The following is a 67,537-nucleotide window of genomic DNA, read 5'->3' as shown; positions in this document are numbered from 1 at the left end:
TATTCAGCTGGGGGATCCTAATGACCTATCATATGTTGCCTATAGAGCTGTGGTAATTTCTCCCATAATGGTGCCCACAGTCCAATAATGGCCAGTAATGGTGACTAGATGTACTTTGGGCCAGTGGCTTATGCTTGAGAGATGGTTGGAGGAGCAAAGACTTCACTATTCTGCCCTGTGATCTTATTAGCATCTTGCTTCACCAATAAACCATGCACCAGACAGAACACGCTTCAGCCTCCTATCCAGCTACCATCAAGATGCCTTTGGAGAGTTTATATCAACAGGTAAAATTTCATTGCTCTGTGAGTTTGGGTTCATGGGTGCCACTTATTTAAGAAGCCAGATAGGTTATCTAAGCAGTTTCCAAAATCAGTGATGTACAGCATTGGACAGATTTCAGTAAAACTAATAGTAGCTAACACACATTTAGGGCTTGCTACATTCCAGGCACTGTTCTAAGTGCTTTTTATATATTTTCTCATTTAATCTTCAAAACAACCCAATAAAGGTACTATTATTATCCTGACTGAACAGGTATAGAAACTAAGATAAAAAGTGGTTAAATCACTTGTCCAAAAGCAACAGTGACAAAGTTGGAGTTTGAGCTCAGAAAATCTGGGTCCAGAATCTGTGTTTTGAAATCTTTATGCTATTCTCCCCTGCTTCTCAATCCCGGGCTGTATGGTTTGATGTAATGGATAATTACACATCAGAACGGTGCTGTCTTCCAGTCTCCTGAAGGACATATTGGGCCTTTCCATGTTTGTTCGCTTTTCCCCATCAAGGTGTCATTGGATAATACCCTTTCTGGATCCCAATGTTCAGTGTCAGCTCTAAGATTTGTGTTGCTATGAAAAATTTATGACAATGCAGTTTTTCTTATACTGGTTGGTAAATAACTTGTAACTTTTCCAGGCAATGTGTTTCTGGAAAGGAATTTTTATCCCATCTCTCTGATCCCCTAGTTGGAGATGAAACCTGCTGGACTGGCCTGACTTGTCTGACCTTAAGTGGCCTGGGCAGGGAGCCTTGATGTTCTCACCCATAGCTGTGAAGGGGAAGCCAGGACTCCTGGGCCAGCAGGGGCAGCCAGTGAACACAGGAATTTTATTCTAACAGGTCATCTAAACAAGGTAGCATTGAGGTAGGTAAAGAGAGTTGAAGTAGGGAGGAATGGGCTCAGAAACCCAGTGAAGAGAGAAGCAGAAAGAAGCGAGCCAAAAGGAGTCCCTGGAAGGCATTCTGGGCAATTCTGAGCAACTCCGTGCAAGATCAGAGACAGGAAGCTGTTGCCAGCAGCCCAGACATGTTTGAGTAAACTGCACCAACTTCAGAGAAAAGTTAAAACTCTATGAAAATCTTTATTAATTTACATATCCCTTAAACACACATGTAGTCAGTATGAACAATTCTGTTCACCCTTTTTACTTAGTGGTGATAAAGCATTTCCAGGAATCAACATAATCCACATTCTTGGATTTCTCAAAGTTTTATGGCGTTCTTTCCTATTGCTGTTTGACCACTTCCTGATCTTTGAATTGGTTCCAGTATCTTTCTCTACTGGGCAATGTTTTGACAAGGAACTGTGCCTACTAAAACAACATTACCCCAGCCACACACACACACCTGGCTTACTCGTGGTGGGCATAGAATCTTGGCCCAAATAGTCATGCGGGTCCACCTTGTCCAGCTGTCCACCTATAATAAATAATAACCAAAGACCTCCTGGGACTCAGGGCTTCATAAAAACTTCAAAGGATTAATTAGGAAAGACCAAAACCAGTTATCCTACACATGACCAGATATTCCGTAGGTTTAAAAATATTGTATGGGGTGCTTCTAGCTTACTTTAAAATCCTCTGGCCATACCTAGTCTTTTTGTCTCTGCTATCCAGCATGATTCTTCTGCTTTTATCATCTGCTGATTCTGCTGGTTTCACTTCCCTGCTTGAAACCCATTGAGTTCTACTGCTTTTAGAATGAAACCTGAGTTCCCAGATATGGTCAGTAGAATAATAGCCCCCAAAGATATCCACATTCTAATCCCTGGAACCTGATTATGTTCTCTTACATGGCAAAACACTTTACAGATGTGATTAAATTAAGGATCTTGAGATGAGAAGCTTATACTGAATTATCTGGGTGGGCCCAATCTAATCATAAGGGTCCTTATGAGGTCCTTATAAAAGGGAGACAGGGGCTTCCTTGGTGGTGCAGTGGTTAAGAATCCGCCTGCCAATGCAGGGGACATGGGTTCGAGCTCTGGTCTGGGAAGATCCCACATACCGCAGAGCAACTAAGCCCAGGGGCCACAACTACTGAGCCTGTGCTCTGTAACTACTGAAGCCTGTATGCCGTAACTATTGAAGTCCACATGCTCTAGGGCCCACGTGCTGCAACTACTGAGCCTGTGAGCTGCAACTACTGAGCCTGCACGCCTAGAGCCCATGCTCCGCAACAAGAGAAGCCACCGGAATGAGAAGCCCATGTACTGCAATGAAGAGCAGCCCCCGTTCGCCGCAACTAGAGAAAGCCCACGTGCAGCGACAAAGACCCAATGCAGCCAAAAATAAATAAATAAATAATAAATTAATTAATTAATTTAAAAAAAAAGAGAGGCAGGAGGGCCAGAGTCAGAGAAGGAAGTGGCGGGAGTGACTTGGGAGCAAGGAATTGCAGATGGCCTCTAGAAGCTAGAAAAGATGATGCAACAGATTCTCTGCTAGAGCCAGAGCAGCAGAACACTGCTGAGGACCATTTCTGGGTAAGCACCAAGGCTCCCACATCACACTCTTCAATGTCACAGAATTACAGTCTTCTGAAAGTCATCAAGCGCAATAAAGATTTGTATCAGCCACAGTATTTATTAAGTGCCCTCTGTGCGCAAAGGCCTCTGCTTTTGTGTGTAATTGTAGTGGGGTGATAGTATAGAATAGTGGATCCCCAAAAGATATGTTCAAGTCTAAACCCCCAGAGCTTGTGAAAGTGACTTTATCTTGAAAAAAAGGATCTTTGCAGATGTAATGACATGAAGGCTCTCAAGATGAGATCATCCTGGACTTAACTCCAATGACAGATGTCCTTATAAGAGAAAGGCAGAGGGAGATCTGAGGCACAGAGACTCACAGGGTAAGGCCACGTGAAGAGGAAGGCAGAGACTGGAGGGACGCTGCCACAAGCCAGTGAACACCTGAGCCACCAGAAGTTGGAAAAGGCAAGGGAGGATTCTCTCCTAGAGTCTTCAGACGGAGCATGGCCCTGCCACACTTTCAGAGGCAGTTTGGACTTCTGACCTCCTAAATTGTAAGAGAATAAATTTGTTTTGTTTTTAAGCCCAGTTTGTGGTCTTTCATTATGGTAGCACAGGAAATAATACAGCCGTCTTCCCTGTGCTTCTCTACTAGGCTGTGAGCCATTAAGATCCTGTTTGCCTATCACAGGGCAGACAAAAGCCACCTCTGCTCCCTCCCATACACCCCGTGCTTCTGCTTGTGATTCCTTTTCTCACCTCTCCTACACTTTAAAGACCCATTAGCACACACTCCTCTGTGTGACTTTGCTTTCAGTACACATAGTACAACCAGCATTAAGACTTAAAATGTTTGGCAACCAGGACGGCACAGGGGCTGACCGATCGGAATGGTTGCCGGCTGCAGTGATGGAGCAAAGTCCAGGAGGCCCCTGCCATGCCAGGCGTTACCCCTTTAGGTGCGGGACTGTGGCTACCAGATGTTGCCAAGAGTCCTGGTGTTAATTTTTACTGTGTACCAGGAACCGCGCTACTATCTCTTTGAGACCTCACCACAATTCAATGGGTGAGGAAAACTGAGGCTTAAAGGGGTTCAGTGTCATGCCCGAGGTCATTTAGGTAGCAGGCAAGTGACAGAGTAAGGGCTGAAATGCAGGCAGTCTGACTCTGCTCTGTTGTGGGCTGTGTGAAGAAAGGCCTAGAGCAGGTCGTTTCTCTATGGAGTAGCGAATACACAGAAAGAAGTGTTCTTGGGTCTGGGGCCCTCGGAAATGTCAAATATTTATTTCAGAAAAATGGCGTCAGAGGCGATACTAGTTGATTCTGTCATTCGGTCCTGATTGGAACTGCAAGCCCAAGAGCCCATCAAGCCTGAGGGAGAGCGGGCAGGAGTGTGGGGTGCTCACCTATCCCCCCATCCCCACCCCATCCCAGGGAGAGGTGAGCTCTGTCCTTGTGAAACTATCCAGTGCAGAGAACTCAGAGCGTGCAGAGGCCAAGGGACGCCCAGGGGAGTCAGGACCCCAAAGGTGAGATGCTGCTAAGAGTTTCTGAGCCCTGAGGCATCCCCACACTTACTGTTCTTTCACCACCTGCTTCTTTGGTTTATCCTCCGTGAAGCCGTGGCATGGAGAGGACACGTGTGCTTCTGTGAGAGAGAAGCAGAGGCTGGGTGAAACAAGCAAACCTGGATCTCCAGCCTTGGAGGAGAAAATGAAGCCAGAGATGAAATGGGTGGTGTTGGCTTCAAAGAGGGAAGGGTCCTTGGCAGCCTGACGCCTGCAGAGGAGAAGAAAAGAGAGCCAGGGAGGTCTCCCTCGGCCTCAGTCAGATGCAGGGCCCCTGGGGCTTAACCTCTGAACACCCACTTCTCCCCAGACAGACAGGTGGAAGGGAAAGTGCGGGGGAGTTAATTAAAGCAAGGGCAGCTGGGGCAGTAGAATTTACCAGCAGGGGACCTCCTTGCCTCTCCCCACCCCTCCCGCCCCCTCATACTGATGTTTGCTGAAAGTCAGCGGCATTTCTGGTACTACATATGTAGGTGTACTTTACAGGAACTTTTAAATAAATCTAGTCCCGAGTGATTCATTATTCTATTACATTAGTTAGCTGTTGGAAGATCTCTCACACCATATACAAATGCCGAGCTATTTCATTGCTGGTACTTATGAGTCATCTTGCCGACTTTCTGTGTATATTTTCTACCACTGTTCTGTAATTGCGTTCTTTCGTTCAGTGTATACAGGTGAGGATTATGTTCTTACCTTCTCCTACATTCTTCTGTGAGATCAAACCAGCAACAACAAAAAAAGGCAGATATCGTTTTCTTTGATATTTTGTGGAGGTTTATAAAACTAACCTTGACCCTAGGGCTTCAACTTAGATCTGAAATTACAAGTAAGTTAATGCAAATGTTCTTCTGAGATTTGTAATAAGCAAAAGTGTATATCAAGACAGTCTTGGACTTCCCTGGTGGCGCAGTGGTTAAGAATCCGCCTGCCAATGCAGGGGACACAGGTTCGAGCCCTGATCTGGGAAGATCCCACATGGTGTGGAGCAACTAAGCCTGAGCGCCACAACTACTGAAGCCTGTGTGCCTAGAGCCCGTGCTCCACAAGAGAAGCCACCACAATGAGAAGCCCGCGCACCGCAACGAAGAGTAGCCCCTGCTCGCCTCAACTAGAGAAAGCCTGTGCTCAGCAACAGAGACCCAAAGCAGCCAAAAATAAATAATAAAAAAAAGACAGTCTTGCATTTGATGGACCTTATCAAGTTGTGTACCCATCTTGCCAAATTGCTGTCTTCAAAAATTCATGTTTACGTTTAATGGATCTGCTTCATCCATCATTACCACAGAAATCTAAAAAGTTCTCCTTGAACACCTTAATATTTGTCAACACCAAGAAGGAGAGAGGAAAAAAATATGACTCAAGAAAAGATGGATTTGTATGATGGAGAAGACCACAACCATGTGTTTCATTCACTCCATTATCTCTGGAAGGTCTCCCTTGGCAAATTTTATTTTGTTACTTCATTCTATCTTGGAGGCTTCTCTCTCTCTCTCTCTCTCTTAAAAAAAATATTTATTTATTTATTTGGCTGCACTGGATCTTAGCTGTGGCATGCCTGATCTTTAGTTGTGGCTCGCGGGATCTTTTAGTTGCTGCATGCAGGCTCTTAGTTGCTGCATGCGGGATCTGGTTCCCTGACTAGCGATCGAACCTGGGCCGCCTGCATTGGGAGCACGGAGTCTTAACTGCTGGACTACTAGGGAAGTCCCTTGGAGGCTCAAATGTAGTGAGAGAACAGAACTATAAATATGAAGGGAAGGGAGAATATGGCTCCCCGAATTAAAAAGTGTTCCTCCATTTCCCCTTTTTATGTTACCTTGAAGCCTCTCCAGTTGACTCAGCCACATTGGTTGGAGCTGCGTTGCATGTATTCAGACTTACCCATTCAAATGACCACGGCAGGAAGTTAGAAGCACACCTTTGACTCCAATGGAGTTTTTCTATTCGCATGCTCTCCATACGGAGGAGTCATCAGGCCTCAGATGAGGTCTTCACAAGACCCCAAGGTTTCTTCTCAGTGGCGCCCAACCTGATTGCTCAGCAGATATTTTTGAGAAAAGCTGGGAGCTCAGAGAGCTGCCCATGGTCATTTGTCGAGCCAAGTGCCCTAAAATTGCAGATGCCAGCCAGTCAACACTTAAGGAACGGCACTTCTCCACAGCTGGAAATCTGGAATGTTCTCAGTTTTATAAATGTTTTCTAGATGCTGCAGATGGTGATTTTGTTCGTCAGCTAACCAGATTGTGCTTTTTATGGTGATTATGCTTAATACATTTTGAGCTCAGTTTAACCATAATTTGAAGTAAAAATACATGTATTTTAGTGACTCAAGGTGGCTGGGTCATAGTGTTGGTACTATTAATTAGGAGTCTTTTGGTTGAAAGCAACAGAAAACCCAGCTTCCACTGACTTAAACAATGAAGGGAACTCAACCCACTTAAAAAGGCCAGAGGTTCAGGCTGTAGGTAAGGCTTGTTGGCGTCAAGATCTCATTTCTTTTCCTCTCTCTGTCTGGCTTCCACTATGTGAGCTGCATCCTATGGCAGACTTCCTTTATGGTCCCAAGATGGATACCAAAAGTCCTGAGGTTTTATGATTCCTTGTTCACGTCCACAGGAGAAAGAACATCTCTTATTTCAATTGTCAAATAAAATTCCTGGACTTCATTCTTTAAAAAAATTTTTTTTAATTTTAATTTTTTGAATTTTACTTATTTTTTTTATACAGCAGTTTCTTATTAGTTATCTATTTTATACATATCAGTGTATATATGTCAATCCCAATCTCCCAATTCATCCCACCATCACCACCCCCCGCCCTCACTCTCCCCTCTTGGTGTCCATATGTTTGTTCTCTACAACTGTGTCTCTATTTCTGCCTCGCAAGCTGGTTCATCTGTACCATTTTTCTAGATTCCACACATATGCATTAGTACATGATATCTGTTTTTCTCTTTCTGACTTACTTCACTCTGTATGGGTCTCTAGATCCATTTACAAATGACCCAATTTCGTTCCTTTTTATGGCTGAGTAATATTCCATTGTATATATGTACTGCATCTTCTTTATCCATTTGTCTGTCGATGGGCACTTAGGTTGCTTCCATAACCTGACTATTGTAAATAGTGCTGCATTGAACATTGGGATGCATGTGTCTTTTTGAATTACGGTTTTCTCTGGGTATATACATAGTAGTGGGATTGCTGGGTCATATGGTAGTTCTATTTGTAGTTTTTTAAGGAACCTCCATACTGTTCTCCATAGTGGCTGCATCAATTTACATTCCCACCAACAGTGCAAGAGGGTTCCCTTTTCTCCACACCCTCTCCAGCATTTGTTGTTTGTAGATTTTCTGATGATGCTGGGCTTTATTCTGATGGGACCAATTACTGTATTTAGGAGTATGGGATAGCCTGCTTGTTAAAAACCAGCTCCTCCTTGGAGCTGAGGGAAGGTTAATCCCATCCAAAACATTTTGTTAAGAGTGGGGTAGAAATGATTATGCAAAACAAAACTGGGATGTTGTTTTACCAAAAGAAGGGTACATGGATACAAGGAGGGAAAATAACCAGTATCCTCTACTGAATGTGTTGGGAGGAAAACTGTAAGCTCTCCAGAAAGGGAGGCTGAGGAGTGATAGCGAGGGGCTCTGTTAAGGAGTCTGAACTTGACATCTTTTAAAGGGCTGTAATCAGTAATTGTTATCCAACATCCACGGAAAGCTCTTCAGGGGCATTTAATGTCCAATTATCTTTTTAAAAATAAAGCTTTTCTGGGACTTCCCTGGTGGTCCAGTGGTTAAGAATCTGCCTTCCCACGCAGGGGATACGGGTTCCATCCCTGGTTGGGGAACTAAGATCCCACATGCCATGGGGCAGCTAAGCCCGTGTGCCGCAACTACTACTGAGCCTGAGCGCTCAACAGCCTGATCACCACAACTAGAGAGAAGCCTGCGCTGTGCAAGAAGAGCCTGCGCACTGTAACGAAAGATCCTGCACGCTGCAACAAAGATCCTGAGTGCCACAACTAAGACCCCAAGCAGCCGAAAAGAAAAGATATTCAGTATTTTCCAGATCAAAACATCCTTTCCAACCCTTAGGAGTTTTGACTCCAGCTTAGAAACAGTCCTCCGCGCCAAGTCCTATGGTCCCTGGCTGTGAGCCTATATCTCTTACCTCTGTTTCTTGGCTGCTTTGGCCACCCTGCCACTCTGTTTCACTTCCAAATTTGGACTTCCTTATGCATGAGTCATAACGCAGTAAGCAATGATTGTATGTGCTGAGGCCCAGTTGCAGCGGAGCAAGAAGTTTGGACCTTTTCTCTTGGTCCAGCCACCTTGCCTCTCTTCTAGAACCAGGTGCCCTGTTCCACCTGGCCTGCCTGTCCCAGTGCCCACTAGGCCTGGTGGCTGAGCTTGGCCTAAGAAGTAAAGAAACCTGTGGGTAGGTGTGAGCGGAAGTAGGGGCTGGAGATGAGCGTTGGGGGTGGTTCCATACAGAGTCAGAGGGAGACCAGGTGAGGAGTGCAGTTTGGTGGTTGCAGCTGAATGACGACTCATTACATAGGATTTGTGCTGCTTATGAACATTCCTTGTTTGTTCTCAATTTCAAGCGTACAGAGAGGCACAAATATGGAGGAAATCTCTTTGCAAGAACTGGCCAGGGATCTGTGAGTCAGGCATGTCAAAGTTTAATATACTATTTCCTGCCTTTTTACATAAGTGGTAAAATTTGTATTTTATTAAAAATTTCAATAGCAACAACATTTACCACTACAACTATTACCACCACATCCACTGTTTCCTGAGCACGTGCTATTTGCTATGTGCTTTACTTATGTTACCCCTAATCTTTATAATTCTAGGGAGCAGGGATTATTTTTCCCATTTTACAAATTTTACTAATAAGAAAATTGAGGTGCAGAACAGCTAAACTATTTACACAAGGTTATACAGCTAATAATTTGCAGAATCAGATTTTGAACTCAGGTCTATCTGGCTCCAAACTGTAAAAGTTTTTATTTTTATTTGAAAATGAATTTTTTTTTTTTTTTTTTTTTTGCGGTACGCGGGCCTCTCACTGTTGTGGCTTCTACCGTTGCAGAGCACAGGCTCCGGACGCACAGGCTCAGCGGCCATGGCTCACGGGCCCAGCCGCTCCGCGGCATGTGGGATCTTCCCGGACCGGCGCACGAACCCGTGTCCCCCGCATCGGTAGGCGGACTCTCAACCACTGCGCCACCAGGGAAGCCCTGAAAATGAATTTTAAATGAAATCATGCTTAAATTTCTTCTCTTTACATAAAAGTATGGACAACTTATTTATACCAGTATTCTAGAAAAATCTATTGCTTTAAAAAATAAATTCCTTTGGGACTTCCCTCGTGGTGCAGTGGTTAAGAATCTACCTGCCAATGCAGGGGTCACGAGTGCGATCCCTGTTCTGCGAAGATCCCACATGCCTCAGAGCAAGTAAGTCCGTGTGCCATAACTACCGAGCCTGCGCTCTAGAGCCCGCAAGCCACCACTACTGAGCAAGCCCGCAGGCCTAGAGCCCATGCTCCGCAACAAGAGAAGCTAGCTCAATGAGAAGCCCTCACACTGCAACGAAGAGTAGCCTTCGCTTGCTGCAGCTACAGAAAGCCTGTGCACAGCAACAAAGACCCAATGCAGGCAAAAAGAAATAAATTAATTTTAAAAAATTCCCTGGTAATATGTGGATTTAAAGTTTCTGTTCAATTTCATTTAATCTGGCACCAACTTTGAAAACCTTAATACAATGTTCTAACTTTGCAGGTTGTACACCTATTTTGAGTTAGTTTTATAGATGGTAAGCTTACTCAATAACTGCTTGTTGAGGTTAATGTTTTGTCATTTACAGCAGTTAATGTTGAGAAATAAGGCATTTGTTGTATAATTTCCTACCACTGGCAGAGAAGGTAATATGCAAATCATTTAGGAATTTTCTACCAAAGAAAGCAGCCATTGTGTCTTTTTGTGTATGAGTATTTGAATATGATTCACGCTTCATTGAAAAACTTACCCATGACTATGCCTTGAATGTTTTTTACAAAAATTAAAAAATATGTACTTATTATAGAAGATTGGTAAATTACAGCAACGAAAATAATCATGCATAACCTACCAAAGATAGATACGTATTTTACATGGTTTTTTAATACAAAAATTTAAAAATTTTACATTGTAATTCACTCATATACCTGGAATTTATTTTAGTACAGGGTGTTAAGCCTTATGTTTCTAATAAGATATAGATGAGCATAAAACTATTTCCTTAGTTTTCAATATGGTAAATAAATGATGTCCCTGTTAGAAATATGTAAACTTAGTTTGAATTGAGGCAAATCCCTGATCAATTTTTATCCATTGTTGGGAAAAGTCACAGGATTCTTGAAGTGTACTAGGTTTATATGATAAAGTTTCCAAGATCAAGATCAAATTTCTGCCAAGAAAACTTAATTTTTAAAAATATGGGTAAACTTCTCTGTTCAGATTTAAATGTCATTTTTGGATTGTAAGATAAGATAACTTGACAGATGGTTAAAAGAGCAGTAGTCTGAGAAATGCAATTTACAATAAATCTTTCAAGAAATACATTTAAATGCCTGCCAAAAAGCTTCTCAAATAAGTCCCCAAGCTTAAATTCCAATCTCTCCAAGGAATATATGCAGTAACTTTTTTTTTTCTATTTGGATAGATTTTATTTTTTAGAGCAGTTTTAGGTTCACAGCAAAACTGAGGGGAAAGTACAGAGTTCCCATATACCTCCTTCCCCCCAATATGCACAACATCACCTACTATCAACATCTTCCACAGATTGTTACAATTGATGGACCTACATTGGCATGTCAATATTACCGAAAGTCTATAGTTTACATCAGAGTTCATTCATGGTGTTGTACAGTATATATTTTGTCAAATGTATAATGACATGTATCCCACCATCATCCTATCACACAGAATAGTTTCACTGCGCTAAAAATCCTCTGTGTTCAGCCCTCCCTCCTGCCAACACCTGGCAACCACTGATCATTTTACTGTCTTGCACTGTTTTTAAGGGATACTTCTATGTCATTTAATTGGGAAACTTTTCTTTCTTTCTTTTAATTTTTAACTTTTTAAAAAACTTTTTATTGTGAAATAATTATAGACTCAGAAGAAGTTGCAAAAATAGTACATAGAGTTCCATGTATCCTTCACTCAGCTTCCTCCAATGGTGACATGTCATATAACTAACTGCAGTACAATAGCAAAACCAAGAAACTGACATTGTCTAACACCGTTAAGTAGCTTATAGGTTACAAGAGGTCTTACTCAATCTTCACCAATTTTTACATGCATTCGTGTGTGTGTGTGTGTGTGTGTGTGTAGTTCTATGCAATTTTATCCCTTCTATAGATTCATGTAACCACCACAACAATCAAGGCATAGAACTCTTTCAACACTACAAAGGAACTCCCTCCTACTACCCTTATATATATAAAACCCTTCCACCCTTTCCCTGTCCCCTGGCAATCACCAATCTCTTTCCAAATCTGTAGTTTTGTCACTTCAAGAATGTTATATAGAATCATCCAGTATGGAACCTTTTGTGGTTTACATTTTTCACTAAGCATAAAGCATTTGAGATCCAGTTTTTTGCCTCACCAATAGTTTACTCATTTTTACTGCTGAGTACTATTCCATTGTATGAATATTCCAGAGTGTCACCCCTTGACGGACATGTGGGTTGTCTCTTTTTTTTTTCTCTCTTGCTTTTACAACTAAGGCTACTATGGACATTTTTGAACAGATTTTTCTGTGAACATAAATTTTCAATTTTCTGGGATAAATGCCCTGGAGTATAGTTGCTGGGCTGTATGATAGGCGCATATTTTGTTTTGTAAGTAACTGACAAATACTTTTCCAGAGTGACTATACCATTTTACATTCACACCAGTAATGTATGAGAGATCCAGTTTCTCTCCATCCTCACCAGCTATTGGTATTATTGCTCTCTCTTTTTTTTTAACATCTTTATTGGAGCATAATTGCTTTACAGTGTTGTGTTAGTTTCTGCTGTATAACAAAGTGAATCTGGTATACATATACATATATGCCCATATCCCTTCCCTCTTGTGTCTCCCTCCCACCCTCCCAATCCCACCCCTCTAGGTGGTCGCAAAGCACTGAGCTGATCTCCCTGTGCCATGCAGCTGCTTCCCACTAGCTATCTACTTTACATTTGGTAGTGTATATATGTCAATGTTACTCTCTCACTTCGTCCCAGCTTACCCTTCCCCCTCCCTGTGTCCTCAAGTCCATTCTCTATGTCTGCATATTTATTCCTGGCCTGCCCCTAGGTTCTTCACAACCATTTTTTTTTTCGATTCCATATATATGTGTTAGCATACGGAATTTGTTTTTCTCTTTCTGACTTACTTTACTCTGTATGACAGACTCTAGGTCCATCCACCTCACTACAAATAACTCAATTTAATTTCCTTTTATGGCTGAGTAATATTTCATTGTATATATGGGCCACATCTTCTTTATCCATTCATCTGTCGATGGACACTTAGGTTGCTTCCATGTCCTGGCTATTGTAAACAGTGCTGCATTGAACATTGTGGTACATGACTCTTTTTTTTTTTGCGGTACACGGGCCTCTCACTGTTGTTGCCTCTCCCGTTGCGGAGCACAGGCTCCGGACACGCAGGCTCAGCGGCCATGGCTCACGGGCCCAGCCGCTCCGTGGCATGTGGGATCTTCCTGGACCGGGGCACGAACCCGTGTCCCCTGCATCGGCAGGTGGACTCTCAACCACTGCACCACCAGGGAAGCTCGGTACATGACTCTTTTTGAATTATGGTTTTCTCAGGGTATATCCCCAGTAGTGGGATTGCTGGGTCGTATGGTAGTTCTATTTTTAGTTCTTTAAGGAACCTCCATACTGTTCTCCATAGTGGCTGTATCAATTTACATTCCCACCAACAGTGCAAGAGAGTTCCCTATTCTCCACACCCTCTCCAGCATTTATTGTTTGTAGATTTTTTGATGATGACCATTCTGACTGGTGTGAGATGATATCTCATTGTAGTTTTGATTTGCATTTCTCTAATGATTAACGATGTTGAGCATTCTTTCATGTGTTTGTTGGCAGTCTGTATATCTTCTTTGGAGAAATGTCTATTTAGACCTTCTGCCTATTTTTGGACTGGGTAGTTTTTTTGATATTGAGCTGCATGAGCTGCTTGTATATTTTGGAGATTAATCCTTTGTCTGTTGCTTTGTTTGCAAATATTTTCTCCCATTCTGAGGTTTGTCTTGTTTATGGTTTCCTTTGCTGTGAAAAAGCTTTTCAGTTTCATTAGGTCCCATTTGTTTATTTTTGTTTTTATTTCCATTTCACTAGGAGGTGGATCAAAAAGGATCTTGCTGTGATTTATGTCATAGAGTGTTCTGCCTATGTTTTCCTCTAAGCGTTTGATAGTGTCTGGCCTTACCTTTAGGTCTTTAATCCATTTTGAGTTTATTTTTGTGTGTGGTGTTAAGGAGTGTTCTAATTTCACTCTTTTACATGTAGCTGTCCAGTTTTCCCAGCACCACTTATTGAAGAGGCTAGGCTGTCTTTTCTCCATTGTATATTCTTGCCTCCTTTATCAAAGATAAGGTGACCATAGGTGCTTGGGGTTTATCTCTGGGCTTTCTATCATTTTCCATTGATCTATATTTCTGTTTTTGTGCCAGTACTGTCCTATCTTGATTACTGTAGCTTTGTAGTATAGTCTGAAGTCCAGGAGCCTGATTCCTCCAGCTCCGTTTTTCTTTCTGAAGATTGTTTTGGCTATTCAGGGTCTTTTGTGTTTCCATACAAATTGTGCAATTTTTTGTTCTAGTTCTGTGAAAAATGCCAGTGGTAGTTTGTTAGGGATTACATTGAATCTGTAGATTGCTTTGGGTAGTAGAGTCATTTTCACAATGTTGATTCTTCCTATCCAAGAACATAGTATATCTCTCCATCTGTTTGTATCATCTTTAATTTCTTTCATCAATGTCTTACAGTTTTCTGCAAACAGGTCTTTTGTCTCCTTAGGTAGGTTTATTCCTAGGTATTTTATTCTTTTTGTTGCAATGGTACATGGGAGTGTTTCCTTAATTTCTCTTTCATATTTTTCATCATTAGTGTATAGGAATGCAAGAGAGTTCTGTGCATAAATTTTGTATCCTATTACTCTACCAAATTCATTGATTAGCTCTAGTAGTTTTCTGGTAGCATCTTTAGGGTTTTCTATGTATAGTATCATGTCATCTGCAAACAGTGACAGTTTTACTTCTTCTTTTCTGATTTGGATTTATTTATTATTTTTTTCTTTTATTTCTTTTTCTTCTCTGATTGATGTTGCTAAAACTTCCAAAATTATGTTGAATTATAGTGGTGAGAGTGGGCAACCTTGTCTTTTTCCTGATCTTAGAGGAAATGGTTTCTGTTTTTCACCATTGAGAATGATGTTGGCTGTGGGTTTGTATATATGGCCTTTACTATGTTAAGGTAGGTTCCCTCTATGCCTACTTCCTGGAGAGTTTTTTTTTTTTTATCATAAATGGGTGTTGAATTTTGTCAAAAGCTTTTTCTGCATCTATTGAGATTATCATATGGTTTTTATCCTTCACTTTGTTAATATGGTGTATCACATTGATTGATTTGCGTATATTGTAGAATTCTTGCATTCCTTGATCATGGTGTATCATCCTTTTAACGTTCTGTCAGATTCTGATGGCTAGTATTTTGTTGAGGATTTTTGCATCTATGTTCATCAGTAATATTGGCCTGTAGTTTTCTTTTTTTGTGACATCCTTTTCTGGTTTGGGTATCAGGGTGATGGTGGCCTCATAGAATGAGTTTGGGAGTGTTCCTCCCTCTGCTATATTTTGGAAGAGTTTGAGAAGGATAGGTGTTAGCTCTTCTCTAAATGTTTGATAGTATTTGCCTGTGAAGCCATCTGGTCCTTGGCTTTTGTTTGTTGGAAGATTTTAAATCACAGTTTCAATTTCAGTGCTTGTGATTGGTCTGTTTATATTTTCTATTTCTTCCTGGTTCAGTCTCGGAAGGTTGTGCTTTTTTAACAATTTGTCCATTTCTTCCAGGTTATCCATTTTATTGGCATATAGTTGCTTGCAGTAATCTCTTATGATCCTTTGTATTTCTGCAGTGTCAGTTGTTACTTCTTTTTTATTTCTAATTCTATTGATTTGAGTCTTCTCCCTTTTTTTCTTGATGAGTCTGACTAATGTTTTATCAATTTTGTTTACCTTCTCAAAGAACCAGCTTTTAGTTTTATTGATCTTTGCTATTGTTTCCTTAATTTCTTTTTCATTTATTTCTTATCTGATCTTTACGATTTCTTTCCTTCTGCTAACTTTGGGGTTTTTTTGTGCTTCTTTCTCTAGTTGCTTTAGGTGTAAGGTTAGGTTCTTTATTTGAGATGTTTCTTGTTTCTTGAGGTAGGATTGTATTGCTATAAACTTCCCTCTTAGAACTGCTTTTGCTGAATCCCATAGGTTTTGGGTCACTGTGTTTTCATTGTCATTTGTTTCTAGGTATTTTTTGATTTCTTCTTTGATTTCTCCAGTGATCTCTTGGTTATTTAGTAGTGTATTGTTTAGCCTCCTTGTGTTTGTATTTTTCACAGATTTTTTTCCTGTAATTGATATCTAGTCTCATAGCATTGTGGTCAGAAAAGATACTTGATATGATTTCAATTTTCTTAAATTTACCATGGCTTGATTTGTGACCCAGGATATGATCTATCCTGGAGAATGTTACATGAGCACTTGAGAAGAAAGTGTATTCTGCTGTTTTTGATGGAATGTCCTATAAATATCAATTAAGTCCATCTGTTTAATGTGTCATTTAAAGCTTGTGTTTCCTTATTTATTTTCATTTTGGATGGTCTGTCCGTTGGTGAAAGTGGGGTGTTAAAGTCCCCTACTATGATTGTGTTCCTGTCGATTTACCCTTTTGTGGCTGTTAGCATTTGCCTTATGTATTGAGGTGCTCCTATGTTGGGTGCATAAATATTTACAATTGTTATATCTTCTTCTTGGCTTGATCCCTTGATCATTATGTAGTGTCCTTCTTTGTCTCTTGTAATAGTCTTTATTTTAAAGTCTATTTTATCTGATATGAGAATTGCTACTCCAGCTTTCTTTTGATTTCCATTTGCATGGAATATCTTTTTCCATCCCTTCACTTTCAGTCTCTATATGTCCCTAGGTCTGAAGTGGGTCTCTTGTATACAGCATATGTACAGGTCTTGTTTTCATATCCATTCAGCCAGTCTATGTCTTTTGCTTGGAGCATTTAATCCATTTACATTTAAGGTAATTATTGATATGTATGTTCCTGTTACCATTTTCTTAATTGTTTGGGGTTTGTTATTGTAGGTCTTTTCCTCCTCTTGTGTTTCCTGCCTAGAGAAGTTCCTTTAGCATTTGTTGTAAAGCTGGTTTGGTGGTGCTGAATTCTCTTAACTTTCGCTTATCTGTAAAGGTTTTAATTTCTTCCATCGAATCTGAATGAGATCCTTGCTGGGTAGAGTAATCTTGGTTGTAGGTTTTTCCCTTTCATCACTTTAAATATGTCCTGCCACTCCCTTCTGGCTTGCAGAGTTTTGTTGAAAAATCAGCTGTTAACCTTATGGGGAGTCCCTTATATGTTATTTGTTGCTTTTCCCTTGCTGTTTTTAATAGTTTTTGTTTGTATTTAATTTTTGATAGTTTGATTAATATGTGTCTCGGTGTGTTTCTCTTTGGGTTTATCCTGTATTGTACTCTCTGTGCTTCCTGGACTTGATTATTTTCTTTCCCATGTTAGGGAAGTTTTATTATAATCTCTTCAAATATTTTCTCAGACCCTTTCTTTTTCTCTTCTTCTTCTGGGACCCCTATAATTCGAATGTTGGTGCATTTAATGTTGTCCCAGAGGTCTCTGAGACTGTCCTCAATTCTTTTCATTCTTTTCTCTTTATTCTGCTCCCTGACAGCTATTTCCACCATTTTATCTTCCAGCTCACTCACCCGTTCTTCTGCCTCAGTTATTCTGTTATTGATTCCTTGTAGAGTATTTTTAATTCCATTAATTGTGTTGTTCATCACCGTTTGTTTGCTCTTTAGTTCTTGTAGATCCTTGTTAAATGTTTCTTCTATTTTCTCCATTATGTTTCTGAGATTTTGGATCATCTTTACTATCATTACTCTGAATTCTTTTTCAGGTAGACTGCCTATTTTGTCTTCATTTATTTGGTCTTGTTGGTTTTTACCTTGCTCCTTCGTCTGTAAAATTTTTTTGGTCGTTTCCTTTTTTTTTTGATGTGTGGTGGTGTATTCTTATCTTACTGGTTGTTTGGCCTGAGACATCCAGCACTGGAGTTTGCAGGCAGTTGGATAGAGCTGGGTCTTGGTGCTGATATCAGGACCTCCAGGAGGCCTCACTCCGATTGATATTCCCTGGGGTCTGAGGTTCTCTGTTAGTCCAGAGGTTTGGACTCAGAGCTCCCACCACAGGAGCTTGGGCCCGACCTCTGGCTTGGGAACCAAGATACCACAAGCTTCATGGTGCAGTTAAAAAAAAAAAAAAAAAAAGGAAGAAAAAAGAGCAGTACAATATCAAAGAATAAAAAATAAAATAAAATTAGAAAGATTAAAAATATATTAGTAAAAATAAAACTATAATTGAAACAACTGCAACAAGGTAAAATAAAACCACAACAGAAAAGAGAAAAAAAAAAGGGGGGGGGGTAACAAGCCAAAAGGAGCGATCACTAACAAAGTATAAAATAAAGTTAGAAAAATAAAAGATTTATTAGGAAAAATAAAAATACAAAAGAATCAACAACAATGAATCAACAAGATAAAACAGAATCCCAATCTAAAAGAGGAAAAAAAGAAAAGGAAAAAAATAAAAGGCCTTGGGTATGGGGGCAGAGTTTAGACGGGGCGGGGAGTGGGGGACAAGGACGACCACGACTTAGGCAGGGGTGGGGTTTAGGGTGGGTAGGGACCTACTCGGGTGGGGGGGCCAACGTTCGAACGTGGGGCAGGGCCTCTGCTTAGGACCTGCATGGAAGGGGAGCGGCAGCACCTGGAAAGGAGGGCCTCTGGAGTGTGGAGCTCCCGAGTTAGGAGGTAGTGCCCTGAGTGAGGGTGTTTGGGTTCGGTTTAGGCTCAGCTCATTGGAGGGGATCTCAGAGTGTAGAGGTGGGGCCCTGGGTGGGGATGTAGGGGCGGGGCTTGGGCTCTGCAGGGCAGGAGGGAGGCTTTGAGGGCACAGGATTAGTCCTGGGAGCCCAACAGGCTCCCGGGTGTCTAAGTGGACAGGGAAGGCATCTGGCCTGTTCCCTTCGGTTCCTTCACGCCGCACCCCCCCCCGCCCCGACTCCCCTAGGGTCTCCCTGGTCGCTGCTGGACCCCTAACCATGGGTGGGTCCCTCTGGCTATAGGAACTCCTCCCCTCCCCCAGCCATCCCTCAGGGGTGCCAGTCCAGGAGGTCCGACCTTTACTTTTGCTCCCCCTTCCCTCCCTCCCACTCCCTCAGGACCCGCACAGCTGGACCTCCTCAGTGGGCAGAGGATCTCAGCAGGTTCCTGGTGGTCCAAGCGGGCGCGGGAAACCTGGCCACACTCCCTTTTGATCCTCTGCCCTCCCAATGGTTCCCCAATTTCCCCCTTCTGGCGTGGGATCCCTTCCCCTCCCCCAGCCGCGCCTCAGGGGCACCAGTCCAGTCCCGCCTCCACTTCTCCTCCCCCTTCACTCCCCCCCACGCCCCACGTCCCAGTTGCTGGGGTTTCCTCCCATCTCCTTAGGTGTCTGTGGTCCCCCACCGGTGCCTGGTAGGTGCCCTAGTTGTGAGGAGACATGAATTCTGCATCCTCCTAGTACACCATCTTCTCTTTCTTTTTTTTAAAATATGGAACACTTCATGAATTTGCATGTCATCCTTGTGCAGGGGCCATACTAATCCTCTCTGTATCTTTCTAATTTTAGTATATGTGCTGCCCAAGCAAGCACTGGAAACTTTTCTAAATGATCTAGAAACTGACTATAAGGCTCTCTGTTAAAACAACATAGAATTGTATTTCCATGGGTACTGGGGACTTCCTTCTTCAAAGTGAAAAGTGTGCAGTGCTGCAATTTGGGGATGTGGTTATAATTTGGATTATTCTCTTTACATGATGAATTTTTATAAGGAATATAATATCTGTTCCCATTTCATCCAGTATCTGCAGGAAATATATTGTCCCAATCTAATTCGTAGGACACAGTGGCCAGCAAAGCCACAAATGTCCCATATTTAAATGTTTAGAATGACACCCTGTGTATGATAGGTTATTTTCCCATAGCCAGGGAGCATTTGTCTTCTGCAAGAAGAGTAAATTCACTTTTTGTTCACAGAAGAATTAGAAAAAAACAGCAAATGTATTGTTTTTTAATTGTAGCTATCAGGCTGGGCCTATTTTGAGACTGGATATTTAAAACAACTATCCTAGTTTGTCTTGCATTATTCACTATAGTTTATTTAATGCTTCATTATATATATATATTTTTAAACTTTTTTTGAGGGGAGAAATAACTTCAAACTTACATTTTTGCAAGAATAGACATAGTACCTATATATTCATATACTCTTTATACAAATTTGCCTACTAACGTTTCACCCCGTTTGCTTTATCATTTATATAGGTGGTTTCTCTCTTTCATATTTAATATTTACATTATATGTTATATATTAAAAATGTTTCTGAATCATTTGAGGATAAATTATATACATCATGGTCCTTTACCCCTAAGTACTTCAGTGTGTATATTCTAGAAATGGGGATATTCTCTTATATAACCAGAAAAATAAATTTAACTTTGATACAACACTTTCATCTAATTTTCTGTTCACATTCCAGTTCTGTCAATTGACCCAGTAATATCCTTTGCAGCACTTTCCCCTTTTAGTACAGGACCCAGTATAGGGTCAGTTACAGTCATCCCTCTGTATCCGCAGGGGGGATTGGTTTCAGAAAGCCCTCCCTCCCCCACGTCCTTCTCCCCTACCTTTCTGCCCACGGATACCAAAATCCGCAGGTGCTCAAGTCCCTTGTATAAAATGGCATAGTACTGTCAGACCCCCTCTATCCTCAGATTCTGCATCTGCGGATCTAGAGGGCGGGCTGTATTGCATTTAGTTGTTATGTCTCGTTTGCCTCTTTTAATCTGGAACGTTTCCACTGCCCTTTTTCAGAATTCAGCCCCCTGCCCCACACCCTTTTAAAAATAGAATGTCCTTTTTTTCAGGTTTGTCTGATATTTTCTCAGAAGTCTAGGAAAACAGCTCCCTGTCGTCTGAGCTGCCTGAAGGTGTACTGGAGAGAAATGATTTCTCCTTTTCTCCCTTTCAGATCTCACATATGTGTTTCCATTGGCAGAATTTAACCTGGGACCATTCAGGGAAAAGTTCTCTGGAAAATAGAGTTCTAGGCTTCCTCCCCATCTGCAGAGGCGAATGTAGAAAGGGGTGGCAATAATGCTGAGCTGACTGACCACTGACAAGCTGGGACAACCTCCTGTCCTGTTAGGATCTGGGGATAGAAAGGAGAACAAGACAATGAGCTACCTGTCTTCATGGAGTTTACAGTGTCCAGACAGACCTCTGAGTCCTGAGAGGGAAACACACAGGGCTGTGACAGAGAATAACGGGCACTCTCTCAGGGCACAGAGGCCTGACAGATATCGAGGAGCCACAGCTATGCGAAGGGCAGGGCGGGCTGGGCTTGGGGCTGTCTAGATAGACAAGTAGCCTGGGCAGTGGGCCTCCAACAGTGGAAAAGAACATGATATATTTTCAAAATGACAGGTCAACATCACTGGAATTTGGTGGAGTGTGGCGTCATCTTAAGGTGGAGAGGATGACAGAAGCTGGGTTCTGCTAGGCCTTAAAGGACCTGGTGATGAGCTGCCATTTTGTTCTAAGTGAAGTAGAAATGTTACTACCCCATATGGCACCTTTGGGCAAATTAGAAAAAGGTATCCACTCCTCAAGGCATTTCCATCTTGTTGGAAAATTGTTGTAAAATACTTTTATTACAAGGCACTTCATTGACACCTGCCAAAGAATATCTGTGATAAATGTAAAGTTTACAGTGCTTCACTGTAAGAGGCACTCTTCCATAAGGTTGTTCTACTACAACCTGTACCACTGTATATGGCAGCCTCAGTGAGGAGTGACACAAGCCTTTATTGTCCCTGTGTGGAGCGGACACAAGAAGTGAAGAGATCAGATGAAGTGTTCTGGAGGTAGATCCTACAATATTTTGGAGGCAAAGGGATTGGATAAAGAAGATGGGAAAGAGGATGAGGTAGTGATGACTCATCGGGTTTGTGGATGGCAGGGCCATTTCGCTGAGATGGGCGCGACTGGGAGAAGACCAGGGTCTGTCCGTGGGTTGTGGGTGAGGAGGACAAAGAAATCAAGCAGTAACTGAAATCCAGGTATTTGCCATCTTTCTCTGAATGCTCTGTTTTCAACTAAAAGTTAACCAAACTCTTGTCTTTTCCAAAATACATATCCTTGAAAAACTTACTCACTAGAGTCAAGGACAATAACAAGACCTTTGCCTTTCAGGCTTATATGGATAGAATTGGGTTAAACTCAAATTTTACTAACATTTTCAAGTTCCTCTATGTTTTAGGCAGTCTGCCAAAGACTTTACACACCTTATCTCATTTCCTCTTCAGCAATCCATGAGGTAGTTCCTATTTTTATTTTCACTTTGTAGAGAGGTGAGGCTCAGAGAGAGATCTTATCACTTGATTTGAACACGGTACCACAGTTACAGGTTTGAGTCAGGAGTTGATCCTACTGCCTGAGTCCCTTGTTTTTTTCAGCTTTGTCAGTGTTACGCAGTAGAACTTTCTGCAGTGATGGAAATATTTTATATCTGAACTGTTCATTAGTCATGTGACCTTTAAGAACTTGAAATGTGGTTGGTATGACTGAGGAACTAAAATTTTAATTTATGTAGCTACATGTGGCTAATGGCTACTGTATTCGTCAATACTGTGTTTGCCAATGGGCTCTAAGTTGGGGTGCACACAGACCAAGGAGGGTACAGAATATGCAGAGTACAGAAAGAAAACATACAGACACACACATACACATGTATGTTTTAAATCATTATTTCTGATATTTTGTGAATATGTTTTTAATGTACCTAACATATTAGGCATATCATAAAAATTAATAAACAGAAACCTCAATTAATATAGAGTCAGGAGACCAGAAGAGGGAGCTCTTAAGCCCTATGACAGTAGCAGAGACCAAAAGGAAGAAAGATTTCCTCTTCTTGCCTGGCAAGAGCTCAGCCAATGAGAGGTTGTCACAACTCTACCAATGAAAAGCCCCTGTACTTGGAACTCTCAATTCCTCCAATGGACTCTTTGTTTACTCTAGCCCTCCGAAGTTCCTTTTCCCCTCATTAAAAGAGTTCTCTCCTTACTGGGGGTGTGTGTGTGGGGGGAGACTTGCAGGTGCCTTGCCATGGTAGCATACCCTGAACTGCAATTATTTTTACTGGAGAAATAACTGGCAATCTATTTGTTTTACATCAACATTATAATAGACATGTGTGTATATACATATATGCACACATATGTTACATATATTATTTTATACATAATTAATTATATATGTATTTATTTAACACTTAGATAGCCCTTACCATCTACCAGGCACTATGCTTTACATATATTAACTCATTTAATCTTCATAATGACACTGTGGGGTAGATACTTTAATTATCCTCATTTTACAAATGAAGAAACTAAGGGAAAATTTGGATGTGGCCAAGGACACAGGTAGCTGGCAGCAAAGCAAAAATTTGAGTAGTCATTTTGGCTTCTAAGTCCATGCCTTTTAGGATAAGCTAAATACGTATACTGGGAGCTGGGAGAGGCCAAACATTTTTACTGATAGGTGGGTGATGAAAAATGTTTGGTGACTATTGCTCCAGACTAGACCTTTGGCAACCAGTCAGGCATAGCAATTCCTAATCTCACACTTTAAAGGGATTTTGGAGATGATCAAGTCCATCCTTTCTTCCACTGACAGTTGCTGTTCTGTACGGAGAGGTGGATGAGGCTAAATGAAGTTGAGAGACGATTGAGATGAGAGTCCTGGGGACGTTTGTACTTGTCTACAGAGACAACTATAGCTAACACATGTAAAGATTTCTGTGACGGTGATTTTGTTTTCCTATTAAAAAAAAATCATCCTTGCCAGTTTTGTTCTAGTTACTAATTTTTAAAAAAACATTTGTTTGTTTCTGAGATATTGACCAGGGGAAGATGGGAGGCTGCAGACCTGGTGGGGGTAGAATCCCAGACCAAAAGAAGGTTGGTTGGAACCAAGACCTGCTTATGTTCCCTAGGTGGGTGCTGGCGGCTCTAATTCAGGTACAATCAAAGGTAAAAAAAAAAAAAAAAAAAAAGGTATTATTTCAAAATCTTGAAATAATAGATCAATAGGAAAGAAAATTTACCCAAATCTAATTTCCGCCTATACACTTTTTGCTTGAAGTGAATATGCTGTCCCCTCCCCCCACCATTCCTTGTCTACTTTAGGCATCTTTAATATGTCTCCACGTACCCACCAGCGCGCTTAGCTGTGGTATAAATGAAGAAGGGCAGGTTTAACCTTATATACTATCATTACTGTTTCCAGGTGTGTGAAGTAGGTAGATGAGGCTTGCGGCGTCAGAGAAAAGTTTTGGAAAGACCGGGGTTCTAGGTCCGGGAATAAAGGCATCACTTTAAAGGCTGTGCAGAGTACGTGGGGTATGTGTTGCAGCCGCAGCTCCCTGTTTCAAGTGGTAGGGGTTTTAGGGAAAGCAAGTGGAAGATGTGACGGGGAAGGAACGCCGTGCTAAGTGGGTGTAGCAAACAAATGTCTGCCCCGACACTTTAAATCCAAAGCTTTTATTTCCCGGCTGCGGGAAGTTCTTGAATTCCCCGCGGAGGCCCGTTCGGTGGTGGGGGGAGAGGGGGCCCAGCTTTCCTTCCATTCTTCCAGCTTCGCTAAGACCTTTTTGGTGAGATGAACAATCCTTTCTAAGGGATTGCCCGCGCGAGGCAACCCAGGTAAGACGTCCCACGTGCACTCAATCAGCTCCAGGACCCACTACCCCACTCGGCGCGGAGGAACCAACCCCACGCCCCGGCTGCCCAGGTGGGTGTGGCCTCCGCGGTGGCCCCGCCCCCTCGAGCACGTCGCGCGGGGCCGCCCGGGCGGGGCGAGGGAACAGGCAAGAAAGGGCGGAGAGCGAGCGGTGTGGGTGTGCTCGTGCGCGCGCTCGCGCCTGGCGTGTGGGTGGCGGCGCGCCCGTGCGCGCGCAGGGGAGAGGCCAGCTCCGGCGGCCGTTGTGGGTTTCGTCTGGAGGGGCGGGAGGGTCACCTGAGTCCGGATTGCGCCGGCTGCGCGGGGCCGCTGGCAGCACACCCTGGGAGGCTCGGGCGGGGGAGCAAGCAGAGTCTGCGCCCGGCGCCCGGGACGAGGAGGAGTCGGACCTTCTCTGCAGCCGCCCTTTGCGCCCGGCCGGGTAGGTGAAGCCGGGGTTGGTTGTCCGGCGGCTCCTGGCGGGCCGGGAGAGGAGAAGCGAAACTTTCTGGGCGCTTCCCACCGCGGTCCCCGGGCCGTCGGCGGCGCGGGGAGGTGTCGTCGTCTCGGGCGGCGGCGACCGACGCCATGTTGGGGTCTGTGAGAAACGGGGCGCTCCCGGGCCGCTCCCCTCGCGCTGGGGGAGCCGCGCCCGCCCGCCGGGCTTGAGGGCAGCCCGCAGGGCCGCGCCGGTGCTCGTCCAGTCCACGGGGCCGTGGGGAGGGGGCCGGGCAGACGCGCGAAGGGGGCCCCGAGGTCGGGCGAGAAGTGAGGCGTGAGGACTGGGGTCCAGTCGTGGCCACCGGCGTCTTAGGGTGCCAACATCTTGCTATCCAAAAAGTTTGCAGGGTCTGGGCATCAGGGATGTTGTAACTTGAACAACATTTTTATGTGATTTCGGGCAAAAAATGGCACCGCAGAATTTGCTCTGATAGAAGCGCTGGCTCTAACGCCTTACTTATTTGGAGTCTTTTAAAGTCGTATGGTCTTTTGACGAATTTAGTTTTCCTTTAAAATTTTTATTGAAGGCCGAGAGCTTGCTGTTCATGTGTCTTGAATACCCCTGCGCGCTCTTAGTACAGTAGCAGTAACTTGTGAGTGTGCGGTGGGAATAATGGGTGGTATTAAGGTTACAGATAACCAAGCCCTTCTGTGTAATTCATAGACTCACAAAGTATGTAAGCTGATAAATACCTTCTTTGTTGTGTTTTAGTACGTTACTGAAAAAAACTCAGTAAAGACAGACACGAACGTTCACTGAGAGACTTAAAGGCATGTGTTGTTCACTTAGGAATAAGGTGAAGTGATCTTGACATTGCGAAGTTTTTTCCTTTACTTTAGTTCCTTAAAGGTGCATGCCTACCTTGTTTAGAGCATTTACATTTTTCTGTACTCTGGTAGCTCATGGGGTCCTGAGGTTAATTCAGTATTAACGAAGGCTTCTATTTTAAATCGTTTCGGGTCCTCACAGCGTTGGAGGTGAATGGTATTAAGTTACTTATTTGGAAAGCACATGTAATCGCCTCAAAAAATAAAACCTGGTGTACTGACCAAGGAAGGCATCAAAAAGATTCAGCTTGAATCACCCTAGTAAATGAATGTAAATTACTAGTTTTAATAAAGGCATCTGAGCTTCCAAATTCTGTTAAGTGTACTGAAAGCACTCTTAACCACAAATAAGATAAACCCTTCAACATGTCTTGGAGAATTTCTCTTCTTGAACTGTAGGTAAAAATATAGCTTCTCAGATTTGATTGCTAATTTTCTTAGGGTTTTCTTTTTGTTTTGCTTCATTGTCAGGTAATTGCCATTATACATATTTATTTTTCTGGATGTAAGAGTTACCGAGACTGAGGTGATTTAACTAACTTCACAAATCTAGCAGCCAAGCTGGTATTTAACTGAGGTCTTATGACTGAAGCCTTCTCATTTTTTTTAATAGCATAACTTTGCAGGGTACATAACTCATTCCTGTGGTGCAGTCTGTGTCCACCTTGGTTCCTCTGTCTTAGCTGCTCTTTCTGATTTTAATTTAGTTCCTCAGCATATATATTTCCTAGAGTATTTCCTAGGAAATTTCCTGATTTACAAGGAAATTTTTCCTCTTAAAAATACTCACTTGAGTATATACTCTTTGACGCTTTTTTGCCCTGTTCTCCTTATCCCCCCCCCCTTTCTCCCTGAGAATAATTCACTTATCTATCCTATTGCATCTCAGTAAATATAACATTTATCTGTCATGGCACCTCCTTGACAGCAGGCATTACATGAGGTCTAACTTGCCTCTTCATCCCCAGCGTCCCAAGAATATAGCAGATGTTCAGGAAGGGTTTGAATGGATGAATACACATATGTTTCTTGTAAATATACTTAATGAATTTCTTGTTAAATTGTACTTTCCATGGGCATAAGTAATTAAATCTTCTCTAATTGTTTTTGGGAGGGGGGGATTTACCTTGGTAACTCAATTAATTTTGGACTGGGGATACAGAACTTGAATGTTATGAAATTTCCAAGTAGATAATGGACTGAAGTATAATCAACAAAAAAGCAGCAGCTGTGGGTACAAAAGGATAATAATCGTACTTTTAAAGTGCAACTGTATTTAGTATTTGCACTGAATGGAAGTAGAGGTAATGCCTGAACATTTTGAAGGTCATATTTATACATTTAAGCTCTTTGATAGAGCAACTCTCATTTCTCTACCAATTATTGTTTTGCTAGAATTGTCTTAGAATTTTGTTTTAGAATGCCTTGCTTATTGGAAAACATACAACAATTGCTTTTCTATTGATAAGTTTATCTTTGAGAACCAGCTTTGTACCACCAGCTACATGCTTAATAGCAAGGTGTATGCTGGCTTAATAAAATAGTCTTTGTAGATATACTCTCACAGTGCTGTTTTAAGTTGCAAAACTTAAACTAGGTGGCGTTCTGTAATGAAATTACTGTAGAATTTGGGGTTAATTCCCTGCCCCCATAACTTTCTCTCCAATAACTCTATAAACCACAAACTGTGTGCTCAGTTTGGGAGGTTCTGGGAGAGAATATAGAAGGCATTCAAGTAGTTGCTGTGAGTGCTAGAGAAAGCAAGTTGTATGTAGGGTAGATTGGAACCAAATCAAACCAAACCTGAATTCTAGGTCTGCTCCATTCTAGCTTGTGACTCTTGAACAAGTCACTTCACTTCTTTAAGCTTCACTGGACTCACTTGTGAAATGGACACAAAAGTATTTGCCTAACAGTGTTGTGAAGATTTACTATGATGTTTGTGGAAGTGCATGGTGCAGGATATTCAGTAAGTTAATTAGCAAATGAGCAGAGTGGCAGTTAATTATAGAATTTTAAAAGGGAAGCAACCTTTAGAAATACATACTTCAGTTCTCAACTTTGGTGCACATTAGAATTTCTTGAGGAGCTTCTGAACCCCACCCTTGAGCAAATCAGTCACAGTTACTGCGTTTGGAGTCAAAGCATAGGTAGCTTTGCCAGTTTTTTGTTTGTTTGTTTTAATGTGCAGTCAGGGTTGAGAACCATTAATTCAACCTCCCATCTCCTTATTCTCTTCACTTTGTTGTTGAATAAAGTGCAGAGAGAGGTTAAGTGCCAGCCAAATTCCCCGTCAGGTTAGAAAGAATGAATTTGCATTAGAGGAAAGTGACGTGCACAGAAGTTAAAATAACAGTTACCTTCATTTCAGAACAGAAAGGCCACATTTGGAACTACAGTTCACTAAGCCCGGTGGCAACTGTCTCCACTCTGCATTAACAACCTACATGGATGCCTGTGTTATTTAACCTTATCATCATTTAGACCTCAGGTCTTAATCTGTGACCAGAGGTGATTCAAGGGCCTGTTTTCCATCATAACTACGAACCAGCTTTTTGTTCTCATTGTCACCTGCAGTCCCTCCTATGCTGTTAGTTTTCTCGTTTTTTTCCAGTCCTGAACTCTGTAGTTCATATACTGTGAACCCACTAGTACCACATAGTCCTCCTCTCCTCGACCTTTGCTGTATATAACTGGTCAGTTCTCAACTTGTAAATATCACCTTTTACTTTTTCTACTTTTGTCCCTGCGTAGCACTCCTGAAGAAAGTCACATCTATGGTGACTGTTAAATATTTGTTTTCCAGCTGCCTGTGTACTAGTTCCTTTCTAATCCTTTCTTATCCCAAAGTTGACTCGTTTTCTCTGTTGCCTTTTCACTCTTAGGTTGCTAACCCCAATCTTGAAATGCTTGACTCTTAACAGATGACTTTGCTTCCTTCTATGGATTTTATGATGTGAATTTTCTGTTTTCTTTTTTCCATCAACTTTTTAAATCCCTTTCTCCTTTCCATTTCCATAAGCGGAACTATCCTTAATTCTTTATACTTGTTTCATTTAAACAGTTGTTGGGGAAAAAAATAAAAAAGATTTTTGTATTCTTTGGTTATATTTTTATTAATTATACCTGTAACTTTGTGTTTATTATATTTTTCTCAACATTCTTTGCATTTTGTTAATTTAAAAACTTTTTTCTTTGTCTATGAGAGAATATGTGTTCAATATAAAATAATTAGGCAATATCAAAATATTTCACCCTAGTACTTAGAGATAACCAGTACTAAATTTTTGGTGGGTGTCTTTCCAGACTCTAAAAAAAAATTTTTTTATATTGCATGTGCTGTTTAAAAGCTTTTATTTAATAAATTGCCATATTTAACAGTTTTCCACATTAAATATTAATCTGTTCTCCAAAAAGCTATCTAAAAATCCATTATATGGATATGCCCTAATTTGTTTCACTAATATCCTGTTGTTGAACATTTAGATTGATTCTGACTTTTCAACATTATAGACAAAGGTACAGTGAACGTCTTCATGTGAACAACTTTGTACACTGGTCTAATTATTTTTTGCATATATTCTTGGAAGTAGAATTGTTGTGTAAACTTTTTAAAGTGATTATATTGCCAAAAATGGCATTTAGAAAGGTTATTCCAGTGTATACTTTCAAGAATATGAGTGCTTATTTTTTCCACATCTTAGAGAGGTGAATAATACATCATTTAAAATTTATTTCTTTGATTAGCACTGAGAGCCAGCATTTTTCCATTTACTGGTCATTTTCATTTGTTCCTTTGGAAATTGCCATTTGTATCTTACCCATTTTTCTTTTGGGATATTTTCCTTTTATCTCATTGATTTACAGGAGCCCTTTATATATTAAAAATGTTGACCCTTTGTCATATTGTGCAACTTTAACTTTAAGGCTTTTTTCCTCTTAGTGTTGAAGTTTAAAATTTTTACGTGGTACAATGTTTTCTTTTATGGTATTTGGCTTTTTTTAATGTTATATTTAGCCATTTCTCTCTAGAGCTAGAAATTTAAGTTCTGTCTGTCACTATTAGACTTGATGCCAGAGGGAAAACTACAGTACAGCCTACCTTCCCCGGAACCCCAAGAGTTTGTTTCTCAGGATAAATTTCTGTGATTAAAAATTCCAGGGTCAAAGGGCAGTGCTTTCTGAAATATTACCTGTACATTACCTGTACAGGTAAATATTACCTGTACAATATTTCTGTACATTACCTTCAGTCCTTGATTTTTTTTCCCCACGTTTCACTGTTTATTGTGACCTTTTGGCACAATGAGGTCATTTAGTCTCTGAGGCTTGGGAGACATGTGAAAGCATGTTGAAAAGGTGCTTTATGCTTTCTTGTCTCCCCTTTTCTCTCCTCCTGCTTTCTAAACTAGGCATTCCCCAAAGTTTAGTCCTCTGCCCTCTCCTCTCTTCCACAGCATCAATGATCATCTCTTCACAGATAACTCTGAAATCTCTTTCTGTCCTGGAGCTCGCTGCTCATCTTGGGGTTTCTGTTTGTCTGACAGATGTTTGTCTTGTGTATACCTTGAAGGCACTTCAAGATAAGTATGCCCCAGACTGATTTCTTCCCCTCCTGAAACAAAACTAGCATCTGATCTACCCAATGGATTATGCTTAAACCTTTGAAGTCGTCTTATACTCACTTTCAAACCCATTCAGTTGGTTCCTCAATCCTTTCTGCCTTACCTCAGTAATCTCTCTTACTTCCATCTTACCCTTTTTATTTCTGCTGTCAAATTTGTGGCTTAGGCTTTTGTTACCTCTCACTTAGAGACTACTGTAATATGCTCCTGCTTTTTTTGCCTCCAGTTTTGCTTCTTTGGTAGTCTCTCCAGTTCATCCTGTGTTCTGCTTCTGTGGACTTATTAATATTTTCCTATTTTCCTTGGTCTTCCCATTGCCTCTACAGTGAAGTCTAAACTGTTGAGTGTGATGCTTACTTTCCTCTGCATTTTGGCTCTTCCCTATCTTGCCAGGTTTCTAGTTTACCACTATACATTCTCCACGTCCTACCTCCTTCAGCCTGGACTCAATTATTTCCTCTCTGGGGAATATATGCTATTTGTACACCATCATCTCCTATCTCTCTCCCTCTCCTCTAAATAGTTTGACCTACTACTTTTGCTCTAAGGCCCAGCTTGAATTTCTAGACATTTAAGAGTTGTTCCTAAATATTCCCCCTGGTCAAAATTAACCTCCCAACTACACTCTTTGGTCTAAGGTTTCATCACTCTTTTTATTTTTTTTTTAGTTAAAAAACATTTTATGTTTTTGGTTTGTTTCTCCTTTGCTCCTTTAGATTTTGAGTGCACAGATTGAGGTAATCATATTCCTCAGTTCATAGCATACTATATGAGTACCAAACACTTTCTTGTTTTGTTTGGTGTTTCCTTCCTTATCAGTTACTTCCATTATCCTCTTTCCTGTAGAAACACACCCTAATGTATAATACATGAATTATATATACTTGTGTATATAAACTTGGGTATATGTCTGTCCTCCTTCACAAAGATTGTTAGTTTTGAGTACTTCTATCTTTGTACGGAGTAAGTAATCAGTAAATGTTTGCTACGTGAAATTCATTGAAAATTATTGATTTTACTAGCTTCCATATTGCTTAGACTAAAAACCCAGGGATTTAATTTCAATTTCACTCTTCCACATCTAGTTTAGTTATGGCAATCCTGAACATTACTGATTCTTTCTTTTCCTGTTGCAAACTTCAGACTCTCATCAACTTTCCCTTTTACTTTTGCAATAATTTTTCAGCTGGGTCCTTTCAGTCTCTCCCTCCTGAAATCTTTCACTGTTTCCACAGTTATCTTAGAAGAATCCAGATCAAATCAGGCCACTCCTTCCCAGAGCTTCAAAAAGAACTCTCAGGAACCAAGAAGATCTCTTGTCTTATTTTTTTCTCCCGGTTTTCTACTAAATATCTCTTCTCCAGCCTCTTCTGCAGCTGTACGTGTAACTTTTTAAAAACACATTTTTACTTGCAGAGCTTTATGCCTTTACGTATCATGTTTTTGCCTCTTGAAGTTCACAACCTGTTTTCAGTGTATTTTTCAGAACCTGTTTCAAGTGTTCAGCTGCTGCGTTCTTCCTTACCGCTTTAACGTTTTTATTATAGTATTTATTTCATTGTGCTTTTTATTAAAACCTTGTGGGAACATGTCTTAATTCCCAGTGTCTGGTTCATTTTTGTTTTCCCTTTAACACAAAGCATAAAGTCTTGAACATAGTGAGTAGATTGTAACTGCTTTGAAAAATATTAAAATTTGTTAGGGATGTGATGGGTACCAGCTTTATTTGTCAAATATTATACAATGATTTAACAGCTGTCAGCACTGTACAGCTGCCCCTGTACAAATACTTTTTGAAATGATGAAGTTTTTTATCTGAATATTGTTGATGTTGAAAATACGCATACACCATCATTTTTTATTTGCTAACTAAACAGCTGTGCTTTTCAGTAAGAGAAGAAATCATTTTTATATATTATCTTGAGATTGAGATTTTAAAAACAGGATCTGCTATGCTCAATACTTAGAATTCACAGTTAGATACTATAGTTAAATAGACGAGAACATTTGCCTTGTAAATTTAGAATCTGTGGGCCTAGTGAAGGGTGTGGTTCCTGTTTTGTGTGAAAATTAGTACTATGGATGTCAAAAATGAAGTCTTTGATTTTCATAAAACTCAAGGTCAAGAAGCTGCTGCTGCTTTTAACTGCTCAGTGCACAGTGATGGCATGTATATGCAAGCAATTTTGTAGGTGCTGTTGGGAATACGAAGTTGTAGGAAATGATCTTCTTTTTTTCAGGAACCTCCAAATCTGTTGGGAATAAGCAGGTATACAAGTTTTTATAGAACATAATAGAGGGCTTCCCTGGTGGCACAGTGGCTAAGAATCCGCCTGCCAATGCAGGGGACACAGGTTCGAGCCGTGGTCCGGGAAAATCCCACATGCCGCAGAGCAACTAAGCCCGTGTGCCACAGCTACTGAGCCTGCACTCTAGAGCCCACGAGCCACAACTACTGAAGCCTGCGTGCCACAACTACTGAAGCCCACGTGCCTAGAGCCTGTGCTCCACAGCAGGAGAAGCCACCACAATGAGAAGGTTGTGCACCACAACGAAGGGTAGCCTCCAACTAGAAAAAGCCCATGTGCAGCAACGAAGACCCAACGCAGCCAAAAAAAACCCAAAACCAAACAAAAAACAACGTAATAGAATATAAGTGCCATAAATGGTACAGGTAAAATGGTATGATAATTTAAAGGTAAACAATATGTGCCTATGAGGTTACTGAACTGACTGGTAAGATTTCAGAACAGCAAGTGGGGAAGGACATACTGAGCTCAGGTAGAGGAGAGGAAGCTCAGAGCATAACCTGGGAATAGCTAGTAGTCTGGTTTGACTATAACAAAGAGAACATACAGAAAGAGGTAAAACTGAAAAGATAGACTGGGCAGGCTGGGGCTTGACTGAAGGGCTTTGAATACCAGGTCAAGGATTTTGGAATTAATTCCGCTGGCCAGGGAACCTTTGGTTGTTAATAGAGAGTTCCCTGAGCATAGCTGTAGTTAAAGAATATTAATCTTGCCTTGTGTGGCATGGTTTAAATGCTGAAGACTAGAGGACTTGTTTCAAGCTTGAGGTTCGTATTCTTTCTCTTTGTAAAGACCTTTTTTTTAAACTCCCAATGTGACTGTTCTGGTTTTCTAAATTAATTTTTAAAAATCTTGGGCTTCCCCGGTGGCTCAGTGGTTGAGAGTCCGCGTGCCGATGCAGGGGACACCGATTCGTGCTCCGGTCTGGGGAAGATCCCACATGCCGCGGAGCGGCTGGGCCCGTGAGCCATGGCCGCTGAGCCTGCGCGTCCGGAGCCTGTGCTCGGCAACGGGAGAGGCCACAACAGTGAAAGGCCCGCGTACAGGGAAAAAAAAAAAACTTCAACTGTGGCTTAGTCATTCTTTGTATACCATGGTGAGTTTCTCTATCAAGCCTAACCTATGTGAAACTGCGTTTATTAACACCCTAAAATTAGTCATTACTTTACTTTTCACTTCCTTTTAGTGTTTGAAGAATTATTTTCAGCATACGTTCTACTTATTACCATGTGTTTTAAGATTTTTGTGTCATCAGTGGCTTTCTCCAAATACCTAATAAGGTCCACATGAGTGAAATATTTCTGGAATATTTATTTCTGAAGGTAGCAAAGTATAATGGAAAGAACATGCATTTTTTTACAAAACTGGCTGTGCGACTGGGAAAATTCCTTAACTAGTCCATGACTCAATTTACTCTTTTGTAAAATGGATATGATTATCCATTTTAACAAAATTGAGATTATTAAATGAAATAGAAAAATGTGGACGTGCCTAGCACGTGTAGGTGTTGAGTAAATGCTTTTTCTTTTTCCTTTCTTGGTTAAGCCTGTAGTATAGTGCATTTGGGTCTACTTTTCAGTAATAGGCAAATTTAGTGCCTACAAGAGATATAAAACAAATTACTATGGCTCTCTGTAAATGTGATTCAAAGTTTAGAAGTTTCAGTTCTTATCAATCCATCTTTATGAGTTTAAAATTAATATAAAAGATTGTTCCTTTCTTTTTTCTTATCTAAGAAATGAATGTTTCCTTGATCACTACTGATTTCTGCAGTACATATTGTATAATTGGTTTGCCACAGTGGCAGAAATGCTAGTGGAAAGGGGAGGGAAAAACTGTCTATTCTTATTGATAGAATATTTAAATTTTCTAAAATTCCAAATTTAATTTGCTAAATGTTCAAGTATTTCTTCTTTGTGTTATTCTTCTAGTATTTTATTGAGAGTCTTTAGAATTTCCTAGAATTTCCTGATTATTATTATGCTTACTAAATTATAGAACTTTTGAAAGTAAAAACTGCTCTGTCCTTTGCATATGGTAGGTGCTTAGAATAATTGTTCATTTGACTTAGGTGCATTAGGAGAGAGGGGTAGTTTGTTCTAATACCTACACATTTGCCCAGGGAGGATGTACCTCTGATAGTTTCTTGCTGCTTTAAAAAAAAAAATCTCTTCTTTCCCCACTTTCCTGTTTGTCTCTCCTTTTCCTTTTACAGTTTCTAGTCTTAATTCAGCAGTAACACAGATTTTAAAAAATCAATTGATATTAAGACATAGTCAAAAGTTTGATTAAAAATTAATTTTTAGTCTTAGTAAACCAGAACTATGGCCCATCTACTATCAGAGTTCATTATTTTAAAGACAAGAAAGGGCTTTGCAGATTATTTTATTCAAGGTGGTAGCTGGCGGGGGGGGGGGGGGGTGTGTGTGTGTGGTGTGTGTGTGTGTGTGTGTGTGTGTGTGTGTGTGTGTGTGTGTGTGTAGAGCAGTTAGGTAGCTTGTATGAAATCTCTTATTTAGTGCCAGAGCTGAGATTAGAATCCAGGTAGTTTATTGTTTTTTCCATTATAATGCAGAGTTGAATACTGAAGCTCACTGATATCAGATGTCTTGGGTACGTGTAAGAAATTAATTAGGTGATTTTTTTGTTTTAAACTCACCTGCAGGGATGAGATAGAAGTATTGGTTTTCAGTAAGAAGAACTGGGCCATAGTATTCTGTGACAGTTGGGCTCTCTTCTCAATTGTAAATAGCATTCTGACTCTTTTTAAAAAAGAGTTTTTGCCTCTTCTAGTATTACATTTTTAACAGGTGGTAGACACTCCATTGAAGAACATATTAACTTTAGAAACAAGATGTTACCAAAAGACTAGTGTGGAACTTGGACGATGCAGATGTAGTTCTTGTCTACAGTTGTGAAGGAGATAACTTGAAACTTGGATGGTTTAATTTTTAAAAATTGGTATATAAAGCTGTCTTTATAAAAGTTAAGAGTGTTTCTTTGTTTTGTTTTTGGTATGCTTTTCCTGTGGTTCTTACATTTTCAACTATGAATTAAGGCTGCCAGACACCATTTGTTGGAAAAGAAGACAGGAAATCAGTTGGAAAACTGTTGCATGTGTAGAGTTCTCTGAAGTGGCTGGATGTGGGATGAAACTAACAGATATAGTAGTAGTTTTCTTATCAGTAGTAGTAATGAATTAGAAAATATAATGTGGAAAAGAGACTAGATTCAAATATCAACAAAAGATAGGAGATACTTGAATTTAAGTAATGTAACAATCTTGTGAGAAGAAATGTACAAAATTACTGGGCCATTAAACAAGATTTGAAACCTTGGGAAGAGATAGTATCAACCTGCTAGGAACACTACAAATGTAATATGAATTCACCAAAATTTCAGTGGATTTGGTCTCTATTTTTTTCACTTATTTATTGTAATTGGAAATGGTTCTAAACCTTAGCTGCACAGTGGAATTACCTGAGGAACTTTAAAGTGTCCCAGTACCCAGGCCAGACCAGTAAAATCAGAACATCCTAGAGGGAGGGATCTAGATATCAGTATTTCTTAACCTTTAATATCTATCATCACAACCTATTGGTCTCAGTTTTGTATTTTGAGTTTCTATTGATATTTTAAGCAGTTCTAATTATTTGTAGTGATTGATATTTTGTTATTTTATTATTTCTTAGAGGTTTTCAAAACAAAAAGGAAATTTATGTATTAAAAAACATAGCTTGTTATTACCATATGGGTTCATTGGACATGTGTAAATCTAAGATACATTATAGAATTTTAGTGAGTGATCTTGTTTTTCCTATATCTTGAAGCATTTTACTATTTTATTTTCTTAGGAATTATTTAACCAAAAAGAAGAAAATAGAAGTGATGTAATTGCCTGGAAGGATGATGCAGTGATAAAATAAATCACCACTATTGCACCATTTTTCAGTTTTATTATTACATTAACCAAAGTATTGCATCATCTTTCAAAAAGATACGAAAGCAGTTTGGAGATATCCTTAGTCTTTTTATTTTAAGCTTTCATTTAGCATATTTGAGAATTTAGATTTTTTTCATTTTTCATCTAATGACAAAGAAAAAAATGAGCAAAGCTAGACATTTCAGAACTATTAGACAAGTCACAGGGTGAGTGCAAAGAAACAGCAACACTTAAACTAATAATGATTGTGAAACATTATAAGTGAAATCTCAGACAATGAGCCTTCAGTTGATGATTTTCTAGATGAGTTTTCTCAAACTCAGAATTAATTAGTAAACAATATTCCTAAAAACAGAAATGGAAATATTATAGATTCATGCATGACAACTTATGAGCAGTTAGTTGCATTTAAAGGATACTATACTTTTGTATCTACATACCTTCAGTAACAGGAATGTAGAATAAGAAATTTGCTGTGTTTCAGTTTTTATAAAGATTGTTCTTAAAGTTATTGTTTTTTACTATTCGTTTATTCTTGTTTCTGTAAATTAGTTATAAAATGGCTTAAAATATTAAAAGTAAATAAAAAGGGTATTTTGGACTCAGAGAGTAAATTGGGATGGCTATTTTTTATGGTATACTAAAGGTTAAGAGTTTCCCTGTGGTTCCAGGCAACTAAGGTTGGGAAACACTGTTCTAAGTAGATGTCATCTGGACAAATAAGCAGAAGAGATTAGGTAAAACATTTAAAAGGTTAAGTAATGGGAAATAGTCTAGTTTTACCAGGTGCATAGTACTGACAAAAGAATTATAAAACAGGTTAATGGATTAGACCAGACAGCCCAGAAGCAGTGTTATAATACTATACAAAAATTTAATATAATAGAGTGTCATAAAGCAGTAGATTAGATTATTAATACCAGTAAATAATAGCTACCACATGTTGACTACTTGCTGAACATTTTGTATGCATTATCTCATTTAATCCTCCCCCGATATAGCTGCTATTATTATTTCCATTTATAAGTGAGGAAATCTGAGGTCACACAGTATTTGGTGATTCTGGAGCAGTTAGCTCCTTTAGAATGCAAATATTTGAAAAGGAAAAAGGGTTTTTACCTATGACAGAATAAATTTCAGGTGGATAAAAGAATTAAATGTAAAACCTAAACCATAGAGAATAATAAATAGGTGCATCCGATATCTGGATAAGGGAAACTTAGGAGTCAGTCATTGGGAAAAAAATTACAAAGGAAAGTATCTGTAAGTGTAACTACTTAAGAAGTAAAACTCCTTTTGTGTCAAACACCATAAACAAAATTACAGCTTAATATACTAGGAAAAGCAATGAAATAACTGGGTTAATAGACTTTATGTGTAATATATAGATTAATAACCTAAATATATGAGTGTAGAAATACAAGTTACTAAACACATTAGAAAGTAGCTGGTCTCACGAGGTAACTATGAAATAAAATATTCAGTCAAATTGAAAGTACTGTTCTTTCCTGTTTTAGGACCTTTGTCCATAGTATTAGTTCCTTTGCAAGGCTGACTCCTCATCCTTTAAGACCCAGTGTGTAGCACCACCTCAGTGAAGTCTTTTTGAACTACTCAGTAAATGAGTTTTTCCCTATATCTTGGCACACTGCTGATTTCCTTCATTGCACTTCACCTTTTGGAATCACCTGTTGGTTTACTTACTTACTGTCTTTCTCCTCCACTATACTCTGAGCTCTGAGAGGAAAAGGATAATGTCTGGCGTTTAGAAAGTGTTCAATAAAGTTATTGAATAAATAAACATAATGAATAAAAGAAGTAAAAAATGAATAAAAATGAGATACCATTTAAAAAAATCTACTCTATTTGCTGAAATTTTTAAAGGAAAATACTCTGTGTGAAACAAGGTGGGATGGATATAGTCATTGTGCTACTTGGTAAATTGGTGTTACCTTTCAGAATGGAAATTTTGTAAAAGATAGCAAGAGCTTTAAACATTAGTGCCTTTTGACCCAGTAATTTTGCTTCTTGGAATCTATCCTAAAGAAGTCATCTCTGCCAGAAGATGGGGAAGCATTCTTCCTAGCTCTTACTGTATTCACTGATATTCCTTCCTAAGAAAAGTAGACAGAAGTCCAGTTGGGCCACATTTTATAGTTGTCTTCTGTTTCTTTTCATGCAGATATGCCAGGGACTCACTCCTTGGCTAGCCCCAGTATTCTTGTATTCTAATACTCTCACAGAAGTCTTTTGAGAGTTCTTACTGCTTGGGGCACCTCACTGTACAGGTAGTAGATTTGGATTTGGACTTTGGAGGAAAGTAAAGGGTCCTGTTTAGGCCCTGGGCTAAAGGGTAATGCCTTAAATCCAGTTTATTAAGAGCCTTGCTTTGGGGTGTCTGGAAGTAATCCAGCTAATGGTGGTACTTTGATTTCATTTTTGATTTATCTCCCTTCTCTCAGCCCCTCCCTTTTGTGCCCCCACCACCTCTTTCTCGTGTGTGTGTGTGTGTGGGGGGGGGGGGGCATTTGTGTATTCCTGGGGTTTCAAAATCAGTGCTTCCTTTCTTTTTCTTGTCAGACACATACTGAAAACATTTTAGGACCAGCAGGGATAATGGAAAGGATTGCTTAAGGCCAAAGGCCTTAAGTTCTTTGTGCTCACTGATGTTCAAATACAGGTCACAATCCATTGCTGAAGTCAAGTGGGCTGCAACTATCATTAAAATAAATGAAGATGCTAGAATACATCATTCATAGAATTGTATATTGTTTGTAACATTGCAGTATGAAATATATTTCTTATCAGCGTCACTGTCAAACTTTGAAAGCTATTTGCTCCAGCCAAATACCAGTTAATGCCCCAAACTTGGGCTTCCCTGGTGGCGCAGTGGTTGAGAGTCCGCCTGCCGATGCAGGGGACACGGGTTCGTGCCCCGGTGCGGGCTGGGCCCATGAGCCATGGTCACTGAGCCTGCGCATCCGGAGCCTGTGCTCCGCAACGGGAGAGGCCACAACAGTGAGAGGCCCGCATACCGCACACGCACACACAAAAAATGCCCCAAACTTCACTTTTGTTGCATCATATTTAAACAGGGGGAAAGATTTATGAACAGGGATTCAGGCTTAATGTATTGCAGAATTTGAACAGTGAAACATTATCAGAAGACTGGCTAAATAAATCATGATGACTTACCCTTTCAGGTTATTTGCTCAAATTAGTATTCTTTTATCTTCAGTATTTTTAAGGTTTGCGGTGAAGGTCCAGAGGTTAGCAATAGCTTTCTTAGTTCTTATATATAGAGCCAGTGGAGCCTTAAGGAATAATCAGTGTGCCATAATACACTGGTAACAGCACGGAGGAATCAGCTTTGAGCCTCAGTTCTGTGACAGCCTTGGGCATGGTACTTAACTCCTTTATGTCAGTTTGCTCATCTATAAACTGGAGCTAATAGTGCATATCTATCATAAGGTTGCCCTGGGTAGGAAATACAGTAATACATGTGAAGTGCTCAGCTCTTGCTTGGGCTCCCAGTGAGTAAATTCCAGACTGTTCTGCCTGAATCTCTATTTGTGCCTTAGTTTCTCCTTCAGCTCGCATTTCAGCTAATATTACTAGATGATTCTTTGGGAGATAAAAACTTCACAGCAGTTTGAGACAGTTAAAATCAGAAGATAATAAATGTGAAAAGCACTGCACAAATTTGTGGTGGTATTAATTCCAGTAGTAGCAATAATAGGAAACCTGTTTGCATTGCAAATGAGCTGATTAATAACTGTATAATGAGTAGAATCAGTAGTTGATTCAGGTGGGAATAAATAGATACTTTCAGTTTTCTACAGGTGCCAACGTATTTCTTGCCTTAGGACCTTTGTAGTTTTTCCTTTTGTCTGGAATATTCTCCCTCATCCTCGTCCCTCATGTATGCATATCTAGTTCTGCCCTATCAGCTGAAAAGATACCACTTTAGATACCCTGACCATCCAGTCTGAGTAGACTGAGTAGTCCCAGTGGATTTTTTTAAAAATCACTTTAAAAACTTACAATGTTAATTATTACTTGGGTCTCGATTGTTTTCTGTTTGCCTCCTCCCCAACTAGGATGTAAGCCTTGAAGAGCAGGGACCTTGCCTGTGTTGTTTATTATTTTGTCCTGTACCCAGATCAGTGCCTAACAAACACTTGTTGAATGTTTGACTATCATGTAAAGTATGAAAAGTTATCCATAATTGTACTTCCCAGAGATAAATAACCATTCTTGATATTATGGTATATAGTTTTCTAATTTTACATACTTACTAGTGTCTAATATTATGCTCTTATACCATATTTCGTTGAGTCTAAAGATGAACATGTTTTACTGTATTTTATGTCTCTAAAATTGGGATGTCGTATAATCAAGAGTTTGCCATGATTTAATTGGCAGCATTTTTCTTTCTCAATAGCACATAAAATGAGGCTGTGTCTTAATAGCATCTTAGATTTGATGAAATTTGGTATGTATTTGAAACAAAAATGAGATCATTAGGTTCAACTCCCCCACCTAGATATCAATATTTTGAGCATTTTCCTATATCACTGTATTTAGATCTGTCACATTCTTAACAGATATCTAGCATATTGTTAAGGGTGTATCATAAATTGTTCAACCAGTTCCTCTTGATGAACAGTTGGAGCTTTTCCAGTGTTTTTTTCTGTTACAGACAGTGTTGTGTTGAATATACTTGTACATATCTTTTGAGTGCCTGGATCAGTGGGTACACATATTTTCTGTAGTGTATGAGGGTACCTGTTTCCCTATATCCTCAGTATTACTACATCTTAAGAAATTATTAAAATTTTTGTTAATCTGATGAATGAAAACATATCCTAATGTCTTATTCATTTATTTATGAATGAGGTTGAGCCTCTTTTCATGTTTACTTTTTAAATTTTCTCTTCTGTGATGCACTTGTGCATAGGGCAGTAGACTTTTAATTGGCTGGCAGATTTGCCCTAATTAGAAAGAGAGGCCATCACACTTCGGAGCCATGTGTTGTCATATTAATTTTTGGGAACGACTTTCAGGGCAGAGTCCACCCTTGTGGAAGGCAAGAGGGCTTTATAAGGACCCAGGATTAGGGGAGAGACAGAATTCAGGAATAATCAGAATTGTTGTATCCTTTATAATGGAGGCCAAGAAGGGTTACAGTCTCATCAGTTTGTGAGCTGAATACTGGAACTTAAACTATGCTCTTACTCTTTAAATGCTCCTCTCCTTTCTGATATGATTTGGTTATAGTATGGTATTGTTGGGTTAGTGGTCTGAAATAGGCACAACTCTGGGACTTGAGTGAAGTCAATATTGGATCTAGAGATTAAATCTTTGATCATTTAAGACTAGATTAATGTGGGTTTTTTGCACATTGCCAAGATGTTCTTGTCAACCTTTTTGAGCACTTTTACTATGCCAGACAATGTGTGTTTCAAAGATAGATATCAGATGGTCTCTGCCTTTTAGGTTCCATTGCAGCCTATGGAGAAGACAGATTTCAATCCTTCGGTGAGAGTGAGTCCAGAAGGTACAGGGAATATGAAGAGCACAGAGGAAGGTGTTTAGTCTAACAGAGTTTAAGGAAGACTTCTTGGAGTAGGTGTGATAAACTGAGTCTTGAAGGATGATAAGAGTTAGCTGAGAGTAGTAAATAGTAAAGGATACAAGAGTATGAGAGAAGATATGTATGATTGAAATGGACTACAAGTGGTAGGGTTTTCTTAGAACATAACATTGGAGGTAAAGAGTGACTTATGATGAGTCTGGGAAGATAAGCAAGAACCAGATAATGAAGGGCCTTAAATGCCATGTTAAAGATTCTGCATTTTTTAGGTTAAGGGGAATAATCTTAATTTTAATCTTAATCTTAATAATCTTAATCTTAATCTTAATCTTAATAATCTTAATTATGAGTAATGGTGTGGTCAGATTTGCATTTGAGAAATCACTGCCTGAAGATTGATTAAGGGGCAAGAGCTAAGGCAGTAAGGTGTGTTGGGAAACGATTCTGGTAATCCAGGTGAGAGGATTGAGGCTTTAGCTCAATGGTAATAGAGCCTACTGGAAAAATCATAGTTATTTCTCTTATATAATATTTGGCCTTCTTGTTCAGAATCCCTCTGAGATTAAATTTCATGTAGCTGATGGCTTATATTCATTTTCTAATTATTTGTTGTTTTATGTCTGTAAGAAGTTTATACTTTTATAAATACCTGCTAATGATACTATATGGAGATGGTTAATAAATGTTTTTGATGATTATAAAAATTGGGAGATGTTAGCTCTTTTGGTATACTTAGTGATTATCTTAGAGGGAAACAATTGGGGAATTTTGCCTTTGGGTAGAAGTAATGATTCGTTAGATTAAATTTAGATTGTATAATTTTTTTAACTTATATGAATTTATAATTTCTGTGTGCTGATTTCTCTCTCTCTCTTTTTTAAGGCTATTAGCAAAAGATGGTGGATCGCTTGGCAAACAGTGAAGCAAATACTAGACGTATAAATATAGTAGAAAACTGTTTTGGAGCAGCTGGTCAACCCTTAACTATACCTGGACGGGTTCTTATTGGAGAAGGAGTATTGACTAAGTTGTGCAGAAAAAAGCCTAAAGCAAGGCAGTTTTTCTTATTTAATGATATTCTTGTATATGGCAATATTGTCATCCAGAAGAAAAAATATAACAAACAACATATTATTCCCCTGGAAAATGTCACAATTGATTCTATCAAAGATGAGGGAGACTTGAGGAATGGATGGCTGATCAAGACACCAACTAAATCGTTTGCAGTTTATGCTGCCACTGCCACTGAGAAATCAGAATGGATGAATCACATAAATAAATGTGTTACTGATTTACTCTCCAAAAGTGGGAAGACACCCAGTAATGAACATGCTGCTGTCTGGGTTCCTGACTCTGAGGCAACTGTATGTATGCGTTGTCAGAAAGCAAAATTCACACCTGTTAATCGTCGTCACCACTGCCGCAAGTGTGGTTTTGTTGTCTGTGGGCCCTGCTCTGAAAAGAGATTTCTTCTTCCCAGCCAGTCCTCTAAGCCTGTGAGGATTTGTGACTTCTGCTATGACTTGCTTTCTACTGGGGACATGGCCACGTGCCAGCCTACTAGATCGGACTCTTATAGTCAGTCATTGAAGTCTACTTTAAATGATGTATCTGACGATGATGACGATGATGATAGCAGTGACTAAAGGCGTATTTTGAAATATTTAATCAGATGTGACTATCTGAGAAATCAGCTCTGGGGGGAATGTAAAATCCTGAGCTTTCTGTCAGTTTTGCTCTAGCCATGAATTTGCCTGAGAAACTTATAACCTATGTGCCTCAATATATTCTATAGAAAATAGGTCCTGTTACCATCCCCCAGCCCCAACTGCTGCTGCCACTCTCTCCTCACCTCCCCCAGCGCCCTATTCTTCTACAGGGATAGACTGTTGCGAATATATCAGATAAAGTTTTGGTTTCTTATTCTTGTTTTAATTCTAGACTATTTTCTTGAATGGTTGGGAAAAGATGTTTATTTAACATGTACTACACTGTTGTTTATTATATGTTCTGTTATATGGAAAAACTAAAAGCAAAGAATGATGGAAAAAGGAGTGTGATGTGGTCAGTTAATAATGTTATTAGCTTTTTTCTAACCATCCTATCTAAAGGTTAAGACACCAGTAACAGAAATACATGCTTTGGAAATACTTTGTTTGGCTTTTTCATATACCAGGTGGTGCCTTATCATAATAGCACTGTTGCATGTAATAAGCCCCTACCTTCTCACTTTTTAGTTTGTTTTAAAAATACACTGGTGCTCTTTGAGGTGTAAAATGAATGTTATAAATGGGTGTAATTAGAAAATACTTCTCATTTGACAGCTACAAATAACTAAATTTAGAGGTTCTTTATTCTATATGAATATTTTTCCATAAAATAGTTGTGATTATTCTATATTTTTACTTTTTGTAGGTATCAAATTATAATTGTCATTCTGGGGAATTTGGTTTGAAATTTATCAAATACAAATTGTCATTGCATTATTGCTACTTTTAGTAAGACATATTTTTAGGTATAAATTCATCTGCTTTAACATTGTTTCTAGAATGAAACATCTTATACAACTTCTTGAAATGAAACAATCTCTTAAAAAAAACCACATGCTAGAGCACAGATCTCCTTAGGTTGATGATTTGGAAGAAATAATGTATGAGAATGGTCAAGAGAGACCAGTTAAGTTTGACTAGACTTCATATCTGTGGAAGTATTTTCTCTTTCAGTGTGAAACTATCTTGAATTTACAAATATAGTGTTATATTTTATAAAGTTTTGTAAAGTCCCAAACAATATTTCTATTTTTGTAAAACAGTTGTATGTTTAATCTGTTTCTGAAATCATTTTGCAATCTATGGAAATAGAGTAGCAATTGATCTTTCTAAATTGTGAACTTTATTGAGTCAGTCTAGATTGCTTTTAAGAAGAGGTAATTTTTCACTCTTTGCTTTTGAGGCAGCCATTAGGTTGAAAGTATATTTATCATATAAAACTTGATGCATTTTGCACTACTCTCTCCATTTGTATGCTGCAAATAACTGTAGTCTTTCAAATATGAAAAATCAGTCTGAAGTTTGTTTTAAATTCTAAATTCTTTTGTTTTAAAATCTTTAAATCTGGATATATTTCAAATGTCATGAGAGGTTTGATTTAATAACTTGTGATGGAGGATTCTTTGGTTTGGTTAAGGCACTAACTTTACTTTTAAGTTGTGAAAGCACCTGAGATATATAGATCTCCCTGTAGGAAATGTGAAAGAAAGGCACAACAGGTTTTTTTTTGTTTTGTTTTAATATCATGTGGACTTTTGTTTCTAAGCAATATTTACATATAATCAATAAACATATCCAAAAAGGACCGTGAAATCTGAGAAGTGCTAATGGAGACTTGCTCATACATAGGAACCTAGCAAATTCAGGAACCAGGGGGAAATGTTCTGAGATAACATTTATGTTGTCAACCTCTATTGACTCTGTTTTTACAATAAAAAATATTTTACAACTTACCTTCTGTGCATATTGTGACTTGACGATTTTTTACCCCTTGCTAAGGTTAATGGAGATGTTATGCGTATTCTACCTCATTTCAGCAGCCGTGAGTGCCTTCTATGTGCCAGGCATTGTTCTAGGCACTAGGAGTAGAGCAGTGAAGAGAAATTGCCTCCTTTTCATGGAGTTTACCTGCAAATAGAGTCCAAGCTGTGTTTTCTTCCAGAATTTTTTTCTGTAATTTTTAGAGCTTTTATAAATCTTACTTATATATATACCTGAAATGATTTTGGTGCCAGTTTCTCATGCTGTTCTCTTGAATGAAATTTACTTGGACTGTACTGGATCCCCAGTACATTAACCAAATTGATAACTATTGGCATAAAGGAAGCAAAAATTTGTAGATGCCAAGGAAAAATATTAAATTGAATACATACACCTTAACACAGGAATTCATGCCTTTGGGTCAAGTGCATACAATGGCCAGTTTTATATAAAGTCATTTGTTTATATATCTTTGTCACTTTTATGCTGAAATTTTTTTCTTTTTTTGGCCGCACTGCATGCAGCATGTGAGATCTTAGTTCCCCAACCAGGGATCGAACCTGTGCCCCCTGCAGTGGAAGCACAGAGTCTTAACCACTGTACTGGGAAGTCCCTGAAATTCTTATAAATGGGTAGTATTGAATTGTATACCTCTGATTTTTTAAACATTCAAAAATGTACTTGAGCTGTAATCTTTCTCTTGGATGTGCTAACTTGTTCTCAAATACATGTTGTAGCTTTATACAGTGTAGTAGCAATTATCTACAAATCCACATGATTGCTATACATTTTAGAAGATAAAATTGAATAGTAAAGTCTAGGATGAAAATACATGAAACTTTATTTTATTGATAGTAACTTAAAAGTTTTAATTTAAAAGCTAGATTATTTTCAGTTCATTCAGCATTTATTAAGTATCTGTTATGTTAGGCTTCATAATATTGGTGTTGGTTGTTTTAAACTTTTTAAGGGTCATTTCTATAAAGGTTATTATCAATGGCATTCTCTTACAGTAAATTTCTTAAAAATCACTTTGTATTTGGCATCTGAAGTAATTGAAAATTTTTTTTGCAATAGTACACTTAGTATACCAAATTTCAACTCTAGAAAGTAGAATTTTAAGCCATTTAACTAACAGTATCGCTCTTTGCATCCACTCTAAATGTAGTATTTGGCAAAAACAGAAATCGGCAAAGGTAGAATTGCTTGGCTTGATAATCCTATCTTTTTAATTGATCAGTACTAAAAGGTTGAGGAAGTTGGTTGATAATATTGCTAACATTATCTTCACCATCCGAACCATTGTTATATTTAATTACGTTATTGCTGTAAAGCCTTGATGGTATTATCTAACAGTTTATCAAGAAAAAAGGAGTAGTCAGTATCACTTTAAACAGATTTTGCTCCTGTCAGCTTAATGTTTAGAAGAAATAACATGCTTTACTCTTCTTTATTTTTAGCTTTATTGAGATATAATTCACTTACCATACAGTTCACCCATTTAAGGTATACAATTAAGAAAATAAGATAAAGTTATACAGTGGCTTTGGTATATTCTTGAAACCATCACCACTGTTTCCAAAACATTTTCATCACTTCAAAAGTAGCCCTGCACTCATTAGCAATCACTCCCCAATCCCCTAGCCCTAGGCAACCACTAATCTACTTTCTGTCTATAGATTTGCCTTATCTGGACATTTGACAAATGAAGTCATACATTATGTGGTCTTTGGTGACCTACTTTTTTTCACTTAGTATGTTTTTAAGATTCATGTTATCATGCATGAGTACTTCTTTTTGTTGCCAATTAATATTGTATGGATGACCTACGTTTTATTGATTTATCAGTTGACATTTGGGTTGTTTCCACTTTTGGGCTATTGTGAATAATCTTGTGACAGACATTTGTGTACAGGTTTTTGTGTAGACATGTTTTTATTTCTTTTGAGTACGTACCTAGAAATGGAGCAGTGGCTTATATGTTACCTCAATGTTTAACCTTTTGAGGAGCTGCCAAACTGTTTTCCAAAGTGGCTGTACCATTTTACTTTCCATCATCAATGTAGCCAATTTCTCCACATCTTCCCCAACACTTACTGCCTTTGATTATAGCTTGTGAAGTATCCCATGGTTTTGATTTGTATTTTCCTAATGGCTAATGACGTTGATGACCTTTTCATGTGCTTATTGGTCATTTGCATGTCTTTTTTGGTGATGTGTCTGTTAATGATCCTTTGCTGACTTTTAAATTAGGTGGTTTTTCTTTTTTGTCGTTGAGTTGTAAGCGTTCTTTATATAATCTGGATATAAGACTTTATCAGGTAATTGATTTGCAAATATTTTCCCTCGTTCTGTGAATCGTCTTTTCACTTTCTTGATGGTATTTGTTTGAAGCACAAAAGTTTAATTTTGATGAAGTCCAATTTATCAGTTTTTTCTTTTGTTGATTGTGCTTGTAAGTGTCATATCTAAGACAGTAGATAATGCCTAACTCAAGATCATGAAGATTTACTCCTATGTTTCCTTCTAACTCTTGAGTGTGATGAGGACTCTTGGTTATTGATACACAGAACATATCCTTAATATTTCCTCCAGAATTAGAGTTGGGAGCTATTTCCTAATGAATTAGATAATTCATTAGAATTCTTTAGCGAATTTCCAGTCAAGTAAAACGGCAATATGTTTGCATTAGCCTTTTCTTTCAAGTCAGTAGGGTAAAACTATTGGATATACTGCAGGCAGGCTCAGAAAACATTTTTTCATATGCCGAAGACATGGTTTATTGTTGCTGGCAGCTGACTTCATATAATTTTGCTTTGAAGTCCAAGTTACTGTCAGAAAGAATGACTCAAACTATTCTGACTTAAGACAAACTGTTACAAAAGTAATAGGGTAAAATTGTAAAGTCTAGATTTTTGTATATAGATCATGCTTTATTTATTTAGGCTGCGCCGGGTCTTAGTTGTGGCACGCGGGATCTTCATTGCAGCATGTGGGATCCTTTTTAGTTGCGGCATGCATGTGGGATCTAGTTCCCTGACCAGGGATCGAACCCGGGCTCCCTGCATTGGGAGTGCAGCATCCTACCCCATTGGACCAACAGGGAAGTCCCTAGATCATGCTTTCTTATAGGAATATCCTAATGACTTGAAGAAACGAAAATTCCAGAGTTACTTTGGCAAACTTTTTACTCCATAAACATCATCACATCTTATCAGGTGGTGCTCAATTTCAATATGTCACATTAGGGTACATGAAGATCTATCATATAGATACTGTATTCCTCGTCAAACTTTCATTTATTTCTTTTATGGACTCATGGTTTCCTACTTAAGCGGTTCTCAAACTTGAGTGTGCATGAGAATCCTATGGAGGGCTTATTAAAACATCGACTGCTGGGCCCTATCTCCAGAGTTCCTGATTCTGTAGGTCTGGAGTGGGACTCAAGAATTTGCATTTCTAACAAGTTTCCAGGCGATGCTGTTGTTACTGGCCCAGGGACCATACTTTATTACCCATTATTATCATAATTTATTCTGATGCTCAAATAGTCCCTAATTTGGCCAGTGGCAAGCTGGCTTCTGTGGCCTATTGACAAATCTTCACTATTTGAGCCCTTTTTACTTTTTTGCTACAGGATGTTCTAGACTCATCTTGAACTTTCCCTTCCCCAACCCAGGAATTGGCCATTTCTCCAAAGAGCCCTTTTAGTGGAGAGTGATACTTAGAAGCCAAGATTTGGGCATGAGTTGTACTTGTTGCTTTGGGGAATGTATCAGTCCCAGGCCCTTTCAGTGGACAAATCTAGTGTGTGTATACACACACACACTTTTTTTAATTTTTTGTTTTAAATTTTTTTTAACATCTTTATTGGGGTATAATTGCTTTACAATGGTGTGTTAGTTTCTGCTTTATAACAAAATGAATCAGTTATACATATGTTCCCATATCTCTTCCCTCTTGCATCTTCCTCCCTCCCACCCTCCCTATCCCACCCCTCTAGCTGGTCACAAAGCACCGAGCTGATCTCCCTGTGCTATGCGGCTGCTTCCCACTAGCTATCTACCTTACATTTTGTAGTGTATATATGTCCATGCCTCTCTCTCGCTTTGTCACAGCTCACCCTTCCCTCTCCCCATATCCTCAAGTCCGTTCTCCAGTAGGTCTGTGTCTTTATTCCTGTCTTACGCCTAGGTTCTTCATGACATTTTTTTTTCTTAAATTCCATATATATGTGTTAGCATACGGTATTTGTCTTTCTGACTTCAGTCTGTATGACAGACTCTAGGTCTATCCACCTCATTACAAATAGCTCAATTTCGTTTCTTTTTATGGCTGAGTAATATTCCATTGTATGTATGTGCCACATCTTCTTTATCCATTCATCCGATGATGGGCACTTAGGTTGTTTCCATCTCCGGGCTATTGTAAATAGAGCTGCAATGAACATTTTGGTACATGACTCTTTTTGAATTATGGTTTTCTCAGAGTATATGCCCAGTAGTGGGATTGCTGGGTCATATGGTAGTTCTATTTGTAGTTTTTTAAGGAACCTCCATACTGTTCTCCATAGTGGCTGTACCAATTCACATTCCCACCAGCAGTGCAGGAGTGTTCCCTTTTCTTCACACCCTCTCCAGCATTTATTGTTTCTAGATTTTCTGATGATGGCCATTCTGACTGGTACACACACACTCATATCTGAACTTCCACATCTGTCTCTATGTGGAAATCCCCGACTTCATACTGAATTGATACCTCCAGTTCTAACACTATGAGTTTCCTCTCTTCTCGGACAGTGAAAGACTGGGTCTCATTAATATATTTAGATTGTTCGATCAGTCTCCCAGTATGTCACCTATCTCATCATCACAGCTGCCTCTCTCCCACCTGGGTACCCTGTAACCCCACTCAGGCTCTGATACTTCATATCAGGCTGCTTTTATCATCGATGGCCCCCTTATCCCACTCCAACAGCCAGTGCTGAGCCTTACCCCATGTGTGGACATCCTTCCCACCCTGTTTGGTCTCTCACAACTCGTTCTGGGCTGCCCTCACATATGGATACCCTCCACACCTGGGCTCCAGCATTCAACAGTGGACCACTTCTCTGCGGGGGTGCCTCCTCACCCTGCCTACTGCTGACATCCCACTCTGAGCCAGCCACAGACAAGGACACTTTACCGTGTGTGGTCTCTGACTCTCCTCACTGGGTCACTCCCATTTCTGACCTGAGTGCTCTTCTCATCCTGCTTTGACACCAGGCCCCAAGCCTTACCCCTGTGTGAATGTCCTCCCTCCTCACTGTGTTTGGGACATGAACTATGCACCTTTCTTCTCTGCTTGGGCTCTGACGGACCACCCATGCCAAGCTGCTCCCCTCATGTGGACACCTTGCCGTCTTTGGGCTCTGACTCACTGCACCAGGCTGCCTACCCTCCTCACTCCGTCACCACCCTCCCCAACACACTCTCTTCTCCGGCTCTGACCCCTCCACCCCCCACCAGGCTTCCCCTCTGAACGGACCCCTCCCTTGCTCTGGTGCACCTGATGACTTAGGACTGAGTTGCTCAGGAGAAGACACGGGCTTATTCGCATGAGAAAACTAGAAAAAGAAGAAAGGTGGGGTGGTGGAGAAACAGAGAAAGAGAAAGCAAGCAAGCGAGCAGGGGAATATCTTTAAAACAAACTCACCTGATGGCATGTACAAATAAGAGAGAGAAAACTGGAGCTCTGAGCTGCTCTGGCTGAAGGGAGGTTTGGAGAGCCAAGAACCAGGACAGACCCTGGCTTGTCCTCCCTCCACCTTCCTAAGACCTCAGGGGATTTGGAAACCACAGCTTTAAACCAAGTCAGCTGACATTTGCAGGTTGCCCAAGATAACCCAAGTGGTTTCCAGTTGTTTTTATGTAATGATGATTGAAAAGTAAAGGTGTAAAGTTATTTTTAGGGCTTTAGTTTAACTTATAAATAAATCACAAATCAACCTGTTTTAACAGTGGTGTGACCCTAGCATAGAGTATGCTTGAGGGAGGAGGCCTAGGAACTCAATTTCAATGAGAAATCCATGAATGGAATTTATTGAATTTTTTTTAATATAAATTTATTTATTTTTGGCTGCGTTGGGTCTTCGTTGCTGTGCACGGGCTCTCTAGTTGTGGCGAGAGGGGGCTACTCTTCGTTGCGGTGCACGGGCTTCTCATTGTGGTGGCTTCTCGTTGCAGAGCACGGGCTCTAGGCGCATGGGCTTCAGTAGTTGTGGCTCACGGGCTCAGTAGTTGTGGCTCGCGGGCTCTAGAGCGCAGGCTCAGTAGTTGTGGCGCGTGGGCTTAGCTGCCCTGCAGCATGTGAGATATTCCCGGACCAGGGCTCGAATCCATGTCCCTTTCATTGGCACCACCGGGGAAGTCCTCAATTTATTGAATTTTAAGAGAGTTTTAGTGAAAGGAACCAGAGGAATGGATTTGAAGTGCACAATTCTCCAGAAATTATTTGAAAATGTATTTCTGTGATATAAAAAGTAAGTGGCCACTATTATATACAATTCTACATTTATATGTGAGCCAGCATGGTAAACCATGATATATTTCAGAAAAGTGTAAGATTCACATGAACAAACGTAATGTTACTAATCAAATGAAAATAATTCTACAGAGTAATATATCATCGAGAAATAGAAAAAGCAGAGCAAACTGCCAGAGCAAGGTTAATGAGTTTAAAGGAGATTATATTTTTTGATACTTTTTTTTTTTGCGGTACACGGGCCTCTCACTGTTGTGGCCTCTCCCGTTGCGGAGCACAGGCTCAGCGGCCGTGGCTCACGGGCCCAGCAGCTCCGCGGCTCGTGGGATCTTCCCAGACCGGGGCACGAACCCGTGTCCCCTGCATCGACAGGCGGACTCTCAACCACTGCACCACCAGGGAAGGCTGAAACCAATTTACTTTTAACTTGGTATAGTAAAGCATATTTTGGTGTGTAATGACTTCCAATTTCATCGGCTTCTATCTTTTAAAAGCGTTTCTTGGGGATATTTTAACTAAATCTCTGAGCATAGAAACTGAAACCTGCATGGATGAAGGTCAAGTTTTTACTTGCTGCTTTGTGTGAATAAAAGAGTGAAAAGCATGTTTGATGTATAAACACAAATAAATGCCTTATAAAGTTTTACTGATTTCCTAAAATTTATTTTCCATAAAGGGAAATTGTTAATGGTAACACTGTTAAGCTTACGGTGATAATTTGACATTTTACATCTAGTGGTTTAGAAAATAGTTTCTGTGATTTTCAAATATTTCACAGTAGCGTTTAAGGTCTTAAATGCAGAAAGAATGACAGAATGTTAAAAGTAGCTTTTGCTTGGCCAGTTGCTTAGGTGCCAAATTATCTTAATTCCAACCAAAGCACGTTGTAGAGTCTAGGCTGAAAGGTATAAATTAATATAATTCCTTATTTTCATTGGGAGCCTCCCTTCTATGTAATGTCTCTTTTTTTCTAAGCTCATGAGGTATATGTATGAATAATTCAATTTGATTTCCCTTTACATTAAAAGCTATGTTAAATTAACTGTATCTCAATGAAAAAAATAGAATAAAATTTAAAAAAATTAAAAAATAAAAATAAAAAGCTGTGCTACGTGTGTTTTAGGCAAGGTTTACCTGGACTGTTAAAATTGACCCTCTCTGGTTGTGGGCCCTCATTTGGAGGCCCAGTTGACCTCATTGCCTAGGGTGGAAACTAGAACTGCCTTTAAATCATAACTGATAATTTATTTCATCCTTAGGCATACTATTCTATTCATAACACCAACAATAATAATAGTTATCCCATTAATAATAATAAACAACTATCATTTGATTTACTCTATGACAGGCCCTGTTCTAAGTACATCTGTTAAGTCAGTTAATTCTCACATCAATCCTCTGAAGTAGGAAGAGTATTATTAGCCTTAATCTAGAGGGGTAGCGAGGTCGGTCACACATTTAATAAGTGGCAGGCCCAGGATGTGAACCCAGGTGGCCTGGCTCCGAGTTCACGTTCCTGTGTCTCACCTAAAGAGGCTACCCAAAGTTGAGGAGGTCTCTGTATGCATTTGAGGGAACTACTGATGAATTTTGCACATGGGCAACACTGCAAAAATTCCCACTCTTATATAAGCCTCAGTTCAGTCGTCCTCATCTGTCTTCCTCATTTCATTGTTGATTTTCTGGGGCTTCTCTAACACTTTTGCATACACCATGTTTACCCTACTAAATGTGACTTTCTGAGGGAAACGATCTCATATTGTTATTTTAGAAACTGTGATATTCATTCAGTCAAACACATTTATTCTTGGGCTTCCCTGGTGGCGCAGTGGTTGAGAGTCTGCCTGCCGACGGAGGGGACATGGGTTTGTGCCCCGGTTAGGGAAGATCCCACATGCTGCGGAGCGGGCTCGCTGAGCCTATGCTCTGCAATGGGAGAGGCCACAACAGTGAGAGGCCCACATACTGCAAAAAAAAAAAAAACCCCAAAAAAACACTTTTATTCATTTAGTGGCAGGAATTTAGCTACTCCTCCAAAATCTCCATTATTTTCCACACCAAATCACTCCAAGTCAACATGATCTAAGTAGAAACAGTGTGCTTGCTGTGTAGACCAGCTTTAAGGCACAACCATTCCTTCCAGCCCTAGACTGAGCCCTATCCACTCCTTCCATATAGAAATGACGGAGCTACCACTACATTCTGTAACTCTAGTTGACTACCCTGCACTGCACAATGCCTGGCTCATTCATTCACCTGAGTCAACTAGCAAGTGTCTCACTGAGCAAATACACTTTCCACCAGGCAGTTTTAGGCTCTGGGATTATAGCAGTGATCAAAGCAGTCTGAAGCTCCTGTCCTCATGAAGCTTATGTTCTAGTGTGTAATACAATGGCAGGTAGGGTAAGTGCTGTGATGAAAATGGGGTTAAATGAGCGGCCTTGAAAGTGGTGGAAGGAGCTTTTTGAATCTCTACTGTGTACGTAACGGGTGCTTCCTAAGTGCTGGAATGAATGAAAATTAAAGCTCAGGATAGAAATTTAGTTTACTGTCCTAGACTAGAATCAACTATGAGGTTATAACTCCATTCTGAAGGATGAACATTTGTTTAAGTAACTCATGCTAAAAAATAAAGCTGGCCTCTAGACCTAGAGGAAGCTAGGCCCTGCTAGGAAATATTTGACCTGGTTGCAAGCACTTGCCCTCTTAACTGAATTTAAACAGAATGACAGTTTTCAGGGCCAAGTTTACAAGCACCTTTTAATCATTGAATTTGTTAATATTCCCCTTTGGGGACTACTGAAGAAAGATTTATCTTGCTGTGGGATGACAAACAGAAAAAGGCTCTTTTGAGTGAATAAATTAGGCATGCCAGCAGCGGTGATAATTGGAATGCTAGCAAAATGTAGCTCAGTCAGGGCTTATTCTCATTTCAAGCCATTCTGTGTCCTAGTCTGTCATCAGATGAGTGGCTTTGAAGTCGGCTGTCCTCTTTGTTTGGCTTTGGAGGATAGCCACTAATTAGGACATTATGTATCTAAAGAATGTAGCTCTTTCCAAGCCTTTGCCAGTTCTTAGAACAGCGAGCTTTGGAAGAAAAGATTGGGATTTGCTTCCTGGTGCTGGAAGTTTGGAGGAAACCCAGCTCAAGTGTGACCACTTCTGAGGCACTCTCCCAGCACTGTCCGCTTCACCCTTCACCTTCTCCACACCTCCCATCAGAACCGTTTTCATCCGCTGGTCTATTCTGCTCCTGTTGTCTTAGAGTTGCTTTATTTGTGCCTGTTTCTTGGTCTTGTTTGGGGACCGTTCAGGGCAGGAGGGCACCTTGTTCATCCTTTTGTCCCCAGTGTCTCACACCATGCCTGATATACAGTAAGCACGCAATAACTGCTTGTTGAATTCAACGTGATACAAGTCTCCCCTGGAGCATCCTCTCTAAAGAGAAAGTAAATGTCTCCTGAGGCTGCACACAGACATCGTTTTCTTTAGGCAAGTGTTGGAAGCACTGCTGCCTGTTGACCATGTAATTCATCCAGTGTCCACTGGAGCATCCTCTCTTAGGAGAAAGGTAAATGTCTCCTGAGTGTGCCAGGGAACACCAGGCTGTTCCTGCCCAACAGGCTGGCTCTGTGGGCATGACAGCAGAGGCGGCTGGCCCAGCTTGTGTTCCCAATGCCAGAAGGACAAGCACACGTGGTACTGCCCTTGGAAAGGCGTCTGTGCCACTTCACAGTCTGTGCTCCGCCTTTGCTGAGCAAGGGCCTTTTCCTGATTTTCACATTTCTGCAAAAGAAGGTTCCATAGGTTTTTCCTTTTGCAAGTGAGCTTCAGAAATGGAATCTGCTGTGGCAAAGGTGAAGGATGTTTCTTCTACTCATCATCACCTCTTTCCTAATCTCTTATTTAGGTTACTCAAATCCTTTCTCAGACCAGTCTAAGAATAAATACTAAGCTTCAGGCAGACTTCCAGTGGACTTCCACTGCCTCTCAGGAGGAAAAGCCTTTCTAGTAACTTTTCTTTGGGAACAATTTGAATCTGTTTATTTAAATTTAGAGGATTCACTGCTGTATTTTCCTGTGACATGAGAGGCCAAAAGCTCCCTCTTTATCGAAGCCTGTGGCTGGATTAGGTCAGCAGAGGCCAAGACTGTGATCAACTGGTAACTTCAAAAAATATGCACGTTATAGGGATGTATGGTGAGAAATGCCATCTTCTTCCAGGGATAACTAAAATTTTAGTCAGTGTTCCATTGTAGGCGCTATGGCTGAAGAAAAACTCAAGATCTTAGACATTTTTCACAAAATGTTGAGGTGATCAGAGTTTGAAAAATAAGAGCTTTAAAACTTGGTATCACTCTCGTTTAAGAAAGTTGAGAACTGACTTTTTAATAGGATTCCTTAAAAGAAAACTTCAGGGCTTCCCTGGTGGCGCAGTGGTTGAGAGTCCGCCTGCCGATGCAGGGGACACGGGTTCGTGCCCCGGTTCGGGAGGATCCCACGTGCCGCGGAGCGGCTGGGCCCGTGAGCCATGGCCGCTGAGCCTGCACGTCCGGAGCCTGTGCTCCGCAACGGGAGAGGCCACAGCAGTGAGAGGCCCGGGTACCGCAAAAAAAAAAAAAAAAAAAAAAAAAAATCCTGGTGATGGGTTTCCCTGGTGGCACAGAGGTTTAGAATCTGCCTGCCAGTGCAGGGGATACGGGTTCGGGCCCTGGTCCAGGAAGATCCCACATGCCGCGGAGCAACTAAGCCCGTGCACCACAACTACTGAGCCTGTGCTCTAGAGCCCGTGAGCCACAACTACTGAAGCCCGCACGCCTAGAGCCCGTGCTCTGCAACAAGAGAAGCCCCCGCAATGAGAAGCCTGTTCACCGCGATGAGGAGTAGCCCCTGCTTACCGCAGCTAAAGAAAGCCCGCGCGCAGCAACGAAGACCCAACACAGCCAAAAATATATAAATAAATACAAATAAACTTATAAATATAAAAAAAATCCTGGTGATAAGGAATTCAGAAACACAAGGACAGACTAGAGAGATAAAAGGTAACTGAAACAAAAATCTAAGTAGGGACCCAGGGTAAGATCTGGGGCTCTGAAGTGCTACAGAGATAGATGCATTATGCGCTGATTATTAGATGTGGGTCTCAGAGTTGTTTGCCATTTGGATGTTTAAACTTTCTGAATTTCCTCTGGGTTTCTTTATGACTGCTCAACAATTAAACATTAACTCCTCACTACTTTATTCTTTCTGCTCTTTTGAAATAATAACAACAGAGAGTCTGCAGAGATTGGGAAGTTCAGTCATAGTTTAGGTAAAGGACAGATGGTTGTCTGAACTTATCATCAGCTTGTCCTAAGATGTTCCCTGGGAGTCCCATGCAGTGATAGAGAGTGTTTCTCTTGCTCTCTTTTGTGAGATCTGACTTCCTTAGCCTGCCTATGGTGTATGGGATAGAGGCTGTGTACATGTGTGTGCAAGTGTGTGTGTTCCTATGCGTGAGAGTGAACTGGTCAGTCTTGGGTGGGTTCATACGTTGGTCAGAATTTGAGATTTATTCTTTTTAACTCCAGTTTCTACCTGCTGTGAAACGGTAGGTAAGCAGGACAATGGAAGTTTGTAGCTGGAGGAGTTCAGGTCATCAGACTCTATCTGTCCAGCTGAGGAAGCTGGGCCCCAGGGTGGTGACTTGCCCGAGGTCATGTAGAACAGTGAGACAGAGGCCTGTGGAGAACCCAATTTCCTAGTTCCGTGGTGGCCATTTGCTAGTTGGGATGATTGAGGCACCCGTGTAATTTTGATTTCAAAAATGCTGAAATGGAGATGTGTCATTCATTTAAAATGATGTTTTAATGAAGTGAACAGAGAGCAGGAGAGCTCATTGTTGACATTGTGGTGGCCTCTCTTTTTTTTTTTTTTGCCATACGCGGGCCTCTCACTGTTGTGGCCTCTCCCGTTGCGGAGCACAGGCTCCGGACGCGCAGGCTCAGCGGCCATGGCTCACGGGCCCAGCCGCTCCGCGGCACGTGGGATCTTCCCGGACTGGGGCACGAACCCACGTCCCCTGCATCAGCAGGCGGACTCTCAACCACTGTGCCACCAGGGAGGCCCAGTGGCCTCTCTTAATGGCTCATCTCACAGTTCTGGATGGTTCTAGGGTTTGGATGCGGTTGGGTGGTGAGCAGAAGTACAGTGGCCTATCAAGTTTGTCCGTACATGGGGGTTACTTTCTACACTAAAACAGGAAGTAAACATCCAGCAAAGTTAAGGCTTCTGAAAATCCTTTAGGAAGAGACTGGTACACACGCGCTCAGTAAGACAAACACAGCTAGAGCTTCCTCCAGCATTGGCTGTTTCTTCATTTAAGCACCAGATGAAGCCATGGCTTGCACTTGGGGCCATGGTGTATCCCAAACACATATCTTTAGACGTTGACCAGTGAGATGCTCCCACACAAGAGGCCCGGGGGTCCGAGCCTGAGGGATAAGGTACAGCAGCTTTAGGTCTTGGGGAGGGAGGGCCCACAGCAGCATCTACACTAAACAAAGACGAAGAACTAAAGGTTTTTTACGTAACCATACAATTGAATTTAAGTAATTTAAAAGTATGTTTGCACATTTGATGCCACGATAGACTATCATTTTGTTGAAATCAATTCATTCCAAAATGAAAGTCACATAAATTAAATTGTCCCAGTCTTTAATATATTTCTTCCTCTCTTTTCTTATGTTCTCCCTTTCCCCCCTTCACTTTTTTTCTCCAAACTTAACCCCCAGGCAGAATTCTTTTACTCCTCTCTACCCCCAAAACGGTACCCACTTTCTACATCTCTCTTTTTCCTCTTATCTCTTCTCTCCTCCAAACTTGTTAATTACAGCTTGTTTATCTTTTAGATGTAAGTTTTTTTTAATTAAAAATTTTTTATGTGTTTAATTTGTTCCTTTTTAGGCAAAAAAATATTGCGTGACTTCCCTCTCCTTTACTTTTTACTCTTCAGTTAATGCTAATTTCCTAGCTGGTCATTTATTGGCTGTGTGACTGGACACAATTTTCTTCACCTGCTTAAGCCTGTCTCCTCTTCTGTGAAGTAAGGATAATAATAGCACTTTCCAGACAGAGTTGTTTTTAAGTTCATGAGATAAAGTGCTTAGTTCAGGGTACAGCAAATGTTTAATTAATAGTAACCACTAAGATTATCAGTTTTTTAATACTTGTATTTTAAATAGCATGCAAATACCTGCTGCCTAAGGATAAAGAATATTTTTATTGTTCATTTTAATTTCACTTTGTTTCATCCCCCCAGCATATGTGAATAAGTTTGGGCTATGAAAACTATTTTGAATAGGGAGATCTCCTCATAGCTTTTTATTTTTTTAGTTTTTAATGGACTTTATTTTTTGGAATGTTTTGGGTTCACAGAAAAACTGAGGGAAAGTACGGTGAGTTCCTATGTGCCCCATTCTCCCCACCATACACACCCTCTCTCACCATCAACGTCTGGCTCCAGAGAGGTACGTTTGTTACAGTTGATGAACCCACATTTGCCTTTTATTTTTTTAACTATGTAAATTGTTTCTTAAGGCGGTCATTTCTGGTTCTGTGAGCCATCCTAAAGACTCCCTTTACCAGGCATTTAAGGGAAAGGTAGCGGGTCCATGGGGCCCAGCTGCACATTAACCTTTTATTAACTATTCAAGATGCAGGAGCTCCTTGGAATTGGATGGACTGGTAAGAATAGTACAACCAGTGTATCCTGTCTGGCTGCCCCTTTTCTTTTCTCTTCTACTTTGTGAAGTTCTTTAAGGGCCTCAAAATGCCCCAACCCAACAATGGGTGGGAGAAAAAGCCAGCTTCAGAGATGCCAGTGTTTAACGCTGAAGAGACGTGGACAGAATCCGCCAATAAATAACAACACCAGAGTCCATTCATACCGAGTTCCGAGTGGGAGAGGTGAATGGGGAACAGGCGTCCCCACCAGCCCTCTTCGCTCTGCATGAGAGCACAGAAGAAGCCGGGCTGGGGTGGCGAGCATCCCAGCCTCCAGTTACTGTTTCCTCATCCAGGCTACCCCGTCCCACTACTCTTGCCAACCCGCGGACACACACTTGGAGAACCAAGCAGGAAGACCTGGCTAAACGTTAACTTTCAGATTAAGCTCGATCCAAATTAAAGAGGGGACACGTGGCCCTGTGTCTGGATGGTTAGCATATTTGATGCTGACTTCTTCTTTGCAAGGTCACCACGGCTTAGTTACAGAAGTGATGATATAATTTCTTCTTCCCAAACCAGCAGACGTTTTAAAAATTAATAGAAGTGGAATTTGAACCTGGGATGTGACAATGACTCAAGAAAAAGGTCCCTAGAGCCTCCTGATAATCTTTATCTATTGATGTACAAACATCATACAAGCAAGGGATAAAGAGAAAATCTTCACTTTTTTCTAAACCTTTCCATCTTAATGTCTATTGTCGGAACCATAGTTGTCAAGAAATGCATTATAAATCATTTTTAAAAAGTGATCAGAAGTTAGTAAGCAGTTCTCTTGGAGAGTAAACTGAATGGTTTCTGGAGATGTTTAAAAAGCTAGACTGGGAAGTACAGTGTTCTGGAAGGTTTGGTGTTGGTCTGTGTTCAGCCGGCATAGTAAAACCCTGGGGGAATACACTTCCCCCTCTGGCTTTCACTTAGGCAAATTGGACGTCTGATTTGCAGTCTGGTGGGTTGGGGGATCCCCACCACTTTTGGCTTAAGTTACGGCGCCTAATCAACTGGCTTATTTAACCATAAATGTGAAAGCTTTGACTGAAAACCCAGTTTAAATGTGGACTACTGAACTTTCCTGAGGTTACGGGAACTCATCATTTGTCCAGCCCTTACATTCAGGGAAACTCTCTTTTAATGAACCTCATTTCACAGTTGCACAGACTAGACCAGCTTGGCTGGAAGAGACAGGAAGCTCGCTGTGCAGGTGTCCTGCCTCAGGTTGGGGGAGAGGGGTCCCGCATGAGCAGAACCAGTCCCTCCTCAGAAAAGCTTTCCACCCTCCCACTGCCAGCGCCTGCCATCTCCCCATCAGCTCTCTCAGCTTTCTCCTGTGATATTTTCTCTGTTCTTCACTATTGCAGTAAATGGCTGTAAAATGTTAAACATTAACACCTAGAGTGGCACCCTCAATCCAATCCTTCCTGCCCCTTCCCTGGTTTAGTTTTCCTTCCTTAGCACTTAACTACCAACAAACACTCTCCTTTGTTTACACACTTTGTTTATTGTCTCTCCTGCTGGAAGTCAGCTTCTTGAGGTCAGGGCGTTTTGTTTATTTTTACTGTTTTATCTCCATCACCTAAAACAGTGCCTGGCACATAGTAGCTGTTCAACAAACATCTGTGGCATGAAAGAATAACAGCAGGCCCTACAGCTCAAGCCAAGCCCACTTCATACCTCTTAGTACACTTCCTCAGAATTGCCAACTACAGGCTTCCTTGGTTTTGTGGCAGAGTTAAAGGTGAAGGGAAAGGTCTCATCAGGGCAGTCTCCGTGGCTGTGCTCTGCGCCATCACAGGGACCTGTGCTCAGAAGGAGCCTGTGCTTTAAGGCTCTGCCGTCACTGTCTCAAAATTCTTAATAATTTTTTCTTTGAACTTGTGCCTTGTAAGGGAAGTCCAGTGGGACCACGGATCACGCACGTGGGAGAGAGGGACGTGCACTGCGAGTGCCTGGCATCCGTTTCTGCATGGCTCCTGGTGCCCCCAGAGCACACGGCTCCAGTGACGGCCGCGCGTTCGCTTTCGGTGAGCTCAGAGCAGGTGCGAGGTGAGCGCGTTGCGTCTCCGCCTGGGTCAGCAGGGGCTCCCACAGCTTGAGAAGACGGGCTTTTTGTTTGAATCAGAACTTGCTTTGAAAACAGAAAGAAGGCAAGAAACATGCTGGTATCCTTCCTCCGTCCTGTTCCTCTCCTGGATGAGCCGACCGCTTGCTCTGAAAACGATGCTGTGGAAGCAAAGGGAGAGAGAGAGATCTCCCCTCCTGCCCCTCCTTACTTGTCAGTAAGATGACGGTGGACGGCTGGTACTTTGCTTTGCAGTGAAGAAGCGAAGTTAAAGTAGTTGACTTAGTTTTGTGCAGCATTTCCCACACATTTCTGTCCAGCACAAAATACATACACATGTACCAACTCTGGAACAGGAGTTTTGTGAAATGCTCTTATGTTTGCATTTAAACAAACATAAGATCATTTGCACGATATAAAGTTAAACAGTAAAATTCATGCTAATACTTTAAAGTTTTACTTTTTCTCTCCCGAGAACATTTAATAGCAAATAAGAAACACCCATGATGGAAGAAAGGAAAAAGCTTTATATTTTAGTAACTTTAATTATATTTTTTTCTCGCTTTTTGAACAAGGGATCCCACAATTGGGCCCTATAAATTATGTAAACGGCCCTGTTTGTCATGGCTGTGGTTGAATAATCCAGTTCAGCCTGTCAGATTCTGGGGCCACGTTTCTCAAATAATTATGTAAGTGTAGGAAGCCCAACGTCTCAGCAGATTGAGTTCCACCCCTCCTTTTGCAAGTCAACTACTTGGAACTTGGCACGTCATTTCTTACAGGAACGTTGTTTGGAACGGTGGTCAGTTTTCCAAGCTAGCCCTCAAAAACATATTGAAACAATACTTCGGCAGATTATCTTCATTATATTTGAAGCATTGCATTAGCGTAGCTGAAGACCATTAGTGCTGTTTGCACTGTGGGGTTGCACGGAACAGCTGAGCGGGGCCGTGGGAATTCTGACTGGTTCTGGCCAATGAGCTGTGAGCACTGGCATGTGCCACTCAGGGCAAGAGCATCTGGTAGACAGTGTGAGACCCGCCGAGACAAACTCTGCCATAGTGACTGGCAGTATTCCAGGGATGGCTGCTCCATCAGCCTGGGTACCAGGGAGGGTGTGACACAGAGCAGAGCCCCATTGGACTGAGGTGGCATGGAGCGTTACCAGAGCAGAACCTCACCAACTCTGATCAATGAAGTCATCAATCAGGGTTCTTTGATTGCAACCAGTAGATGCCAATTCTGGCTAATTTAAACAAAGAGGCACTTGTTGGATCCTGGAGCAGCTCACAGACTCGAAGAAATGTCCGGGTCTTAGGTGGCAGGACAACTCCAGGACTCTTAGTTATTCCTGGGCCCATACCAGCATAACTCAGCTCCAACCATTTTCTGCTCTTGTGTTACTCCACCCAAGAGTCAGATTTCTGGGAGAGAGGGCTGGGTTGTCTTAATTTTGGTCATCTGCCCCTCCCTTAGCCAGGAACTGGGGACTTTGACGGACAGTCCCAGTAGCACTGCCCACAAAGAAACACAGAGATGTTTGTTTCCAAAAGCAGCAGATGTCCACCACGCACTGCACGGCCACTCTTGGAGTAGCCTAGAGCGGCGGATGGAGAGAAAGCAATGTGAAACTAACCATACCCCTGGGGCAGGATGTCATAAGTTGGGGTCTGTAGTTCAGGGATGCTGATACCTATTTTGTGTTGAACGTTATAGTGGCTGCTGTGAGCCCTCCGGTCTGCTGAGGCTTCTCCCTTCTTAGCCTTTAAGACAACGGTTCTTAACCTGGCTGTAGATGAAGGGGTGGGGATGGGAAAGGGAAGCTTCTGTAAAAATAACCAAGGCTCAGGTCTTACCCCTGAGGCTGTGATTTGTCTGGTGAAGTTGGATATCAGAATTTATTAACAGCTGCCCTGGTTAAGCTGGCCAAGGTTCAGTGGATCTGCTTTGGGACCTTAACCTGGCCAAGCCCCACCATCACACTTGGTCATTAAGGGTAGGAAGGCTACATGTGGAGTGTTTCTCTCCTGTAGGTTTAGTGCCAGAAACAAGTTCAGGCTGCTTGTTTTTTCTCTAAAAGCTTGAGATATGTTCTTTTTGTTTGTTTGTTTTCCTGCAGTAGCTTAGTCCTACTTTATTTACCCAAATGCAGTTTTAGGCTTGTCGCTGGAACAAATATATTGACCTACTCGGCACTCAAAGGAGGAAGTGAAACACCAGAAAGGTTTGGGGCTGGACCTTGTTCATACTTGTGTTGCTTCTTCTTCTGCTGTGGCTGCCCTGGTGACCCCGCTAAGGTCCCTCTCCCCTCAGTCCCTACCTGGAGAGAAAAAAGGATGATAGAAGTCCTTCAGATACAGATCCTCGCGCCCCCAAGTGGTGAAGTCGCATCTCTGGTACCCAGTCGCAAAGCCTTGCCAACCGAGGTTGCACGTGCTCTTTCAGGAGCTCCGGCCAAGCTCCCTTTGCACAGCGGTCACAGCAGGAGCGGGACCGGAACGGGAGCGGCAGACACTTGGGAGTGAGGCTTGTTTTATCTTTGCGTTGCAGTTATCACGAGATCTGTCACTGTCGAACTGCTTCCTCTCTTTCATCCTGACTTAGTGTGTTCCATGTTGGTGCCACCGCCCTCCATCATCTGCTGGAGCCTGAGGAAGAAATGCCCACTCTGGCTTTGGGAGTCATTCCAGAACGTGCGGCCCAGGATCCTTGTAAGTTGGAGGTGGAGGATTTCCGGCACATCTGTTGCGGGGAGGAGGACATGGTAACCCCAGGCTGCGGAGACCCCTCCGTATGACTCAGGCTGTCTGCCCCCACCAGCCAGCTGGAGGGACAGCAAGCAAAGCATCATCCTTTGAGGGTGAAGCCAGGGCACGGCTCCCCGTGCTGCAGCCTTATTCGGGGCTTACTGGCCACAGCATAGCCTGGGCTGCTCCCACGGATTCGCTCAGGTACATGCCAGCACCCCTGGCACTTCCCTCTGCTGGTTTGGCCTCTTGGGGACGTTCTTAAATCCATTCACGAAGTCGGGCTGCATCAACAGAGGAAGTAGCAATGATTCCCTTAGAATGACACAGTTTTGGTGGAGAAAGGCGATATCATCTGACTTTCCCAAGGGAAACTTTTCACAGGAAAAAGTTTGAAAACCCTCCCTAAAAATCTCAGAATTGGCATGGAGGTTTTCACTGGGAAGTGACGTGGTGTCATAAACTGGAGTAGTGAGGCTCCTGGTCCCACACTGACTGCTGATCTGGGGCTCTCTGTCCCTGTGTTAACTTACCTGTGACCCAGGGAGGGCAGGCAGCCTGATGGTTAAGAGCATGGGCTTTGAAGTCAGACTGATCTGGTATTAAGACTTGGTTCGAACAGTCTATGAACTTGCAGAGTAACTTGACCTTGTTAAAGCCTCGGTTCCTTCATTCATAAATTGGGGACATAATAATTTGCATGAATTTGCATTTACTTAACTTCCTCAAGTCCCTGGTTCCCTTAGCTGTAAACTGGGGATAACAATTTTTCCTAAACTCAGAGGGTTGTTGTGAGGATAAATTATATAAGGTTTTTGAAGCTCTTAAGGCCAGTCGTGGGCATACAGTAGTCACTCACAAAATTGAAGCTGTTTTTTTTTGTTTGTTTGTTTCTTTGCGGTACGTGGACCTCTCACTGTTGTGGCCTCTACCGTTGCGGAGCACAGGCTCTGGACGCGCAGGCCCAGCGGCCACCGCCCACGGGCCCAGCCGCTCCGCGGCATGTGGGATCTTCCTGGACCGGGGCATGAACCCGTGTCCCCTGCATTGGCAGGCGGACTCTCAACCACTGCGCCACCAGGGAAGCCCGAAGCTGTTTTTATTAGGAATGATAGTACCTGCCTTGATTCCATTGTAAGCAGTTCTTTGGATCAAATGAAGCAAGGTTTTCAAAAGCAGTTGGGAAACTGGAGATGGACACAAATACAAGATAATTGTTTGGAAACTGACTTCCTCTGCTGACTGAATGATTCATTTTTCTCCTTTAACTGTCAGTGTAGCTGACTGATTTGTGGCTGATGAAACGTCCTCAGGGGCTTCCCTGGTGGCACAGTGGTTAAGAATCCACCTGCCAATGCAGGGGACATGGGTTCGAACCCTGGTCTGGGAAGATCCCACGTGCTGCGGAAAAACTAAGCCCGTGTGCCACAACTACTGAAGCCTACGCTCTAGAGCCCGTGAGCCACAACTACGGAGCCTGTGCACCACAACTACTGAAGCCTGCACGCCTAGAACCTGTGATCTGCAACAAGAGAAGCCACCGCAACGAGAAACCCGTGCACTGCAACGAAGAGTAGCCCCCGCTCGCCACAACTGGAGGAAGCCCGCATGCAGCAACGAAGACCCAATACAGCCAAAAAATGAAAAAATGAAATAAATAAATTTTAAAAAGATTATGAAAAGAAACGTCCTCAGGAGCCAGAGGATCTGCTGGTCCAGGCCTTGCGTTTTTGCCTTCAGTCGCGGGCTAACCTGATCAACCGCGTGAAGGCACTACGCAACTTTCACTTTTTAAGATTCACAACTCCGGCAACTGTTTTTTTTTTTTTGCAAGATGATGTAAATATTTTCTTTTCTTTTTTGAAAACCCTCACCATTTGTCCCTTCACCACTAATCTTTGAGCAGCCTGATGATTAATGGGTCTCCAACGTTCGGCTTTTATGTAAGAAGTAAGAGCCGAACCTCCGCTTCCCAGGGCGAGGCTGTTTAGCATGACAACGCGGCGTATCTGCTCGCATGTTTCCTGTGGAAGTTCTGCAGTGCTTTGTGGAATCGTTTTTCCTGAGCAGTTGCAAGATACCTGTTTTGCAATAAACCTAGAGTAAGCATCTAGTTATCTATTGCCATGTAATCAACTGTCCCCCACTCCGTGACTCGGAGAGCTGACTGTGTTCTGCTTGCTTGTGTAGCCCTGTCTGTTCTGCAGGGCCTCGTCTGGGAAGACGCAACGGCCAGAGGTGGCTTCACGGTGGGTGAGGTGAAGCATCTTCCCTCAGAAATTCCCGCATTTTTTTTTTTAAAAACAGCTCAAGAAAGTTAGTCAAAGTGGGTGCAGTGCTTAGGAATCTTTGGAAGAAAGATACCAATATGCACGCACTGGTGCCTCGTGTGAGACTACAAGTGCAGTTTCTGAGGCTGCAGGCTGTTTAAAATCCTTCTTGTCCCACTGAAACTAAGACGCTAACTTCCTAAAGGAGAAAGGCTTCCTCGTTTTGCTGAGATCCCTGGACAGATCGTTTGCTTTCATAGAAGTAGAGGCATAACTCATACCTGACTCCAGTGACCAAAACTGGATGTGCACAGCTGACAGA

At 41.0% G+C, this 67,537-nt stretch overlaps 1 protein-coding gene across 1 annotated transcript; it reads left to right on the top strand.

The window, feature by feature from the left end:
* Positions 1–24,759: 24,759 nt before the first annotated feature.
* Positions 24,760–45,813, top strand: PLEKHF2 (pleckstrin homology and FYVE domain containing 2). The gene is made up of 2 exons (XM_079901927.1): positions 24,760–24,963; positions 43,206–45,813. The coding sequence occupies exon 2, from the start codon at positions 43,220–43,222 to the stop codon at positions 43,967–43,969; it is 750 nt and encodes a 249-aa protein (XP_079758053.1). The 5' UTR covers positions 24,760–24,963; positions 43,206–43,219; the 3' UTR covers positions 43,970–45,813.
* Positions 45,814–67,537: the final 21,724 nt, after the last annotated feature.

Source organism: Stenella coeruleoalba (genome assembly GCF_951394435.1).
Source record: "Stenella coeruleoalba genome assembly, chromosome: 17".
NCBI classification, from domain to species: domain Eukaryota; kingdom Metazoa; phylum Chordata; class Mammalia; order Artiodactyla; family Delphinidae; genus Stenella; species Stenella coeruleoalba.
The sequence above is the reverse complement of the archived record's forward strand: the minus strand, read 5'-3'. Positions and strand labels throughout refer to the sequence as shown.

Excerpts from the sequence above, each read along its gene's own strand:
- PLEKHF2 (XM_079901927.1), top strand. The coding sequence starts at position 43,220 with ATGGTGGATCGCTTGGCAAACAGTGAAGCAAATACTAGACGTATAAAT.